Consider the following 71,392-nt stretch of genomic DNA (forward strand, 5'->3'; position numbering starts at 1 on the left):
CACAAAGTTCATGAAAATATGACCCAGACTACATTAAGCGCAGCTTCACTCATGATGAGAGGAGCGTTAAAATGGTTTGCGTCGACCACATTGTGTTTTGGCTGCCGAACGCATTAAACTATTGAAATTCAAGAAAACCTTAAAATTTTGAAACCAAACTGGTCAAATAATCTCCTTAGTCCAGGTCATGTTAATAACTTTGCATATTAGGCTATTGCACTTATGCTAATAGTAGTCCATGTCGATATTGATTTTAAGGATATTTTTGTTTGTGTTTTCAACTGTGATCATTCACCATGTGATGTCCAACGGTTCCTGAAGCAAATCCAGTTGCGAACCGCCTGTCTGTCTCACAGGCCGAGGGACGGTTGTGTCAGTCAAAGATTACAGCCTGAGGCGGACTGTTGAAAATGAACCGTAGTGTTTGTTGCACCGCAGCTCTCTGGCCGGTAAGAAAATAAGTTAATGGGTGCTTTGAGCTTCTAAGCAGGGGACGGTCAGACCCCCTGAGAGCCTCAGCGCTAGTCTGAGGAGAGGACGGTTGGCAGGACTGGCTGTCTGTTGTACATTAGCCGGGTTTTATTTCAGATGGCCTGTGATTACAGGGCTGATTGGGACACATACAGGGCCGTTTGTTCGGTCATGATAAAAGTGAGTAAAGGGGAGGGGCTTGATGATGTCACAATGGCCACATAGACCACAATTTTAGGAGTGACAACTAAAAAGCAAGAAATAAATCACCTAAATTCTGAGTAAAGAACACAAATGTTGTTTGATGCTGTGATGAACATAGTAAAATTAGTCTTGCATTAAATGGTGACACTTTACAAGAACTTAACTAACAATAAGAAATACATTTGTTCCAGTATTTATTTATCTTTTTCAATACAACTGTTCCATGTTTGCTCAGGTCCATTAATGGATCTGACTTTTGATTTTAGTTATGTGTTCATAATACGGAGCCCTGCACATGACATAAGAACAGATATAGCTGCAGTTTTGTCGCCTGCCACATTTTCCGCTCGAGCTCTTTAAAGCAGGATGGATTCTGATTGGCTGTCAATGTTTTTATCTGGAATTAATTATTAAAATGTGCTGACATATTAGTAAGTCGTGGGAACGATTCGTTATTTCGTGGCCAAGATATACATATTTTTTACGCATGTCATGTGGGCTCAGTATTTGCCGGCTCCTGCATCAGCATCACATGCATACATCGTGCTGCTCACATGACCAGATCCAGCCAATACTGAGCCGCCGTTCGGACATAAACACTGAAGCTCTGGAACGAAAACAGCGTAACAGTATGACAGGAGACAGACGAATTTGTTGAATAAAGTCATTATTTTTGTTTTGTTTTTGCGCACAAAAAGTATTCTCGATGCTTCATAAAATTAAGGTTGAACCACTGTATTCACGTCGACTATTTTATCAATGTCTTTAATACTTTTCTGGACGTCAAAAGGTGCAAATGACGTTGCTGCGTGGATCAGATACTCTTGGATTTCATTAAAAATATTGTAATTTGTGTTCTGAAGACAAATGAAGGTCTTACAGGTTTGGGACGACATGAGGGTGAGTAATTAATGACAGAAATTAATTTTTTTGTCCCTTTAAGTCAAGACATATAACCTCTGCTTCTATAGCGTCACACCTCAGACGAGATCTCAGTGCTTTGCTTTAACTAGTTCAGTTAATTTCCTTGAATTTTCTGCAAGTGAATCAGTGTTGTTGTTGTTGACTAAGGGTATGTTTATTCAACAACAATGTACAAAAAATAGAAACTTTTTCCTTTGCTTATTTCATGAAATACGGCGTTGGAACCGGAAGTCCTAAAATGCTAACTTGCTTCCGGGTTTTGCCTACAAAAACGCGTCATCCCTGAGGCACTCTATACACAAGACATCACACATTTGAGTTTTTGTAGTTTAAATGGAGACAACAACGGTACAATTTTCAAAAACTTGCACTTTGAAACTTGATTTCAAAAGTTTGCGTTTTCAGGCCATCAAAATGTGATTGTCGTGTAAATAAACTGCCAAAACGCATAAAAAGTTTTCTGTGTTTAGCTGAAAATGGTGTTGTGTAAACGGCCCCTAAAACTATTAAAAATCATTTTCATTTATGCATGTATGTTATGCATTTATACACTATCACTCATTCTTTGGAGTTATTTCTATAGTTTATTTGAAGCAAAACTAATGTAAAAATATTTTGAAGATTTTCTTTTAAATATCTGTTAAATAGAAATGCATTTCTATTTCTTTCAGGAAGGCACATTGTACATTTATCATGTTAATACTGAATAAACATTTAAAAAATTATCTTCGTTAATTGAAATAAAACTGAAATAAAGTATAAATATAAGATGAAAAACTGGAAATCTGAAATGAAAATGAGAAATGTTGCCTTGACGAGTAACTGTAATAAAATAATTTTAAGTACTAAAATTACTAAAACTGAAATAAAAATTAATTAAAACTAAATAAAATTTTCTTAAAAAACAACTAAAAATGACAAAAGCACACAACAAAATGACTAAAACTTAAACTAAAATAAAAATGAAAACTGAAAACATCAAAATAAAAGCGAATTAAAAATATTAATAAATACTATAATGGTATATAAATTATACTTAAATAACACTGAAGTGATTGGGTTGAGGTATAGTGTGTGCAGGTTGTATGTAAACTGCCAATGTGTGTGTTCTGATGCCACATCATCAAACTTCCTATTGGATAATGAGGAAATAATGACCCAATTAGATCATGACTTGGAGTTTCTTTGGTGGATTGAACATCTGTGAAGTCTTTCTCTGACCTCACGGGATCTTTAGATTAGAGTTTATCCCTTCAGCTGAGTGGATGTAACTGCGTAATGACAGGCCCCCCTCACTACGGATGAGCCAATTTTCCCAAAACTCTTTCAAAAGTAGTCACAACTCCACCATCTCAAGAATTCATTCACAGGCTTCTCCATTCCTTCAGTTTATCCCATCATTAGGTCATCGTCCAGCGTATGTTTTTCCGAAGTGAGGTGATTCCAGAATTCCAGCCTCCATTTGTCATAAAACAAACAAAATACATGCGCTCTTCATTACTGAGGCACTGGTGAAAAGTTCACACATAATATTTATAATAATGTACGTATGAAACAATAAAAAAGGGTTAGTGCACTTGCAATGAAAATCTATGGCCTGAAACATGTTCTAACAAAAAAACAGAAAACTTTTCAGGCGTTTTGGCCGGTCATTTACACAACGGTGTTTTGGGGGCCTGAAACGCAAGCTTTTGAAAACGATACCATTATCGTCTCTGTGTAAACTACAAAAACATGACTTTGTGAAAACAGTGACGTCATTTGTATGCTTATTACAGGTTCAGTCTACAGGCGTGTAGTGTTTCTTTACAAAGTGACGTCGCCAACTACTGGCCTGGCAGAAGTATACAGTGTGTTTTCAGTTCGTTTTCATGGATCCCTGTGAATAGGGTTTGTTTTTTGACAACGTTGTCGTACACAAAACTTTTCAAAAACGCAAAAGAATAACTTTTTCATTTTTAGTACATTTCTTGTCGTGTAAAGACAAGAAATGTACTTCTCTTCTGTGTCATTCTTATATGTTGTTTAAGTCCAGCATCAGAACACCGACACGTTATTGGCTGGCTCCTCGTGCTGCTCACATGATCAGCTTTGGCCAATACTGAGCCGGCATTCGGACTTAAACACGGAAGCCTTCACTGTGCTTACTGCGTCAACTGCTTAAGGATAATGACAAGGAAGAGAAGAGATTATTAAATAAAGTCATTATTTTTGTTTTGTTTTTGTGCACAAAATGTATTCTCGTCGCTTCATAACATTAAGGTTGAACCACTGCAGTCACATGACTGTTTTAACAATGTCTTTAGTACCTTTCTGGACCTGGAAAGTGTTGATTATATTGCTTTCCATAGAATGGACAAATCATATACTTCTTGGATTTTATCAAAAATATCTTAATTTGTGTTCTGAAGATGAACTGAAGGTGTTACAGGTGTAAAATGACATGAGGGTGAGTAATTAATTAAAGAATTTTCATTTTTTGGAGAACTATCTCTTTAAAATATGCAACCTTATAGTAAAGTGCTGATTAATTCAAGGAAGTTTTTAAAACCTTATACCATATAAACCTTATATTTAGTAGAAATTTTCTTGTAAAACAAGCTATTTACACAAAAATTGTCATTTTTGTGTAAATTGCCAATAGACTTCTGTTGATATGGCTTTACTGAAGATGCAATTTCCTGAGGGATTCAAAACTATATTTCTGTGGTAATCAACGGCATGGCTCAGATTTTGTATTTGACCTCTAAAGAAACAAGAAAGACATTTTGTCTCATTTACAAAACACAATAAACAAAGCAAGTCACAATTAATAGCATGTTTCCCGTCTTCTAGTCCAGAGTCCATCCAACTGAAGGAACAGCCAAACCTCGCTCTCTCACACTCCTGCTCCCACAGCTCAAAAGCTGAAAACAATCAATTTCACACAAAAAAAAATTGAGCAAGCAAAATCGTAACAATTATATCAATTTACTGCGGTCGTAAACCTTTGTGGAAATGTAAAACCTGATGTATGTCTGAACCAAATACAATTCATATTGAATGCAATCAATCTGGCCACCTTAAGAGAGCCATGAGGCTTTGCTGAAATGAGTCGAGGCCTCCGGAGAGCTCTTAAAAATCCCATATCACACTTAAGGTGGTCCGGTTCAAGCCAGCGTGCTAAATGGGAGGCAGATGCTTGTGCGTGAGCCCCGGATCATTCCCTTTGAGTGCTTTTGGATACAAATGTGAATCTAAATCTGTCAGTGCACATCAGTCAACGTGCACATCAGCTCACGCTCAAGCAGAAGATGTTCACAGATTCTCTTCCGTTGGGCTCCTGAGGACAGCCCGTTTTGTGGTATCTTAAAATTGGTGTCAGTATCACAGCATAAATGTCAGAAGTGATGAAATTCATACTCAGGCAAAGAAAAAGAGGAGTGAATGTCACAAAAACAAGTCCAGGTCACATTTCACCCAAAAATAAGAAACGAAAATTAAGCATATTTTGCATTGTGACATTATTTCAAAATAGATATGTATGTACTGTATATATATTGTGTGTGAGAGTGTATGTATATATATATATATATATATATATATATATATATATATATATATATATATATATATAATCTGTGTATTAAATAATGTTCTGTGTGAGCAAAAACAGTGTTTTTGTGTGTCCCTTTAAATGCAAATGAGCTGCTGCTTCCAGCCCCCTTTCCAGAAGAGGGCGGAGCTTTAACAGCTCAACAACAACAAAGCTGGAGAATCTCACGCAGCCAAAATGAGGATTGTCAGTAACGGTGTTCAGCCTTACATTGTTCAAACCGGAGTCGACACTGATGGAGAGACTCAGGAAGAAGATACAACTTTTAGAATGAAACTGGACGTTTCTGAATGATTAGTGGATAAATTTATGTAGTTGCTGTGGAGTTGATTCAACTCATCCACTAGCATGTGCCGTCATGTTCATCTTTTGTGTTGAATTGACCCTCGTTTGTGAAGCAGTCCGGTGTAAAATGATGGCACAACAACACTCTACTACAACAACTCTTCCTCTACTCTAAAGCAGCCCAACATGGCCACGCCCCCTTTGTTGCGTGTTCTTGGGGGCAGATTTATGTAAATTAGTGATGTCACTAACCCGGGAAGAAAGTTGTTGTAGTCACTACCAGCCATTTGTAGTCCTTAAATCATAATCAATCACCCCTTTAACAAGACCTTGAGGGCAAAATGTCCATAATTGTCATGAAAATAATGCAAAAAAAAAAAATGTTTAATGGTACTAATTACTAATATATACAAAGTAAAAATAATTCTTATTTTGGGGTGAAATACGACATGTTTGTGACAAGTTTAGTGAAATCCATGTGAATAAGTTAAATGTGCTACAGAGGATCTTTTCGTCGACTGAGAAACCAAAGACTGTTAGTGAGTTTTTGAAATGAGCGCATGCGTAAGAACAACCCCCCCCTCCTTCACAGCTCAAGGGAACGCCTCCCAAAACTCGTGCATGAGTATTGGAAAACAAGTGTTTTACCACAGGCATTCGCTGTATCTGCAGTTGTTACTCCTGTCTCCTGACAAAAACATTGCATGCGGCGCCTGTGGAGTGTGGAAAGTTACTGGAGAGTGCAGCCGCGCATGTCACGCACAAGGAACGTCACGGCAGTGATTGACAAGCCGTAGGGCCAATCGTTTACGCAATGGGCTGATGTTTTATGGCCCTACCTCGTGCACAGATGATGTACATTAATATTATTCCTTTCAGTGCACCTAATAAATAGTCTTTTATCAGTTAGTAAAGACAGTTTCAAGTAATATTGCAAAAATGTATAAAACAAAACATCCTCTGTAGCATCTTTAAACAACTAAAGGTTTAGGCTACTGTTTAGATATCTATATATTAAATGTTGTTTACTTGTTTTTTTGTTTTTTTTGTTTTTTGTCAAAATTATTGATTCTTTAATAATATTTTGCGTGGTAAAGTGCAGTACCTTAAATGTACTCTGCGCAAAAAACCTTGAGAGTTCGCCGAGGTCAGGCACAATGTGACCGGCTTTAGTTTCTGCTCCTCAGACAGGCTCAGACGACCTTGGCCGGTCCCGCTTTGACTGACTGCATTAGGCTGTGTTTTGTTCCGAGACTGAAAGGGATAGGGGACTGACGGCAGCCTCTCGATCCCGCTGAAGGATCAGGTACCGTTTAACAGCGGAAGCGCGAAAGCCGCAGATTCCAGAGCGCCACTCAACGTGTCACGGCCAGCGCGCGGAGTGCGGCAACAGCACTACTGGGCTCAATCATTTGAATTTCTCTCATGTTTGCCCCCATGCCGACACTCCCTGCGCTGTTGACGCTCCTCAATCCATCTTCATCGGCCGGTGGAGCTCCGTGACCCTGGGCGGGCCAGGTAGCGCAACATCACTGGTCTTTAAAAGGCAATTCGTGGGAAAAATGGGCAGAAACGTTCACGTTGACAAAGCGCTAAACTGTGACGCGCACTAATGCACATGTGGTTTTGATTCTGTCCAACGTTAATGGCAAATGTCAACCTGAAGTAATAACCTCAGTCTATGTGACAGAATGAAAAAGGTCAAATTTATGGCGTTTGATGTTGAACAATAAAATGCAATTATTTTCCATATAGCCTATTTATATTAAAACAATTTTTAGGTTTATTATCACAAAACAATGTATCTTTAATAATGATGTGAGCCTATTATTATCAAATAGCCTAAGATTTTTTTTTAAATGTTTTTTAAGTCCTTTATGTTCACTAAGGCTGCATTTGATTAAAAAAATACAGTAAAAATATAATTTTAAAATTTAAAAAAACTTTTCTATTGTAATATAATTATTTTATTACTGTGATCAAAGCTGAATTTTCAGCATCATTTCAGACTTCAGTGTCACATGATCCTTCAGAAATCATTCTAATATGATGATTTACTGCTCAAGAAATATATATATATATATATAAACAGAAATCTTTTGTGTTAAGGTCTTTACTGTCTGTTTTCATCAAATTAATGCATGCTTGCTGAATAAAAGTATTAACTTTGAATGGTAGTGTATGTACACTTCAACATTATTCCACAAAAGCAGTTGACGCAGGCTTTTACTGAACCCGACAAGTTCCTTTAACAGACAGGCAGAAGTAAATGACATTTTGGACTTTTGACTGCGGTATTTAAGGCTGCAATGAAAATATTATTGTTCTGTCATTGACAGAAATATGTAAGCCAAACAAAAGGAGAACTTGACCGTTCAGGAAAGAGTGTGGTTTATACCACTACACTAAACATTTCATGATCAAATTTGGTGATTTACAAACTGGCCCGTTTTGATGAGATGATTGGGCTACAGAGGAAGTGTGCGTACACCTCTTTTTTCCCTGAAAGTGTTCACTGCGCTCCTGAGATGCTCAATTGTGGTTTACAGCTGTTTAAACACAAAGATATTCTCACTGTGGTCAGTATAAGAAACCCAATTAGGCAGTAAAGCTGAACTGTAGAGGGAAATAAAAAACAGAGGATCCAAGTCAGTGAACTGAGGTGCCTGCTGCAGTTGCCAGAGGTCGCCATGAAGTGGAGCCATTTGGCATCGGCATTTATTCTGCAGGGATACGGGAGCTTTATTTCCCACTCCAAACACTGGTGTTACCCTGATTTATAGACAACAGGGTTTATGATATGAAACGTGTCAGTTTTAGGTTAAAACTCATGAGAAGGTGAGAGAGAATTCGCAAATATATCACCCGTCAGCACGTATGGAACACGCAGTGAATTTGGAAATCCTTTTTTTCCAATAACAAATTCTGCTTCTCAGGTGAACCAGCTTCATGCAGCTGTACTGGAAGACTAGGGGATAGTGTTTCCATTGACTATTAACACATACTGGTTGCATTTTATAGGCTAATCTAGTATTTTTTGATCTTTTGTTCATAAAAATATTTAATATATTTATATAAATTAATAAATAAAAAATATATAAATAGTTTAATTATATACATTTGTATGCTTTTTGTGTAACTTTTGAGTAAAGCTATCATCTTTTGTGCACTTTTGTGAAAAGTGTGGCTCTGGTTTAGTTATAATAAATAGAAATAAATATCAGTGTAATAAATATAATTAAATATTAAGTAATTTTAGTGTAGATAGCTATTTTTGTTAGTATTTTTGTTACTAGTAGCTTGTAGCTTAGTGAACTGTTTTAAAAGTAACTTCTACATCTTTATCAGTTTGACAACATATGTGCTGCAAATACTCACAACACAACCAAATACAGAAATGTGCTACAAACTCACAATACAACCAAATACAGAAATGGGCAGCAAATATTCACAACACAACCAAATACAGAAACGGGCAGCAAATACTCACAACGCAACCAAATACAGAAATGGGCAGCAAATACTCACAATGCAACCAAATACAGAAATGTGCTACAAACTCACAATACAACCAAATACAGAAATGGGCAGCAAATATTCACCACACAACCAAATACAGAAACGGGCAGCAAATACTCACAATGCAACCAAATACAGAAACACGCTGCAAATACAACGCAACCAAATACAGAAATGGGCAGCAAATACTCACAACGCAACCAAATACAGAAATGCGCAGCAAATACTCACAATGCAACCAAATACAGTAATGTGCTGCAAATACTCACAACGCAACCAAATACAGAAACACGCTGCAAATACTCACAACGCAACCAAATACAGAAATGGGCAGCAAATACTCACAATGCAACCAAATACAGAAATGTGCTACAAACTCACAATACAACCAAATACAGAAATGGGCAGCAAATATTCACCACACAACCAAATACAGAAACGGGCAGCAAATACTCACAACGCAACCAAATACAGAAATGGGCAGCAAATACTCACAATGCAACCAAATACAGAAACACGCTGCAAATACAACGCAACCAAATACAGAAATGGGCAGCAAATACTCACAACGCAACCAAATACAGAAATGGGCAGCAAATACTCACAATGCAACCAAATACAGAAACACGCTGCAAATACAACGCAACCAAATACAGAAATGGGCAGCAAATACTCACAACGCAACCAAATACAGAAATGCGCAGCAAATACTCACAACGCAACCAAATACAGAAACGCACTACAAACATACAACGCAACCAAATACAGAAACACACTGCAAATACTCACAACGCAACCAAATACAGAAATGGGCAGCAAATACTCACAACGCAACCAAATACAGAAATGGGCAGCAAATACTCACAACGCAACCAAATACAGAAATGCGCAGCAAATACTCACAACGCAACCAAATACAGAAACGCACTACAAACATACAACGCAACCAAATACAGAAACACGCTGCAAATACTCACAACGCAACCAAATACAGAAACGGGCAGCAAATACTCACAATGCAACCAAATACAGAAACGCGCAGCAAATACTCACAACGCAACCAAATACAGAAACAGGCAGCAAATACTCACAACGCAACCAAATACAGAAACACGCTGCAAATACTCACAACGCAACCAAATACAGAAATGGGCAGCAAATACTCACAACGCAACCAAATACAGAAATGCGCAGCAAATACAACGCAACCAAATACAGAAACGTGCAGCAAATACTGACAATGCAACCAAATACAGAAATGCGCAGCAAATACTTAGCCTGGTAATACCAGACTCTGCTACTTCACTTTGCTTCGTAGACAGAGTCTGGAATGGCATAATAGAGAAGTGTTTTCTCTCTCGCCAGGGGGCGCTTGTCTGAAGTTTAAAATCATTGGTTACCCGTAAGCCAATCAGATACGTTTAGTTATGACGTATGTTATGTGCCTGTACAGCCGCATCGAAGCACAGACATCATGCATCGAACTCAAATCTATGATTGAACTTCCACTGTAAACCTGTTGTAAACACATGATAAAACAAATGTTTATCAAACACTCTTCTTGTTCTGGCTTCAGTTTGAAAAAGAGTTGAATGTTCTCCATAACAGAGCGAATTGCATCCCGTGTCTCGTTTCCCATTTCCGCGGTCGTTTCGGTTTTCGATTTCTCTAACCTACAATGTAAAACTCGGCGCTTAGCATCTACGTCACGGCTCTCAGCCCGCCCTCTGTTCGTTGATTGGCCCGGCTGTTTCCAGACCGGTGGTAAACAGAAAGCTCTGACGCTGTCTCAGACTGAGTACAGAAGCGAAATGAAATTGAGCGGAAGTAGGAAGTCTGACGTAGTCAGGCTAGCAAATACTCACAACGCAACCAAATACAGAAACACGCTGCAAATATTCACAACGCAACCAAATACAGAAACGGGCAGCAAATACTCACAACGCAACCAAATACAGAAACGCACTACAAACATACAACGCAACCAAATACAGAAACACGCTGCAAATACTCACAACGCAACCAAATACAGAAACACGCTGCAAATACTCACAACGCAACCAAATACAGAAACGCGCAGCAAATACTCACAACGCAACCAAATTCAGAAACGCGCAGCAAATACTCACAACGCAACCAAATACAGAAACACGCTGCAAATACTCACAACGCAACCAAATACAGAAATGGGCAGCAAATACTCACAACGCAACCAAATACAGAAACGCACTACAAACATACAACGCAACCAAATACAGAAACACGCTGCAAATACTCACAACGCAACCAAATACAGAAATGGGCAGCAAATACTCACAACGCAACCAAATACAGAAACGCACTACAAACATACAACGCAACCAAATACAGAAACACGCTGCAAATACTCACAACGCAACCAAATACAGAAATGCGCTGCAAACACTCACAACACAACCAAATACAGAAATGCGCAGCAAATACTTAGCCTGGTAATACCAGACTCTGCTACTTCACTTTGCTTCGTAGACAGAGTCTGGAATGGCATAATAGAGAAGTGTTTTCTCTCTCGCCAGGGGGCGCTTGTCTGAAGTTTAAAATCATTGGTTACCCGTAAGCCAATCAGATACGTTTAGTTATGACGTATGTTATGTGCCTGTACAGCCGCATCGAAGCACAGACATCATGCATCGAACTCAAATCTATGATTGAACTTCCACTGTAAACCTGTTGTAAACACATGATAAAACAAATGTTTATCAAACACTCTTCTTGTTCTGGCTTCAGTTTGAAAAAGAGTTGAATGTTCTCCATAACAGAGCGAATTGCATCCCGTGTCTCGTTTCCCATTTCCGCGGTCGTTTCGGTTTTCGATTTCTCTAACCTACAATGTAAAACTCGGCGCTTAGCATCTACGTCACGGCTCTCAGCCCGCCCTCTGTTCGTTGATTGGCCCGGCTGTTTCCAGACCGGTGGTAAACAGAAAGCTCTGACGCTGTCTCAGACTGAGTACAGAAGCGAAATGAAATTGAGCGGAAGTAGGAAGTCTGACGTAGTCAGGCTAGCAAATACTCACAACGCAACCAAATACAGAAACACGCTGCAAATATTCACAACGCAACCAAATACAGAAACGGGCAGCAAATACTCACAACGCAACCAAATACAGAAACGCACTACAAACATACAACGCAACCAAATACAGAAACACGCTGCAAATACTCACAACGCAACCAAATACAGAAACACGCTGCAAATACTCACAACGCAACCAAATACAGAAACACGCTGCAAATACTCACAACGCAACCAAATACAGAAACGCGCAGCAAATACTCACAACGCAACCAAATTCAGAAACGCGCAGCAAATACTCACAACGCAACCAAATACAGAAACACGCTGCAAATACTCACAACGCAACCAAATACAGAAATGGGCAGCAAATACTCACAACGCAACCAAATACAGAAACGCACTACAAACATACAACGCAACCAAATACAGAAACACGCTGCAAATACTCACAACGCAACCAAATACAGAAACACGCTGCAAATACTCACAACGCAACCAAATACAGAAATGGGCAGCAAATACTCACAACGCAACCAAATACAGAAACGCACTACAAACATACAACGCAACCAAATACAGAAACACGCTGCAAATACTCACAACACAAACAAATACAGAAATGGGCAGCAAATACTCACAACGCAACCAAATACAGAAATGGGCAGCAAATACTCACAACGCAACCAAATACAGAAATGGGCAGCAAATACTCACAACGCAACCAAATACAGAAATGGGCAGCAAATACTCACAACGCAACCAAATACAGAAACGCGCAGCAAATACTCACAACGCAACCAAATACAGAAATGGGCAGCAAATACTCACAACGCAACCAAATACAGAAACGCACTGCAAATACTCACAACGCAACCAAATACAGAAACGTGCAGCAAATATTTACAATGCAACCAAATACAGAAACGCGCAGCAAATACTCACAACGCAACCAAATACAGAAACGTGCAGCAAATATTTACAATGCAACCAAATACAGAAACGCGCAGCAAATACTCACAACGCAACCAAATACAGAAACGTGCAGCAAATATTTACAACGCAACCAAATACAGAAACGCGCAGCAAATACTCACAACGCAACCAAATACAGAAACACGCTGCAAATACTCACAACGCAACCAAATACAGAAACGTGCAGCAAATATTCACAACGCAACCAAATACAGAAACGTGCAGCAAATATTCACAACGCAACCAAATACAGAAACGTGCAGCAAATATTTACAACGCAACCAAATACAGAAACGTGCAGCAAATATTTACAACGCAACCAAATACAGAAACGCGCAGCAAATACTCACAACGCAACCAAATACAGAAACGTGCAGCAAATATTCACAACGCAACCAAATACAGAAACGTGCAGCAAATATTCACAACGCAACCAAATACAGAAACGTGCAGCAAATATTTACAACGCAACCAAATACAGAAACGCGCAGCAAATACTCACAACGCAACCAAATACAGAAACGTGCAGCAAATATTCACAACGCAACCAAATACAGAAACGTGCAGCAAATATTCACAACGCAACCAAATACAGAAACGTGCAGCAAATATTTACAACGCAACCAAATACAGAAACGCGCAGCAAATACTCACAACGCAACCAAATACAGAAACGTGCAGCAAATATTCACAACGCAACCAAATACAGAAACGTGCAGCAAATATTCACAACGCAACCAAATACAGAAACGTGCAGCAAATATTTACAACGCAACCAAATACAGAAACACGCTGCAAATACTCACAACGCAACCAAATACAGAAACGTGCAGCAAATACTCACAACGCAGCCAAATACAGAAACGTGCAGCAAATATTCACAACGCAACCAAATACAGAAACGTGCAGCAAATATTCACAACGCAACCAAATACAGAAACGTGCAGCAAATATTTACAACGCAACCAAATACAGAAACGCGCAGCAAATACTCACAACGCAACCAAATACAGAAACGTGCAGCAAATATTCACAACGCAACCAAATACAGAAACGTGCAGCAAATATTTACAACGCAACCAAATACAGAAACGCGCAGCAAATACTCACAACGCAACCAAATACAGAAATGGGCAGCAAATACTCACAACGCAACCAAATACAGAAACGCGCAGCAAATACTCACAACGCAACCAAATACAGAAACGCGCAGCAAATACTCACAACGCAACCAAATACAGAAACGCGCTGCAAATACTCACAACGCAACCAAATACAGAAACGGGCAGCAAATACTCACAACGCAACCAAATACAGAAAAGCGCAGCAAATACTCACAACGCAACCAAATACAGAAACGGGCAGCAAATACTCACAACGCAACCAAATACAGAAACGCGCAGCAAATACTCACAACGCAACCAAATACAGAAACACGCTGCAAATACTCACAACGCAACCAATTCTGTATTTAGCTGGATGTGAGTATTTGCAGTACTTTTTTGCATTTGGTTGCTGTGACGAGCAGGGCGGGGCGAGGGCCATGAGAACGGTGCAAGGGATAATGAGCCTCAGCCACGCGTTGCACCGGGCTTGTATCTCAAGGAGGAGCTCCGAAAGCATAAAAGGGGAGCAACGACAGTGAAGGACGAGAGAGGACTGGGCCTGGATTTAACATTATGTTTTATTATGTTTGTGTGGCTACCATTTTACTTTTGTTGTTTGTTTATGAGTGTTATTAAAGTCTTCTAAACGTTTGCCGGTTCCTGCCTCCTTCTTCCCTTACAAACGAACTGCATTACAGTTGCCTTGCGAGTCATTGCAGCGCATTTGGTTGCATTGTATTTGCAGTGCGTTTCTGTATTTGGCTGCGTTGTATTTGCAGCACATTTCTTTATATGGTTGCGTTGTTAGTATTTGCAGCACATGTAGTCAAGCTGATTTTCTTAATTTGCTGGGTTTTTTTTCTATTTGCATGTGTTTTTCTCAGTTGCAGAGCGTTGAGCTCTCTCAGCCACTGTAAACATCTCTAACATGGCTTATTGTAATACATGTCATCAGAGCATCAAGTGAGCCACTTCTTTTCACCCCTTTCATAGACCATGATAACAACCTCAATGCTTTTAGCAGGTTTAATCAGTCTAAAACATGGTTTGACTTTTCTCTTGCTTTTCTTTTTCATATTTCTGTGGTTTGAAGATGTAAAATTTGACGTCTTCTGTGGAGGATGGTAAGACAACTCAAAATGTGGATGATAACCCAAGTGGACATTTATTTAAGCACTAGTGATATTTTGACTTATTTTAAGTAATTTGTTATTCTTCCTGATTTGCGCCGACCTGCTGTAGAATCGCAGGAGACTGTTTTCAGTGGCGTACATCCATCTGGTTTCTTACAGCTTCCTGGTTAATTCTCTTAACACCTGTTCAACATCTCGTCTCAATACCACCAACATACACGCCGCTCAGCAGAGGGCCTCATCAAACCTGAATATCCACTTTAAAACTCACCAGGCTGTCAGAAGGATTAATATTGCCTCAGGTACCTGTGGGTTTACAGATAAATGACTTTTAATAACATGCCATCAATGACGTAGACTCTTTTCAGTCATATTCTTAATCTATCTTTTCCCAGTTAAAAATGTATTTTCATTTAAACATTTAATCACAAATGATATTTAGTTAAGCAAATGCACCTATGGACCCTTTTCACATTTCCGTGGTTCTCAGAAGTCATAGCATTTTCAAGACTTTCTATGAGAGGGAAAAAATATCTCCAACACCCCATTAGCCATGGTATTAGAAACATGAAAATGATGAAAATTAAAAACATTACTAGGATTTGCGATATAGACTGTGACTGTGAAAAAGCCTCATCACAGTCCATGAAAAGGGTCTCCTTTAGCTAGAAAATCTAGTACCTTTTGTAACAAAAAATGGCAACCCGCTGATGCTAATTTAGGTGGATGAACACCCAGATTGGACCAGTGTGGACAAGCAGCAAACCACATTGTAGATGTAGATGTTAACATGGTGTGACCTGGTCATTCTACCTTGTATCTTCACGAAGATGGGTTACCAGGTCTCCACCTGCTAGTCAACAACATAAACCTGCTTCGAATGGATAGAAACCAACTGTTATCCCAAAACCAGGTTTATGCATTTATAATCAAACCAAAGACATTACAACATTTTCTGTCCATCATGATCCTCAGGTGTTAGTGGTTTTGCAGAGCCGTTTATTCAATGATGTTGTAAGAAGTAAACATTAGTTTGTGTTTGATGTCCATTTATCTCTCCAGGCCCTCTGGAGATTCATTTGGTTTCTTCTCGGATTCCTGTTTGTCCTTTTCCATTTGTTCTTGCTCTTTGGCGTCCAGTTCTTTCAGTTTTTCCTCCACGTCTTTGGGAATCTCCACCTCCATCAGATTCTCCATTCCCTCCTCCGGCTCGTCTCCAATCAAAACCTTAATCAAAGACACACAAAATTGCACATGAAACACTAATGGACCCGAATACGTTCCGTCAGAGTCGCAAATCGAGAGAAAAGTGGTAATGATGCAGGTCGGGAACTAATGAGATGCCAGACAGCCCTTCAGTTTTACTGTCATTCCAAAGCACCAATTTCGGGAACCCGACAACATGGAAAAACTTTAGTAACATGATAGCTGTTAAATTCGTGTTAGTTAGAAACTGCTGCATTATGAAAAAGCGCCCATTAATCCTGGATAAATATTAGCCTCGTTCTGCGCTTGGCATATTAGCTGTTTTATTGATGCTAATTAAAATGGTTGGGTTGAGGCAAATGGCCGAACCGCTGCTTCTGGCCTGGAGTTCAAAAGGGATCTCCCAGACGTTATGGAGAATATCATGCTTTTAATAGGAGACCCTGTGACATCTTTTCCATGGGGCTGTACCCAAATATACGCCTGCCACGGTGCAAGGAACAGGCTTTTTCCACCAAATTAGTGTCTCCTGCTTTTTTCGACCAAGCTCATAAATTCTGGTTTTGGAGAACTGAAACTGATCTGCATACTGTCTGGGGTCTTCCAAAGCACAACAATCCACATCCACAGAAAATGTTGCATGCAACGATCTTGCAAAAGTGATGCAACAGAGATGCAATAGCAGGGTCGGCACCATGGGGGGGGCATGAGGGAGTGTTGCCCCCTCATCTGGACTATCCTATCAAGTCAATTAAAATGGATTTTAATTATAAAATAGAGAATTTTAAAGGCATTAACATTAGACTACTATACCAACATTTTAGTTGAGGACAGTCTGTTTCACAAAGTCACATTATGATTGGCACAATTGACACAGAAACTTCCCGCACCACCTTTACTATACCTGGACGAGTTTCTCACAGGCTGAAATCACATGCGGATCTTTCTCCCAATTGTGAAACTCCCTCATGATGGGATAAACGTTCTTGTTCTTCATTATCTGTCGGCCCACTTTAGTAGCTGTAAGCTGAATGCAAACAGATCATTAAGAAACGGAACTGCAGGACAGACAAACCAACAAACAAGAGGAAAATATAGTGATTATACACTACCGTTCAAAGGTTTGAGGTCAGTAAGATTTGTTCAGCATGACCCATTAAATTTATTAAAACTGTCAGTAAAGACTTTTATAATGTTACAAAGGTTCTATTGATATTTCTTTTCATCAAAAATCCTGAAAAAATGTATCATGATTTCCACAAAAATGTGAAGCAGCACATCTGTTTTCAACATTGATAATAATATGTTTCTTGAGCAGCAAATCAGCATATTAGAATGATTTCTGAAGGATCATGTGACACTGAAGACTGGAGTATAGATGCTGAAACTTCAGCTTTGATCACAGAAATAAATGACATTTTAAAATATATTACAATAGAACACAGGTATTTTAAATTGTAATAATATTTCACAATATTACTGTGTTTTTGATCAAATAAAGATCTTAAGATCTAAGACTTCTTTCCAAAACATTTGAAACAGTAGTGTATGTCAATTTCTTAAAAACAGGCAAATGATAGATTTAATAGATGAAAGATTTGAGATGTGGTTCTTACGAGAATGAGGGTTTCCAAGAGCATTTTGCGGATATCAGGATCTTCTTCTCTCTTTTTATCCTCCGGCAGGTACTGCAAATCCACCGGCAAACCTGTAAATACAGATATAGAGTTACATGAAAAAATATGTTAAAGGTGTATAATTGTTTTGCTGTTAAAATAGTGCCAACTTCACTACTTCACCTTCAAAACACTTTCTGAAGTAAAAATGGAAAGTATGAGCAATAAGAATAGTGATGCTTGGCACTTATTTATTCCAAACGTACTACAAATTAAATGATAGTGATACAGACCATGAAAGCATTTCAGAATATAAGGTCATATAAGGTCAATTATTAACCAGGAATGTTCCTCTCCTTTATGCAATCTGCTTATTAGCTATTTTGGTCAGAAAGCACAGTGCATTAAGAGGAGAATATGGTATTTATATACATTTCAAACAGCTTTTATGAAACCGCAAACTTTGAACTAAGATTCTCACTAAGCAATTTCACAATTTTCTGCTGTAATGGCAGTATTTCCATTCTGTTCATCTCATTTTCCTTACACATGTTGTTGGAAATACAATAAACGTTCAACCTGTGTGTGTATCATCAAAATGAGTAAACACCGCCATCTATAGGACAAGCGAGATTATAGCAACAACAGTCAAAGAAAACTAAACTACTAACAAAAAGCATATGAAGTACTTGGATTTGTAGGGTTTAAATCTGCAAAGCATCACCTTCATTCTCTTCTTCGGAGAGCTCCTCTGGTCCAGCCAATGGTAATAAAAGAAAAGGTAAAATATCCACCGCATCACTAAGCAACCACTCATGATGGGCTGTAAGGACAAAAATGCATATCTAATGAGAATTAAATGCACTAATTTTGCATTGACTTGCCTTTCAATAATCAAACTGCATGCTCTTTACATGTATTTCTTCAGCAGACACTTTGTCCACAGATTACTGAGCCAAGCACAGGTGTTTTACCGTAGTCAAAGCAGCAGTTTCTGAGCGTTCCCACCACCCCTCCTCTCCTGGTGGTCGATTGCTCGTACTGTGTGTATGGCAGGAGCCTCTGAATCACACACCTGTACAAACACACGGCAAACACTCAGGACCGAACATTTAACCAGTGTCTTACTGTCTAGTACTACGGTATTACCATGTTTTTTTTATCTGTACCATGATAATATCATGTCTTTTTTACATGAACTATGGTAATATCATAGTTTGTTTCCCCCCATACCATGATAATACATTTTTTTAAATATGTACTATGGTAAAGTAATATATTTTTTAACCCATACTATGACAATTCCATGTTTTGACATGTACTATGGTAATATCATGTATTTTTTTTACTCCTACCATGATAATACCATGTTTTTGGATATCTCCCATGGTAATATCATAGTTTTTTTCAACTTTACCATAATAATACCATGTTTACACATACTATGGTAATATCATAGTTTTTCCCCTGTACCATGATAATACAACATTTTTAAATGTTATATGATAATATCATGCATTTTTAAACCATGCCATAATAATACCATGATTTTAAACATGTACCATGGTAATATCATATAGGTTTTTACTCCTACCATAATAATACCATGTTTTTGAACATGTGCTATGGTGATATCATATAATTTTTTTACTCCTACCATAATAATACCATATTTTTGAACATGTACTATGGTGATATTTTTTTTTTACTCCTACCATAATAATACCATGTTTTTTAACATGTGCTATGGTGATATCATATATTTTTTTACTCTTACCATAATAATACCATGTTTTTGAACATGAACTATGGTGATATCATATATTTTTTTACTCTTACCATAATAATACCATGTTTTTGAACATGAACTATGGTGATATCATATATTTTTTTACTCTTACCATAATAATACCATGTTTTTGAACATGAACTATGGTGATATCATATATTTTTTTACTCTTACCATAATAATACCATGTTTTTTAACATGTACTATGGTGATATCATATTTTTTTCCCTCCTACCATAATAATACCATGTTTTTCAACATATAATACAGTAATATCATATATTTTTATTCCTACATTAATAATAACATGTTAATGTTTTAACATGTAATATCTTTTTTTTTTTACTCTCTCCATGATAATACCATGTTTTTGGACATGTACTTTTGTCATGTTTTGTTTGACAATATATAATACCATGGTTTTGGAAATATGATAATACAGTGTTTTAGTATGTAATCACTCTGTACCATGGTATTACTACCACCAGTGTACCGCAGTACTGCTGTAGTGCTGTACCTGTCCTTGTCCAGAATGAAGTGTCGTGCCTCGGGCAGCTGTGTGAGGTTGGACAGCAGGGGTCCCAGATAGTGTAGTGAAGCTTTCTTATTGAAACCCTCCGTGCAGAAGATTTCCACCACTCTGTCCAGCCCGATGTTCTGCTCCTGCAGAGCTCTGAACACCTCTTTGCACGTCCGCTCGTGCCGGCTCAGGTTACTGAGGATGGTGCAGATCCGATCCGCAAACACGTACTCCGGGTCCAGTAGTTTCGGAAGCAGTTTGGCCAGTATGTCAGTCTCTTTGATCAAAGGCTGGTGAAGAGTCTCGTCCGCTGAGAGGTTGATCAGGGCGTGGAAACAGTCCTTGACGATGGCGATGGAGGGGTCGCAGGTTAGAGTCACCAGCGCTTTGAGGAAGTCTGGCTTGGACTGAAGGTATCGGCATCCGTCCCGGTTTCCCGTGAGGCCCAGGACGTATTCCGAGGCCCGACCTTTGACATCAGCTCTCATCTCCAGAGTGAGGAATGACAGCAGTTCTTCAGCTTCACCGTCACTAAGCATCTTGGCTCTTGGCTCAGTCTGTTGACAGACTCAAAGTTTATTCCTGATTTTTTTTTTCCTTTTAGTCAAACATCAAATGAAAACAGACAGTTCAAGCACTAGCTTAATAATAATATCAGAATAAAAATAATATAAATAATAAAATAAATAATTTAAAAGATAAAATTTAAAACTTTTATTTTTCTAAAATGTTCTACATTTCTAAATTTTAGTCTTTCATCCAATATTTTATTTAATTTCACCTCCATTTCAATAAATATTATTATTATTATTATTTAATTTCAGTATTACTCAACAATACCAACACTGGTTCCAGGCCTGGAAAAATATTACCAGACAGCTATAAATCACAAAAAAAACTTAAATACAAAAATAAATACAAAAAAAAAATACAAAATAAGAAAAAAATAAATAAGAATTAGCTTAAAATTGTCATCTAAAAACTAATTGTCTTAGTATATATTACATGCCATGTCATTACCATCACTGTATCATGGTACCACAGTACAGTTTTTATAAGTAACGTTAGTCAGATTATTATTATGATTGTGCAATATCACAGTAGTGCAAAATTATAATCATAACAACCGATGGCTATGTTTACAGTACACTAATGAATACGCAAAACCAAAAAAAAAAAAAGACCTATCATCGATATTTAGCTGTATAGAGCGCAGAAAATATGTGATAAAAACTAATAATGTTATTTAAATTTTTATAACTTGATTAAATAGAATATATTTACCACGTTCGCGGTATACAGAACACATGTGCGTTGATCGCAGTTCCTGCTGAAGGATTTTTTTTTTCCTGCTGAAGGAATTGACATATTCCTCATCCAATCAATTACGCACATTTTTTACGAACTGGCATATGATTGGTTGGTTAACTCCAGGCTCCGCCTTCGCTGCGCGCTCCTCGCGCTTTGTGATGACGCAAATTATCCTGCGTGTGTTCGAAACATGGCAGCAGTTCAAGTGAGCGAAGCCGAGAAGGTTTATCTTATGCATGGAGTTCGAGTAAGTGTAATAATTTATCATTTATATATAATTAACGTTCAGTTAATATACGAAAAAGAATTTGTAAATCGAAAAGAAGCCTCTAACGTGTATTGTGATGTGGTCTGTTTTTGTTTTAACCTCATGCTGTGTTGGGACTGACTATATTGTATTTATTTTTGTGGTTCTAGATGTATCAATAATAGATAAAACATGGCAATAATATACACTTTGATTCTAGCCTTTAACTTTAACTTCTGTTTGTGTCACTGACATAAACAAACCCCACTGACAGCTCTTAAATGTAATTGTATATACAGTTCAATAAAGCAAATGAAAATAAAGAGCTGACAGGAGTGAACAACTACAACATCTGTGGTCTCTATTACTCTGAGACCCCAAACATCTGTCATTGAACATGTTTGAAGTATGTTATTCACCTAAAATTCAGTATATAATGAGATTTGGAAACATCATGAGGCCTCATCCTAATACTTGATTATTAATACCTCGAGCAGAACATGAGGGTTTAATTGTGGATATTGTTGACAGGATGGCATAAGATTGGACGGACGAAAATGTGAAGACTACAGACACATGGAGATCGAGACGGATGTGGTGTCAAACACTGATGGATCTGCTAAAATCAGTCTTGTAAGCTGATTTAAACAGTCTTATGTTAATATCAAACATGTGGTGTCAGGACTTGCCAGTGTTTGTTAGTGATGCAGTGTGTTGTTGTGTTTGACAGGGTCACACAGATGTTCTCGTAGGAGTGAAGGCAGAGATTGGTAAACCCAAACCCACAGTACCGGATGAAGGTTATCTGGAGTTTTTTGTGGACTGGTGAGTGTTTAAAGAACATCATATTTATAGATGCATCCTGTATCACTATAAAGACATCAAGCGTCCCTCACTACAGACACTGTAAATCACTAACAGCTCCACCAATAAGACTTTTAAAAACCTTATTAAGAACAATAGAACATGATGACATTTGAGAACATGTACAGTACAGTCCAAAAGTTTGGAACCACTAAGATTTTTAATGTTTTTAAAAGAAGTTTCGTCTGCTCACCAAGGCTACATTTATTTAATTAAAAATACAGTAAAAAACAGTAATATTGTGAAATATTATTACAATTTAAAATAACTGTTTTCTATTTGAATATATTTCACAAAGTAATTTATTCCTGTGATGCAAAGCTGAATTTTCAGCACCATTACTCCAGTCTTCAGTGTCACATGATCCTTCAGAAATCATTCTAATATGCTGATCTGCTGCTCAAGAAACATTTTATGTGTACAATTGTACAAAATATTTGTGTACAGTATTTTTTTCAGGATTATTTGATGAATAGAAAGTTCAAAAGAACAGTGTTTATCTGAAATCTAATCTTTTGTAACATTATAAATGTCTTTACTGCCACTTTTGATTGATTTAATGCATCCTTGCTGAATAAAAGTATTAATTTCTTTAATTTCTTTTCAAAAAAATAAAAATCAAAATTCTTACTGACCCCAAACTTTTGAACGGTAGTGTATAATGCTACAGAAGCTTTGTATTTCAGATTAAAAATAAGTACACAACTGTTTTCAACATTGAAAATAATCATAAATGTTTCTTGAGCAGCAAATCAGCATATTAGAATAATTTCTGAATGATCATGTGACACTGAAGACTGGAGTAACGATGCTGAAAATTCAGCTTTGCATCACAGGAATAAATTACTTTGTCAAATATATTTAAATAGAAAACGTAATTTTAAATTGTAATAATATTTCACAATATTACTGTTTTTTTACTGTATTTTTAATTAACAGTAAAAAAACAGTTGTGTACTTTTTTTTTTTTTCAGGATTCCTTGATGAATAGAAAGTTCAAAAGAACAGCATTTATCTGAAATACAAAGCTTCTGTAGCATTATACACTACCGTTCAAAAGTTTGGGGTCAGTAAGAATTTTGATTTTTATTTTTTTGAAAAGAAATTAAAGAAATTAATACTTTTATTCAGCAAGGATGCATTAAATCAATCAAAAGTGGCAGTAAAGACATTTATAATGTTACAAAAGATTAGATTTCAGATAAACACTGTTCTTTTGAACTTTCTATTCATCAAATAATCCTGAAAAAAATACTGTACACAAATATTTTGTACAATTGTACACATTAAATGTTTCTTGAGCAGCAGATCAGCATATTAGAATGATTTCTGAAGGATCATGTGACACTGAAGACTGGAGTAATGATGCTGAAAATTCAGCTTTGCATCACAGGAATAAATTACTTTGTGAAATATATTCAAATAGAAAACAGTTATTTTAAATTGTAATAATATTTCACAATATTACTGTTTTTACTGTATTCTTAATTAAATAAATGTAGCCTTGGTGAGCAGACGAAACTTCTTTTAAAAACATTAAAAATCTTGGTGGTTCCAAACTTTTGGACTGTACTGTAAGTTTATATGAATATAAGTTTATAATATAGTTTACATGTAAGTTTACATGAATAGTGGGAGCTCTACTTTTTTGGTATTATTATTTATATGCTATTGTATTTATTAATAATTTGATATATATTATTATATTGATTATGTAATGTATTATTTTTATATTTTCAGTTTTAGTTTTAGCTTAAGTTTTAGTAGTTTATTATGTGCCTTTTTTCATCTGTATTAGTTTTTTAATATATGTTTCTATTTGGCTTTCAATTATTTTAATTTTTTTAGTGTTAGATTTTGTCATTTTAACACTTCATCTTAAAATTATTTTATGTTGCCAAAGGCAACATTTAATTTTTTATTTTATTTTTTTAATTTCTAAAGTTTGTTCTTCATCCAATGTTTATATTTTATTTTATTTTATTTCAGCTTTATTTCAATCAACAGTTTTTGTTTGCTTGTTTGTTTTAATTTTAGTATTAGTCAACAATGATAACAGTGGTTCCAGGTCTGGAAAAGTCAAGGAAATTAGTGAATAATATATATATATAATATATACATACAGTACAGTCCAAAAGTTTGGAACCACCAAGATTTTTAATGTTTTTAAAAGAAGTTTCGTCTGCTCACCAAGGCTACATTTATTTAATTAAAAATACAGTAAAAAAAAAACAGTAATATTGTGAAATATTATTACAATTTAAAATAACTGTGTACTATTTAAATATGTTTGACAAAGTAATTTATTCCTGTGATGCAAAGCTGAATTTTCAGCATCGTTACTTCAGTGTTCAGTGTCACATGATCATTCAGAAATTATTCTAATGCTGATTTGCTGCTCAATAAACATTTATGATTATTTTCAATGTTGAAAACAGTTGTGTACTTTTTTTCAGGATTCTTTGATGAATAGAAAGTTCAAAAGAACAGCATTTATCTGAAATACAAAGCTTCTGTAGCATTATACACTACCGTTCAAAAGTTTGGGGTCAGTAAGAATTTTTATTTATTTTTTTTTTTTTTTAAAGAAATTAAAGAAATTAATACTTTTATTAAGCAAGGATGCATTAAATCAATCAAAAGTGGCAGTAAAGACATTTATAATGTAACAAAAGATTAGATTTCAGATAAACACTGTTCTTTTGAACTTTCTATTCATCAAATAATCCTGAAAAAAATACTGTACACAAATATTTTGTACAATTGTACACATAAAATGTTTCTTGAGCAGCGGATCAGCATATTAGAATGATTTCTGAAGGATCATGTGACACTGAAAACTGGAGTAATGATGCTGAAAATTCAGCTTTGCATCACAGGAATAAATTACTTTGTGAAATATATTCAAATAGAAAACAGTTATTTTAAATTGTAATAATATTTCACAATATTACTGTTTTTACTGTATTTTCAATTAAATAAATGTAGCCTTGGTGTTAAAAAGTTATAAATATAAATTCAAGGATTAATGAATGAGATACAGCACAATTAATAAGACAGTATTCAATTTATGAAACAGCTTATGACATACAGTATGTGTAGAGGTATTATAGTGGGAGCTGTAATTGACCAGGGCTGGTACTTCAGTGTATAAATATGCAAATTAGCAGTGAATATCCACAGATGATGTGTTTATGCGTCCATGATCTGCATGATAATGAGTCACAGTCTCATCAGTTTTCTCACTTTCCTGATGTGTATTAAATGCCTGACATTTGTTTTTCAGCTCAGCAAATGCCACTCCGGAGTTTGAGGGGCGTGGAGGGGAGGAGCTGGGGGTGGAGCTTAGTAACATACTCTATAAAGTGTTCAACAACAGGCACAGCGTGGACCTGCGTTCCCTCTGCATCTGCCCGGGAGAGAACTGCTGGGTGCTGTATGTGGACGTGCTGGTGAGTGAACCACTTGTCAAAGTCGAAGATCGAAGTCATGCAGCACCCTGATATACACTTCTCAGGATGTGAATGATGAATTGAATATTCACATTAAATACCATGCAATAGTGTGACTATATGCTGTTGGTATATTCTTCATGCATGATTGTCTCGACAGCTGCTGCAGTGCGACGGAAACCTGTTTGACGCCATTTCCATCGCAATCAAAGCTGCTCTGTTTAACACGCGGTGAGTTACTGTGCCTTTCCCATCAGAACTGTCAGGTTTCCATCAGGAAATGTTACAACTGGGTGTTGTTTTATTATTATTTATATACTGTTTTGAATGAGTTTTTATTTGTATATTTTCAGTTGTCATTTTAAATTTAGTTTATGTTTTAGTATTAGTTTTGTGTTATGGTGCTTGAAATTCACTGGTTGAATGATGTGAGAACCCTGAATGAGTTACGAGAAACTTAAGCACATCCCTTTTCCGAAACAGAATTCCCAAAGTGCGCATATCTGAGGATGAGGAGGGCGGGAAAGAGATTGAACTGTCAGACGACCCATACGATTGCATGCGGCTCAATGTGGAGAATGTGCCGTGTATCGTAACCCTGTGTAAGGTACAGCAAAGCCTGGGCCATTACCCACAATGCACCACACACAATGATAACTGCTTTAGTATGCTTTTAAATCACTCTTGCTGCACTTTGATGTCATGCACTGGTCAGTTTGTGCAGCGCCGCTTCAAGTCGAACACATCTATTCAGTTATGTGTTTATGTAACTTTTTTTATATTGAATGTCTGTGTTTGTGCCTTTCAGATTGGTCACAGACACGTGGTGGACGCCACACTACTGGAAAAGGCCTGTTCTGTGGCCAGTCTCCTGATTTCAGTCACACACAAAGGAATGGTCACATGTGTCAGGAAGATGGGAAGGGGAAGTCTGGACCCCGAGAGCATCTTTGAGATGACAGAGGTCAGATTATTTTTTTCCACAGTAGTTTTAAACTTTCTTGATAATGTTATTAGTGGCGTTTGATAAGGCATCACTTTTACTCCTACTTAGAATGAGGATTTTGTTCAAATCCCAAAGCCTGACATAGGAAATAATTGTCAGAAAAAATTTATTTTTTGAAATAGAATAGTTTATTGAAACTTTAGGCAAAATATACAACAAAAACTTAGAGTTTGCATATTTGTTTTTATGTTGAGTATCGTTAAAAGTATTATTCATAAGACTTTTATGGCTCATATAGTATGATATAGTGAGAATATGGAGGGGAAAAAATGTCAGTTTTATTCAGAGGCCCAAACTGAGCAAAAATATGGCCAAAAAGTAACATTTAATTCTGATAGCTTGTAATGTAAATCAGTGAGATCTTTATAACAGAGACTACTTACATAAATGCATATAAATATCAGTTGTCTCTATATATCTTTCAATATTATGTCAAAGTAAGTTAGTTTATGAACAAAGCTCTGTAGTTTTTATTTTGGGGGGCAAAACTTGATGCGTTTTAGTAAAATTATGATTGAGAGAAACAGATGTTCTTCAAAAGCCTGATGGATTATATTTAATACACTTTAACATGAGTTTTCTCTCATGTTAAAGTTATTCTTACGTTTACTTTATAAAAACCAGTAAAGATTTAACAGCAAAAAGAAGAGCTGAAGGTGGACGTTTTTACAGTTACTAAAATCATGTGAACTATCGATCAGACGACAGAAGGCATGTAGATTATGTACAGCAGGTTTTCAAGCAAAGAAATGTGTGTATCATATATGATACAGTAGGCTTTACAGGGTTAAACTTTGGCACCTACACACTGGAGTTTATATTACCTTATATTAGGGGACTTCCTTCAGCTCGTGTTGTTTATATGCGCAATATCCATCAGACAGCCAGTGAACAGACAGTCTGAGCACGTCCAGTGCTTTAACAACTACAGCTTTTATTTTTGCACACTTTCACTTTTATAAACTCACTGATTAAAGAGTTTATATTCACTGTTGTGGTGTTGTAGGCTGGGAAGCGTGTGGGAAAGACTCTTCATGCTCCGCTCATGGAACTGCTGCAGAAAGAAGAAAGTCTTGGCAAGAAACGACAGAAAGTTGGATTCCTTGGATAGCTGTTTTTGTACTTTTCTTTGTTGTTGTTGTTGTTTGTTTTTCAAATAAATGAGTTAAGTTTCCTATGACGTTCGTCATGTCTTGCTTAATAACTTCAGCTAATGGAATCCTCTAATGCGAGGTTATATAACGTTGCTGTTTTTGTTTTGTTCATTTTTCCAGCTGTCTGAACTGGTTTGAACAGTGCTTTTAACAGATGACTCAATGCAAAATGTTTCTTCACTCAAATCCAATTTTTTCCTTATAAATCTGGGCAGTTTTTAGTGGATTTCAAGCATTTGAGTCTTTTTAATACTTGAATTTAGTAGATGAGTAGAACAGAATGGTTAAAGTTGTTGCGTGTTGGTGATTTTTTTTTTTTTGTCCCAGAGCAGAAGGATATTTTTGTTTTAAATGCAAATGTTAGGAAAAAATGTGTTGGCATGAAAACGAAAGTTGCGATAGTCTTTTCTTCCTATTGTGACGTATATCTGAGTGAAACAGCTTCTGGAACCAGATCATATGTAGGGTGGGGCTTGAATTTGTCCTTGGGGAATTGATTGGATGGTTGTGGTTTGCTATTGGTGGATCTCATCTGAGTGACAGGTTGCCCCGCCCTCGCCATCAGAGAAGAGAAGAGATGTCACTGCAAGAGGGAGGGGAAGTTATTTAATAATGATGTGCACACATTAATCATTTATAATAAATACTGCAATATTCCATTATTAAAAAACAAGTATTGTCCATTTTGATTTCATGGTGACTTTAAAGATTCACAGACTTGTGTAAGTTGACAGGTGCTGGAGTCCAGCACAGACGGACGTTTCTTCTGCCACGTGTCATCTGAGGAAGATCTGAGCGCTCAGGCCCTCCAGACAACTGCTGTGATCCTGGATATATTCCATCCCATAATAGCTTTGCTTCTTCCTCTGGAACAATGAATCCAAAACAAACTGCAGCTATCACTGCATAGATAACAATTCATACACCAGAAGTATGCATGATGGGAAAAGTGTCCTGAGGAGACCTTAAATTCTCCGGGACTCTGAATGTGAACCTGCTCTTCTGTGCGAGGCATCCTAAATATGGATCCTATTTTATAATCTGCAATATAAGTATATAATAAGTATTTTTCACATATTTTTAGCAAATTGTGAAGAAAAAAATAACTAAACCACAATACAATTTATAATGTGAGAAAAATGTAAAAAAATATATCTATTTTGAGCAACATAATGTAATTAATGCATTTTATATGTATTTAATAGCACTATTGGTCTGATATAAATTTGACAGCTTACCTCAACCATCATTTTTCAGGACTATTTAGCTAAATTCTACCTTCATCAGATGTTATGTTTTATTGTGTTTACATTTTACCCAACAGCTATTACAAAAATGTGAAATTCATATTTTAGTTTGGAAGAGAGAATTCACAAAAATGTTTCTGTGTGAGAAACGCACAAGGTCTGTTTTTTGTGTACCACTTCTAGTCATGAGCTTTAAGTCTGAGAACTGATGAGGAAAGTGTGTGTGTGTGTGTGTGTGTGTGTGTGTGTGTGTGTGTGTGTGTGTGTGTGTGTGTGTGTGTGTGTGTGTGTGTGTGTGTGTGTGTGTGTGTGTGTGTGTGTGTGTGTGTGTGTGTGTGTGTGTGTGTGTGTGTGTGTGTGTGTGTGTGTGTGTGTGTGTGTGTGTGTGTGTGTGTGTGTGTGTGTGTGTGTGTGTGTGTGTGTGTGTGTGTGTGTGTGTGTGTGTGTGTGTGTGTGTGTGTGTGTGTGTGTGTGTGTGTGTGTGTGTGTGTGTGTGTGTGTGTGTGTGTGTGTGTGTGTGTGTGTGTGTGTGTGTGTGTGTGTGTGTGTGTGTGTGTGTGTGTGTGTGTGTGTGTGTGTGTGTGTGTGTGTGAGTGTTTGAGTGTGTGAGTGTTTGAGTGTTTGAGTGTTTGAGTGTTTGAGAGGTGAGGTGTGTGAGGACGTCACGCCTCCGCTTAGGATGAAGAGCGACTGCAGTGCGTTTACAGCAGTTTTCCTGTGTGAGCTGGACTGAGAAGCAGAGATCTGTCCTTGTTCTCCAAACTTCACCATGAGACTCAGAGACGGCTGTCTTCTGTTCGCAGTCCTGCTGCTCCTCACACACACCTCACAGCAGCAGAACACTTCCAGAAAGAAACCCAGCACTAAAAAAGGTAAGTCATTTTTGCCTTCATTTAGATCATTTATTCATTTGGTTAGTCAAGTTGAAAGCTACAGGTTCAGAGAGCATCATGTGCAAAGCATATTTTCTGTGCTTTGTAAAGAAAAATAAACCGTTTACTACAGAAACGTACTGAAAACTCAATTTAAGAAATAATAATTTTATGTTATTAAACAAATATAACTTCATTAAATGTATTAAGATTTATATATATTTTTATACAATTAAATTTAAAAATAAAATGTAATAATCAATTATGATATATACACAAATTAATTATCATAATGCATCCATGTTTTTTGCCTTTATTTTTGGTGTAATTCCCATTATTCTCAGTGATGATTCTCTTTACTGTAATGCAACGGCTTAATTTTCTTGATGCACAATATCATTTATTTCTTTTATGTGATTTTTGGGTGAAATTGTTTTTTTTTTTCAATTGATTCATCGTAAGATCTGTTCTTACCCTGTCAGACTCAGACGCTCGAGCCAGCGCTGCTTTGGAGGACCTTCAGCAGCAGATCAATGAGATTGTGGAGGAACTGAATCATCTAAAGGAGCAGCAGGCTCTGCAGACGGGTGAGAGCTTCATAAACCCATCTGCATCAAGACATGCTCTGCATTACTGAAGCATCCAGACGTTATGATATAACCCTAACCTACTGCCAAAAAACAAAAATAGTAGAGACTCAGATTTGTTTGGCCCTTGAGCTCAAAAAACTGACACGTTGTACCATAGACTGGCGTATTGTTTGGATTAGAGTCTGTCTGCTTACATAAGACACATGGTCTCCACGTGTAGCTTTTCATGATTCTTACAGCTTGTGTTTTCCCTAGAGAACATAAAGCCAGATGTCATTCAGTCTTTGATCTGAGGAAATGTTCAGACAATATGTGTAGCCTAATATTTTATAAGACTATATGACTTTAATAACTTTAAAGTGTGCAGAAACGCACTGCAAATACTCACAACGCAACCAAATACAGAAATGCGCTAAAAAAAACACAACAGAACCAAATACAGAAATGCACTGCAAATACTCACAACACAACCAAATACAGTAATGTGCTGCAAACACTCACAATGCAAGCAAATACAGTAATGTGCTGCAAACACTCACAATGCAAGCAAATACAGTAATGTGCTGCACATACTCACAACGCAACCAAATACAGTAGTGTGCTGCACATACTCACAATGCAACCAAATACAGTAATGTGCTGCAAATACTCACAATGCAACCAAATACAGTAATGTGCTGCACATACTCACAACGCAACCAAATACAGAAACGCCCTGCAAATACTCACAACACAACCAAATACAGTAATGTGCTGCAAACACTCACAATGCAAGCAAATACAGTAATGTGCTGCACATACTCACAACGCAACCAAATACAGTAGTGTGCTGCACATACTCACAATGCAACCAAATACAGTAATGTGCTGCACATACTCACAACGCAACCAAGTACAGTAATGTGCTGCACATACTCACAACGCAACCAAATACAGTAATTTGCTGCACATACTCACAACGCAACCAAATACAGTAATGTGCTGCACATACTCACAACGCAACCAAATACAGTAATGTGCTGCAAATACTCACAACACAACCAAATACAGTAATGTGCTGCAAATACTCACAACGCAACCAAATACAGTAATGTGCTGCACATACTCACAACGCAACCAAGTACAGTAATGTGCTGCAAATACTCACAACGCAACCAAATACAGTAATGTGCTGCACATACTCACAACGCAACCAAATACAGTAATGTCCTGCACACTCACAACGCAACCAAATACAGTAATGTGCTGCAAATACTCACAACGCAACCAAATACAGAAACGCGCTGCAAATACTCACAACGCAACCAAATACAGTAATGTGCTGCACATACTCACAACGCAACCAAATACAGAAACGGGCTGCACATACTCACAACGCAACCAAATACAGAAACGCCCTGCAAATACTCACAATGCAACCAAATACAGTAATGTGCTGCACATACTCACAACGCAACCAAATACAGTAATTTGCTGCACATACTCACAACGCAACCAAATACAGTAATGTGCTGCACATACTCACAACGCAACCAAATACAGTAATGTGCTGCACACTCACAACGCAACCAAATACAGTAATGTGCTGCACATACTCACAACGCAACCAAATACAGTAATGTGCTGCAAATACTCACAACGCAACCAAATACAGTAATGTGCTGCACATACTCACAACGCAACCAAATACAGAAACGCCCTGCAAATACTCACAATGCAACCAAATACAGTAATGTGCTGCACATACTCACAACGCAACCAAATACAGTAATTTGCTGCACATACTCACAACGCAACCAAATACAGTAATGTGCTGCACATACTCACAACGCAACCAAATACAGTAATGTGCTGCACACTCACAACGCAACCAAATACAGTAATGTGCTGCACATACTCACAACGCAACCAAATACAGTAATGTGCTGCACATACTCACAATGCAACCAAATACAGAAACGCGCTGCACATACTCACAACGCAACCAAATACAGTAATGTGCTGCACATACTCACAACGCAACCAAATACAGTAATGTGCTGCACATACTCACAACGCAACCAAATACAGTAATGTGCTGCACATACTCACAACGCAACCAAATACAGTAATGTGCTGCACATACTCACAACGCAACCAAATACAGAAACGCGCTGCACATACTCACAACGCAACCAAATACAGAAACGCCCTGCAAATACTCACAATGCAACCAAATACAGTAATGTGCTGCACATACTCACAACGCAACCAAATACAGTAATGTGCTGCACATACTCACAACGCAACCAAATACAGTAATGTGCTGCACATACTCACAACGCAACCAAATACAGTAATGTGCTGCACATACTCACAACGCAACCAAATACAGAAACGCGCTGCACATACTCACAACGCAACCAAATACAGAAACGCCCTGCAAATACTCACAATGCAACCAAATACAGAAACGCCCTGCAAATACTCACAATGCAACCAAATACAGTAATGTGCTGCACATACTCACAACGCAACCAAATACAGTAATGTGCTGCACATACTCACAACGCAACCAAATACAGTAATGTGCTGCACATACTCACAACGCAACCAAATACAGTAATGTGCTGCACATACTCACAACGCAACCAAATACAGTAATGTGCTGCACATACTCACAACTCAACCAAATACAGAAACGCGCTGCACATACTCACAACGCAACCAAATACAGTAATGTGCTGCACACTCACAACGCAACCAAATACAGTAATGTGCTGCACATACTCACAACGCAACCAAATACAGTAATGTGCTGCAAATACTCACAACGCAACCAAATACATTAATGTGCTGCAAATACTCACAACGCAACCAAATACAGTAATGTGCTGCAAATACTCACAACGCAACCAAATACAGTAATGTGCTGCAAATACTCACAACGCAACCAAATACAGTAATGTGCTGCACATACTCACAATGCAACCAAATACAGAAATGCGCTACAAACACACAACGCAACCAAATACAGAAACACACTGAAATTACTCACCAAAAGAGGGAAAAATATGGAGAGATTGATTACAGCTGTCAAAAGAGAGAATGATGTGAACTTTGTCCTCACTCCCTCAGCCGTTGTATTAGAAAAACCCTCACAGCAGCATGAATTTGTGTTTTGTAATTTACTGCCAAGTGCCAAGATAATAAAACACAAAGTATATCATTATAAATTTAATATTACATTTTTTTTAAATGAAAACTTTCCTATTTTTTTAATGTTGATAACTGGAAAAGTATCATAACGTCCATGAAAAGGGTCCATTCATGAGAAAGGGCCTTTACATTTGCCAAAAATAGAACTTTTTATTGTTAAAAAACAAACAAATGCTAAATTAAACTGCGTTACTTCCTAAAAAGTAACTAATATTGTAACAAGTAACTTTCCCCAACACTAGTTGTGACTGGCTTACCTGTACAGGTGTTGGTATGTAAATATGGCCATTCATATGTTGATGAGCTCTGGCTTACGAGTAAGCCAAATAAGTTGGTACACTATGATTACACTTTTTTTATTTTAAAATAACAAACACGCTGTTTTACATTACCATTTAAAGATTGCAAACAATGTTTTTTTTATGTATTTATTCTCCTCTAGTCTGTCTGAGAGGCATGAAGATCCCCGGCAAGTGTTTTCTGGTGGACCCCGTGAAGAAGCGCTACCACACGGCCAACGAAGACTGCATCGCCAAAGGAGGAATCCTCAGCACTCCGCTATCTTCGGACGAAAACACGCAACTCTACGATTACGTGCGCCAGAGCATCGGACCAGACGCTGAAATCTGGCTGGGCATAAACGACATGCAAACTGAGGGCGTGTGGATGGACCAGACCGGCGCAAACATCCGCTACAAGAACTGGAAGCTCCCGCAGCCTAACGGCGGCAGCGCGGAGAACTGCGCCGTGCTCTCCGGAGGAAAGTGGCTGGACGAGAGCTGTCGCGAGGAGAGGGCGTCCGTCTGCGAGTTCAACATCGTCTGAGATCATCCAGCGCGGCGGTTCTCTTGACCTTAGCTGTCCTTTCCATTGCACAATCCTGCTTGCATTGTTTGCGCTCCGTAATTGTATATGTTTCTCTTGAGGAGAGCAAAGATTGTCATTTTACTCCATAAAAATGTTCAGATGCAAAAGCTGATCTATAATCAAAGAATATGACACTGTAATAAAGGACACTTAGTTCATTTTTGGACAGTCTCCATTATGATCTAGCCAAAAAACCACAAAGAAAACAAACATTATGTTAGATGTAATGGTGTTTTAGTAAGAAGTCCAGCCACCTGATAAAATCCAGTAGAACGATGATTATTTCAGATAGCTAGCTTTGTTACTTGTTTATTTTATAACAAACTAATGTCTAGCCTGATATAACCTGAACATATATTTTATCTCAATAAAATGTTTATCAAAAAAATGTGATTGTATGATTTTTCACCTATTTGGTGTGAAACAGGCCTATGTGAAGTTCTGCAGAAAATTGATATGCTCATAATTTATTAAATATTTTGGCTGATTTGATGATGCTTTCACCTACAATTGAGTGTTGAATTGTCAGATCCATGCATCATATTTTACCAAGGGATGCACAAAATTGGTTATCAGCCGATAGAGATTTAATTTATTGTTATCAGTCAATATTAAATATTTAATTGTGCATGTTTACATTTAGCCAATTTTTACATTTAGTTTGCCTTTGCTATAATCTAACACTCACTTAAAAGTATAAAATGTTAATTGTAATCTTTAAGAAAAATGAATACTGTTAATTATAATGCTGTGATGCATTTACTTCATCCTTTCTAATTTATTATAACAAAATGGCATACTTTAATATCAGCCATTTATCCGTTACATGGCATGACATGAAAATAATTATTAGTTTATTCAATATCAATTTTTATATTGGTGCTTCCATAATTTTACCATGTAAAATGTTTAATACCCGTCAACATCTATTCCACAGAGTTCTGCTGATTTTTCTCCAAAACCATTGCGGGAAACATGAAAACTGTCTTAATGTGGTCAGTGTGTGATTATCTTCATTCTTAATATATTTTGAAAAGAGAGGAATATCTATTAAAACACCTGAGAATTTATTTTAGAAACGCATGGTGTAAACATACATAATTGAAAAACAGAAACACATATGAAACCTGTAGCCTGGAGACAAATCACTGTTAAAACAAAAAATATCCATTAGAGAAAGTCACACTTCCACAAAGGGATACGACTCCGACAAGAGCGTTAATTCTGTACATTCAGGCTAAAAGCCCATAAAAATCTTTAAAACCAATCTTTTAATAAACTATACATGCAAAATATACCTGTGACCACTAGGGCGGCGAGAGAGAGTAGCCTTTTGGCATCAGTTTTACAGAACAACATTGTCTTTGTGTGCGCTTACGTGTACGCCAATGGCTTTCCGCTCTCCCAATAAAATTTTAGGAGTCTGTTAAATGGTTTTTAGTGAGCAGTCAAATCATCATATGCATCCGCTCCTCATCCAGCTTTATTCTCACATTGCCTCCTCGTATTCCGGCTCAGGACCGGAATCAGAGTCCGAGTCCATTTCCAGCTTTAGTTTGGATTCGTCGGTAGACAGACGAATGGGATTTATATCCCCAACACTCTTGAACGTGTGCAGCTCGTTATGCACCATCCTACGATCTTCGAATCCTATGCTTCCCTGCGACACCAGCGGCGAACGAGGCCTCGGAAGATTGAAGGTGTTGGGTGGGGTTAGGAAAGACTGAAATGCATCTCTATCTCCTCCTCTTCCGTCTAGCGGATATTCAGCGGACGAATCCGTAGCCGGCGGGATGGAGTCCGCGGGTCCCGTGAATGGACGGTACGCATCTACCTGATGTCCGTTGCTCCAAGATCCCTTGTCGACCTCTGCAGGTTGGTTCTTGTCCAGAAGATGTCCGTACATCGCGGGGTCGTCAATGGAGGCGTAGACGTGGGACTCATTGTCTGCTCTGGATTTTGGGAATGTGGCGTTGCCCGGAAGGAAAGGTTTCCCTCTGGGCATATAGATGGAGGACCTGTTGGCTGTAGGTTTGTTTTTCCTTCTAAAAGAGAAGAAAATAGTTTGAATATGTATTTATTCCTAAAAGTAAACAATGAGGGCTGAGCTTTGAGTCCTAGGCTAAATGTTTTTGTTCTAGATTTATCTTTGTCCATTGAAAAGGTTTTAATATCAGCAAAGTGATTCATAATTCATCAAGAAGTATTTCAAGTGGTGGACCCTGGTATAGATGACACCAATAAATGCTAAGGGTGGAAAAACATTCTCAAACTCAATTTGGCTGTTTAGAATAGCATACTACTATACTACACAGTATACTTGGATGTGGTGCATCTGCCAAATCACACAGTATACAACCAGCACACAATGCACTTAACCACTTAACCTTATAAAATTTCAACAAGCAATCCTCTTCTTCTCATTATTTCATCTGATTACCAAAAGTTACATTTATTTATTGGATTACATAAAAAATTGGATTTAAAAAAAAAAAAAAAAAAAAAAAAAGAGAACCACAAAAAAAAGCGAAAAACGCTTTTATTGCCAGGAACTCACTGAATTAAAGGTGTGTTTACGTCATGCTGTAATTGCCATAATTACAAGATTCTAACTTGTAAAAAATGTTCACATCCTTGTAGAGCTCGTTATTACAACTTGTAGACTGGGAATTTTCTGAGCTCCTACTTGTACCACCTGCCTGCTACAATTTGGGCATTGATAGTGTTGCCGAAGAAACGCATACGATCAAAAAAAAACAGCCCCCTTAGTTCCTGTGGCTACATCTGACAAGTTTTCGGTACCAGTAGCACCTCAGTTCAAGCAGCATGTGAACTGATCATCTCTTCCTCTTTACTACTAGTTAACATGAAATAAATTTGAATGAACATCAGAAGGTATGTCATTTCAACCATAGAAAATCCACTGATGTGAATCTACTGACTCTACTGTCTGTTTTTTTGACAAAATGGAGGATAGCAAAGGGGGCACATAATATCAGCATTATGACTGGTCAGATCACCTGTCAATCAAACTCCAAGTGAAGAGACAATTCCCAGTCATTCCCATTGAGGAATATATTTGGTAAATATGTTTCCATCAGTTTATGCACGTCTTCATATCGGATACAAAAATGATTTTGCACACATCGCGTTTCCATTCAGCATTTTTTTATGCGATATACCACAATTTGTATAAATATAGGTGGATGGAAACATGCCTAATGTTTAAAACTGTTATTTTAGTATCATTAGTAAACAGTCATACTTTTTATTAATATTTTAAATGTGTAAATTTTATATTTTCCATTTTTCCAATTTTGTTTAAATATGTCTAAATACATATTGAGTTTCGTCTCAGTTTTAGTTATTTTAGTACTTCAAGTTAAACTAAACCGTAATTAAAAAGTTGTGCCTTGTCAACTAGCTAGAATAAAATAAGTTTTACATTTTATTTTAGTTAACATTTATTATTTTTATTTATTTTTTATGTAATTAAAAGGCTTTAAGTTTTAATACTGTTGCATATTTAACAGTATAAAATATGCAAATGAATTGCATAGGAAAATTTAGATACTATTAAAATGAGTAATAATTCACAATTTTTTTAAGTTTATTTAGTCATTTAATTGTGCTTTTTGTGTGCATCTTTTTTTCATTTAAATATGCATTTTATTTTGTTGTTATTTTATTGCCTGATCTAGAGTTGCCACTGTTCGGAGAAACATCCACAAATACCCATTTGTTGCAGCAAAAAATAAATAAATAAAAAATGCTCTCGTTAGATTCATAAGAGAATACAGAAGAAAATTCAGACTCACTTCCGAATGACGCACACAACTATAAGTGCGATGATTATCAACAAAAGCAGCACCCCGACCACAGCCAAGATAATGCCCAGGAATTTCTCTGTAAGGAGGAAAAATGGTAGGAATGATTATATGATTAACTTCCAACAAAAAGCTGAGTGTGATCAATGCACAAATCCATTCAAATGAAGACAAACTCTGAAATGAAAGCGTTTTGCTCACTGGTTTCCTTCTGCAGAGTAATCTTGGAGAGCACAGCGAAGTGGCCGCTCTTGGGCTCACAGTTGGACATGTTCAGGTAGAAGCTCTGTTGTTGTTGGACGACGGTGTTGATGAAACTCTGATCTTCTCTCCAGGACTGTGTTTGGCCTTGTGAGTCCAGCGGTCCAATCGTGACCTCTGTGTGGCCCGATTCACAGGTGAGCTTGCTGACGTCAGTGAACTGCAGCTCAGCCTTGTGCTCTTGGGGAACGTTGACGATCCACGTGACGGATGAGGAAGGATTCATGCCATTGGGCCAGTTGGGCGTCGCAAGGTTCATGGTTCCCAAAATGAGTGGAGACACGGTGTAGATTACATTCTCTGTGAAGAAAGCAGGAAGACAATGCTATGAGACTGTCAACTATTACAATAGAAAAACAGATCTTTTGAATTTGTATTTCACAATATTATAGTTTTTACTGTGTTTTTGATCAAATTAATGCAGAATCAGTGAGCAATCTTTCTAAAACATCTTAATTATTCTAAACTTTTGGCAGGTAGTGTACTTACCGATGATCTCGGGACTCGTCGCAACCTTTAAGAAAGGTCCTTTCTCTTGGCTCAGGTCTTTTATCGTTTTAGGAGTTACGGTAATGGAAACATTCCCTTTGATTTGGATTTTCTGGATAGTGCCTTCAGCCAGAGAGCAGAAGTAGCCAATGTTGGAGCCATCAGTCTCAGAGATTAGCAGAGAGACCTTCTCGTTACACTCCTTGACTGGGAGAGACTGGAGCAGGTTTCCGGCTGGGGATGTGAGATCCACGGTGCCTTGATCGAGCACACGGAGCAGCCATGTGAACTGCTGGAGGGGAACATGCAGACTGGGGTCCAGAGTCGGAATAGCGAGGGGAATAGTCCCGACGTCACGAGAAGATACACTCGGAAAATCTAGAATTACATGGAGGAAAGGAAAAAATCTAAATAATGTGGTGAATGAATCTCAAAGTGATCCTGTCAAGATTAGGATTTCAAGTATAAATCACTTCTTCAAGAAGGTTGAATGGAGAATGGTCCATCCATCTGTCTATCTATCAAACTTCAAGGCTCTGAAAACATTTTTAAGCGTCAATATTCGTCTCAACACTTTTTTTTTTTTAATTCTACTTCCTTACATTCACATTGCAATTCTACATCCTGTTACTGAATTCAATTTGTGACCATATCTGAAGAGTCAAAGCCAGACCAAACGAAGCATTTATTTCATGTCTAAAGTTTTTCCTTTTCATTGCGTTCATGTGACAGTCCACTGAGCATGTGTGCAGCATTTTTGTGCTCCTAGTTACCGATGGTTTTGGTGGCCGTCAGCTGCAGGTCCTGCACGGGGCAGTCGAGGAAGGACAGGTCAGCTTTGGTGCCCGCAGGAACCACTATCTTCTCCTGCACCACAGAGTTCAAGCTCATTTCACAGAACGACTCAGGGTTTTTATTTTCTATTTGCAGGCTCAATCCCTCCTCTTTCTGGAGATCTGCAGTGCAAAGAACTGAACAGAACAGCAAGATGGACATCATGTTATTTATCTGCAACTTTAAAGCATGACTTAATCAAGATCAGATAGCCTAAAAAGCAATATTTAAAAACACAAAACCAAATCCATATGTTTTATTTCTCCTTACCTGGAGTCCCACCGCGGATCACCTCCACGTTGACATTCAAAGAAAGCCCAGGAACATTTGCCGCTCTTTTCGCTTCACAATTGGTCAAAGTCAGGCTGAAATCTCCCTGTTTATTGGCCGGCTGAATTTCCGTTGGGGCCTTTGTGAATGAAGTCTTGTCCCCCAGTGTATAATCAACCAACACCTTATTCTTTTGGCATTCTGGTGGAGTGTATTGTGGAAAGAGAACCGTAAAATTGTGCATTGGCTCAACAGCAAAGTTCCATTTAATTTTGTCTTCACTGTAGAAGCCGGTGCCGTAGTTTGGTGTGAAGAAATCAAAAGACGACAGTCCTCTGGGCAGCTTGACATCCACCACAACCAGTGCTGTAGATGCAAAGAACAAGGAATAAAATGACTGCAATCAAAAATTAAACACTAAAGAAATTGTTCCTTTTCCAAATCACTTCTTCTAACCTGTTGTATCTGATCCTAGGGACACTTTGAAGTCAGATGGGTTCAGCTCTGTATCTTTGGGAACCTCCAGAGACACGCGTCCTCTATACAAGACCTGGATATGACTGATGGTGCCGTTCCGACAAAACGTGCCGACGGAGAGCGGCCCTGCGCGCTGGTACGTAATGATGGTGTAGGTGTGTTTGTCTGGACAGGATTCTGAAAGCTTGATCTGTCTCATTCCTGGAGCTGGAAAGTCCAGTTGAAACATCTTGTCTGACTGAACCTTCAGATCCCAGTTGAAGGTTCTGTTGAACTCCAGGAATCGGGTCGAATGCGGATGCACTGCAGTGATGCTGCAGGCTGATGTCGAGCACTCTGTGATTGGAATAAGTAAAGATTTAGTCTTTCAGAAGGTGATTTTTATCAAATGGATAATTTAGACTCTACATTTTTCTACTTGCCTATTTTTTGGTTGATCTCCACTGTAAAGATGTTGCCCGGCTGAGAGCAGTTGAAGGTCACGATGGTGGGCTGAGCTTCAGTGAGATAAAGGTTGGAGTTACAGGTCTGAGACGGACCTTCATCCTTACACACACTACAGTCAGCTGCCTTCTTACTGAAGAATATCACGGTGCCAGAGTCAGGGGTCACCTCAATTTTATGACATTCTGGAGGGGGGGAAAAAAATGCATATATTATATTAAAAAATTTTTATATATATATATATATATACACACAGAATATTATATAATAATTTATTATTATTATTATTATTATTATTAATTAGTATTATTATTAGTGAGCAGAAGAGACTTCTTTTACAAACATTTTAAAAATCTTACCGTTCAAAAACTTTTCACCGGTAGTGTGTATGTATATGCATGTATGTATGTATGTATGTATGTATGTATGTATGTATGTATATGTACTTAATATGTAAAAAAATGTAATGTAATATATAATTTATATGTATTACATTAAATTTTATAAGTTATTATAAAATGTATGTTATAACTTATAAGGTTAAATGTAATATAAATGTTATTAAATTATATTAAATACATAAATGAAATTAAAAATACAATAATCAATAATCATTTACAATTTTTACATTTTTAATATTAAGAAATGGGCCTATTAAGAATTTCATTTATTTTTTTTTTCCATTCCAATTGTTTCTAAACTTTTCCTATTTTCTAGATTCATTGACAGTTGGTTTCTTGTTATTATTGCTTTGTGTGAACAGGCCTTTATATGGACACATTCTATTGTGCAAAAATGATGCAATCAAAATGAAAATCAAATTAATCTAAACTGCTCTTGGACTGAGAGTTGCCCTACAAAACAATCAATATGGAGCCATGTAAACGAACAGAAGCAGTTGTAATCCACATAAAAGCAAACAGACACACAAAGGACTGATTCAGGATTTGAACAGGAAGAGGTCATGAGCGAACACAGCCGCACATTACACGACACCTCTCAGGCATTCTGGGATCCTCCCTGATTACATTAAGAAAAAAAAAAAAAAAAAAGCTCACCTTGCCCATTACAACTTTGGGAAATGCTGACATTGCAGAAGGACAGCATATATCCACATGTGTCATAATTAGAAATTAGGCTTGAAAATAAAGAGGTTGGTTGATAAAATTAAGTCTACTGTGTTCAAACGCTGGTACACATATGCATCAAGATGACAGAAAGACACTCACAAGTTTAGACATGATTTTGATTGCTCATATCTAACAACACAAGCAATTTTGCAGAAGAGAAACATCCACACGTCTCATATTACTCCATAGGAATGACCACAATGTCTGCAAATGTTTGTGACAACAGTCAGCCGACGAACACTCCTCCAGCCTCTAACCTGAACCAGGTTAACATATCAGCAACTAAATCATGTTATTTGTTTAGAGTGACAAAACTGTTAAAGGAGAATGTATGCAATGCAAATCGCACCTGTGAGTTTGTTTTGATGTACATTTTCAGGTTTGGCCATCTTGGTATTAAAAAAAAACAACTTCATCATGATCTGACACCTATGTCTGCACAAGAAAATGTAATAAAATCACACTTTTGACCAATTTTAATAGTTAAAAATCTCCAGCCATCATCAATCATAAGCCACACTCTGAAGGTCACTTTCAACACTGTGAAAATGAAAGTCCATTGACACAAAAGCTGAAATGTCAAACAACAGTTGACATACAGAAAACCGTGAAAGCCTCATGTTTTTCCTCCCTGCCCGAGAGCATGTTACAGCAAACTGCCCTCCATTTGTACAGTAACAGATTGTCAGTCAATAATTAACAAGTTATTTTTCACAGCAGCTGTCATACATGCAAAATGTGTTCATTTTCATAGTAGGCCATGACATGAGGGAGGCCAGATTCAGATCTGTTGTGAAAAACTATATCATTTTATATTATATATACACATTTAAACACTCAGCATACATTTAATGAAATTAATTGCCTCAATATAATAATCATGCAAACTATTTTAAACAAACTCTCCGATTACTGTAGGCTCATAAATCATGAGGGCTATATGATACATTTCTAAGCTCTTTATATCAAATATTTATACAGGTTTTATTAATTTTAATGTTTTAAAACATTAACAGCGTGTATATGATAAATAAATGAAACATGGCAGTGATGAGGTTGTTAAAACGTGTTTGGGGTGGTGCTTCTTTAAAGACTCACCTGAGATTTCGTGAATCTGCAGTAAAATCAGTCCAATGAGCACTGGAGCCACACACGAGCCCATCATTCCTCTTCAGGTCGCTAAACTTTCCAATATATATAAATGTGCGTGTGTTTTAAAAAAGGTTTGATTTAAATCCTTGGATCGCTCATGGTGGATTGAGTTTGTCTGACGGCACAGGCGCTTCCTGATTCTGATACCTGTTGTGCGCGCAGAAGGGCGTGTGCGCGCGCAAGTTACCTGTCCAAACTTGTGTTCACTCATACAACAGCTGGGAAATGTTTCAAGAAACAGTTTAACTTACACGAAGCGAAGAGATAAAGTGATGAATCCGAGAGATTTAAGCTTTAAAGTAACACAAATCAAGAATCCGTTCCTTTTCTTCGGGCACTCGAAAATCCACTGAAAAATTCACTGTTCATGTTTATAATATTAACTCATAACATCATTCTTTGCGTTTCTTCAGTCGAGATGGATTACTCAAGCATTTCAGCTCGATTCCTGAGGACATTGATTAATATTAATGAGGCAAGCTTTCCTTCATTGGAAGGTTATTGAAAGAACGTCATCATCATACATAATTAATATTCATGAGTCAGAACGGCTCTGCTCCATTTGGAAGGTTACTGATGAGGGAAGTTTAGCAGAGCTAATTAATATTCATGAGCCAGGCCTTTACTGTGATAGGATGCGTAATTTAGCCCAGAGCTAGTTTGGGTGATTATGAACAGAAGCTGTCGTTTGATTGTTGCTGAAGTCGAAGATGTTAAATTTTTAAAGAAATACAACGGCAACCCATCCTTAAATTATGTTGCATTGATTTTAAAAAATATTTTATGCCTTAAAATATGTAGACCTACATAAAAAGTTTGTAAACTCATTTTAAAGGGTCTTTTTAACTTATTTTTGTTTTATTTAATAAGCTTCTTTTCTGAAATGATCATTATTATGGTATGTGCAATAAAACTATTTGAATAATTTAATAATTATTCATCATAATTTTAATTATTTTGTTATTCAATCATTATTAATTGTGAAATGCCTTATAATATGCAAATATTATATATATAAATATGTAAAATTAATGTGGCCTAGTCTATTTATGCAAAGTCTCCTCTCTTAATATTGTGCAGTAATGAGTCCGCACACGCCCGCCGACAACAGCATTCCAGTCATGTCAATGTCAGCAGTCTGGAGGAGCGTACAGCACTTTAATAAGCGAAAGAACAGATCATTTAATAACCCATCCAGCAGGTATCACAAGAGACAACACTTTCCTCACGTCTTTTGTTTTCCCCTTTCTGATCTTTCCCTGCTCACATCTCCATTTGCATACCATTAAAAACTATGTGACTGCAGGAAGTAAATTACTGAAATGCATTTTTGAGTATGTCATTGACCATTAAAGCATTCAAACAGAAAATTGTCCCATTAATGGGCTATTGTCTCATAAGTGAACCCTGTGGTTACAGATTTTGAGGCAGGAAGGAGCCTTTAAATGACAAAATGTTTCGAACACATTAAAATCTATTCAAGCAAAATATCCAAACATTTTTCTGAAAGGTATAAATAATTAATTCACAATCTTTTAAACCTTTTTGCACCATATCATGTGCTTATACAGAAAAAAACAGCATTCAATAACCAGCACTCTGTGTGAATGGGAAATTCATCTCCAATAAATCTGTAAGTTTAGATGTAAATGCAACATTAAAGGTATATAATATCTTATGATAGATAGATAGATAGATAGATAGATAGATAGATAGATAGATAGATAGATAGATAGATAGATAGATAGATAGATAGATAGATAGATAGATAGATAGATAGATAGATAGATAGATAGATAGATAGATAGATAGATAGATAGATAGATAGACAGACAACAGAATAAAAAAATTCTTGCAGTACATGTGAACTAGAATTATGTCATCAGTTCCATGTAATATCTCAGCTGGTCCTTGACTATTATACACAGCTGTTAGTGATATATATATCATATATCCATCAATGGTCTTCACAGTATCTCCTCCCCAGTACACACACACACACACACACACACACACACACACACACACTGTAACACATATAAATACACCCTTCACACACACTGGAGAATTCACAGTATGTTCTCCGCTTACGGCCGGAGACAGAGTCTGTCTGCGGGAGCAGGACATCAGTGACACTTTACTGTCCCGTCTCTGTCTGGCACGCACAGAAAATGGACACAAACTCTTTATGCTTTGGTAGGTCCATGTCATGAATCTAAATGTGGGTGATTCAAAAATGTTTGCATGTATTAACTGGTGCCTAATGTTTATAGTTCAGCTTATCAAGCTGAAGAGTTGGATATATGTTTGCATATTCAAAATATGCCATGATGTCTTCAGAATTTGATGCAGTTAGAGTAGTTAAGTTTATTTTAAGTTCAGGGTGTAAAACTTTAGAGAAAGTATATGTAAAAGTTAAAATATCTTTACTGTCACAAAAGTTTAACAGTGTTTAATGAGATTAAGTGAATAAAAACAAATGAATGAATATCATGCAACTTGAATAATGTAAGTATTAAATTAATATTCATCTTTTCAATTCTTTGTAAACAGGACAATGAAATAAAGAATCAGAGAACCTTTTCAGTTTTCTATTATACTGTGTGGTGAGGTTTGGTAATGAAGTTCATGTTCCAAGGTTCTTTTCTTATCATGTAAGGAACTTATTAATTCACACCCCTGCTTTGATTATCAATGAAAGTCAGACTCTTCTGTGTGTTGTCTGCCACCTGCAGGTACATGTGGAAAGTGCACGAGAGGCGTTTATGTTGCTGAAAAGGCCTGTCAAGCCATGGGACAAGTGTACCATGACAGCTGCTTCACCTGCTGTGCCTGCGGTGAGACTCACAGCTCATATGACAGTTCAGATGCATAGAAATATTACACAGGGCAGATGACATCAGTATACAGACACTTTTTTTTATTTTGTGTTGTGTATGTTTAGGCCTACTTACTATACGGAGCCCTCAAACGACATGGTTATGATAAAAAAGAGAATGGAGGAAAGGCAAAGTTACTTGGGGGAATCCAAAACATTTCCAAGAGATTGCAGCAGCATTGACTTACTTTTCTTCCCATCTCATATTTTTTCCACATCCATGTCCCCTTAGGATTTTTTTTTTTATAATACTTTTATGAGAGAACACAAAGTTTCTTGGGGGAACGAAAGAATGCAAAGTTTCTTGGGGGAACGCAATGCTTTTCTGAAAGAACGCAAAGTTTCTAGGGAGAACGAGAGAACGCAAAGTTTATTGGGGATCGCAATGCTTTTCCGAAAGAATGCAAAGTTTCTAAGGGGAACGCAATACTTTTCCGAAAGAACACAAAGTTTCTAGGGAGAATGAGAGAATGCAAAGTTTCTAGGGGGAACGCAGTACTTTTTCGGAAGAACGCAAAGTTTCTAGGGGGAACGCAATGCTTTTCTGAAAGAACGCAAAGTTTCTAGGGAGAACGAGAGAACGCAAAGTTTCTTGGGGGAACGCAATACTTTTCCGAAAGAACGCGAAGTTTCTAGGGGGAACGCAATACTTTTCCGAAAGAACACAAAGTTTCTAGGGAGAATGAGAGAATGCAAAGTTTCTAGGGGGAACGCAATACTTTTCCGAAAGAACGCGAAGTTTCTAGGGGGAACGCAATACTTTTCCGAAAGAACGCAAAGTTTCTAGGGGGAACGCAATACTTTTCCGAAAGAACGCAAAATTTCTAGGGAGAACGAGAGAACGCAAAGTTTCTAGGGGGAACACAATGCTTTTCCGAAAGAATGCAAAGTTTTTAGGGAGAATGAGAGAATGCAAAGTTTCTTGGGGGAACGCAATACTTTTCCGAAAGAACGCAAAATTTCTAGGGAGAACGAGAGAACGCAAAGTTTCTAGGGGGAACACAATGCTTTTCCGAAAGAATGCAAAGTTTCTAGGGAGAACGAGAGAATGCAAAGTTTCTTGGGGGAACGCAATACTTTTCCGAAAGAACGCGAAGTTTCTAGGGAGAACGAGAGAATGCAAAGTTTCTCGGGGGAACGCAATACTTTTCCGAAAGAACGCGAAGTTTCTAGGGGGAACGCAATACTTTTCCGAAAGAACGCAAAGTTTCTAGGGGGAACGCAATACTTTTCCGAAAGAACGCAAAATTTCTAGGGAGAACGAGAGAACGCAAAGTTTCTAGGGGGAACACAATGCTTTTCCGAAAGAATGCAAAGTTTCTAGGGAGAACGAGAGAATGCAAAGTTTCTCGGGGGAACGCAATACTTTTCCGAAAGAACGCGAAGTTTCTAGGGGGAACGCAATACTTTTCCGAAAGAACGCGAAGTTTCTAGGGGGAACGCAATACTTTTCCGAAAGAACGCAAAATTTCTAGGGAGAACGAGAGAACGCAAAGTTTCTAGGGGGAACGCAGTACTTTTCCGAATGAACGCAAAGTTTCTAGGGAGAACGTGAGAACGCAAAGTTTCTAGGGGGAACGCAGTACTTTTCCGAGAGAATGCAAAGTTTCTAGGGGGAACGCAATACTTTTCCGAAAGAATGCAAAGTTTCTAGGGAGAACGTGAGAACGCAAAGTTTCTAGGGGGAACGCAATACTTTTCCGAAAGAACGCGAAGTTTCTAGGGGGAACGCAATACTTTTCCGAAAGAACACAAAGTTTCTAGGGAGAATGAGAGAATGCAAAGTTTCTAGGGGGAACGCAATACTTTTCCGAAAGAACGCGAAGTTTCTAGGGGGAACGCAATACTTTTCCGAAAGAACGCAAAGTTTCTAGGGGGAACGCAATACTTTTCCGAAAGAACGCAAAATTTCTAGGGAGAACGAGAGAACGCAAAGTTTCTAGGGGGAACACAATGCTTTTCCGAAAGAATGCAAAGTTTCTAGGGAGAACGAGAGAATGCAAAGTTTCTTGGGGGAACGCAATACTTTTCCGAAAGAACGCAAAATTTCTAGGGAGAACGAGAGAACGCAAAGTTTCTAGGGGGAACACAATGCTTTTCCGAAAGAATGCAAAGTTTCTAGGGAGAACGAGAGAATGCAAAGTTTCTTGGGGGAACGCAATACTTTTCCGAAAGAACGCGAAGTTTCTAGGGAGAACGAGAGAATGCAAAGTTTCTCGGGGGAACGCAATACTTTTCCGAAAGAACGCGAAGTTTCTAGGGGGAACGCAATACTTTTCCGAAAGAACGCAAAGTTTCTAGGGGGAACGCAATACTTTTCCGAAAGAACGCAAAATTTCTAGGGAGAACGAGAGAACGCAAAGTTTCTAGGGGGAACACAATGCTTTTCCGAAAGAATGCAAAGTTTCTAGGGAGAACGAGAGAATGCAAAGTTTCTCGGGGGAACGCAATACTTTTCCGAAAGAACGCGAAGTTTCTAGGGGGAACGCAATACTTTTCCGAAAGAACGCAAAGTTTCTAGGGGGAACGCAATACTTTTCCGAAAGAACGCAAAATTTCTAGGGAGAACGAGAGAACGCAAAGTTTCTAGGGGGAACACAATGCTTTTCCGAAAGAATGCAAAGTTTCTAGGGAGAACGAGAGAATGCAAAGTTTCTAGGGGGAACGCAGTACTTTTCCGAATGAACGCAAAGTTTCTAGGGAGAATGTGAGAACGCAAAGTTTCTAGGGGGAACGCAATACTTTTCCGAAAGAATGCAAAGTTTCTAGGGAGAACGAGAGAATGCAAAGTTTCTCGGGGGAACGCAGTACTTTTCCGAATGAACGCAAAGTTTCTAGGGAGAACGAGAGAACGCAAAGTTTCTAGGGGGAACGCAGTACTTTTCTGAAAGAACGCAAAGTTTCTAGGGGGAACGCAGTACTTTTCCGAAAGAACGCAAAGTTTCTAAGGAGAACGAGAGAACGCAAAGTTTCTAGGGGGAACGCAGTACTTTTCCGAATGAACGCAAAGTTTCTAGGGGGAACGCACTACTTTTCCGAAAGAACTCAAAGTTTCTAGGGAGAATGAGAGAATGCAAAGTTTCTAGGGGGAACGCACTACTTTTCCGAAAGAATGCAAAGTTTCTAGGGAGAACGTGAGAACGCAAAGTTTCTAGGGGGAACGCAATACTTTTCCGAAAGAACGCGAAGTTTCTAGGGGGAACGCAATACTTTTCCGAAAGAACACAAAGTTTCTAGGGAGAATGAGAGAATGCAAAGTTTCTAGGGGGAACGCAATACTTTTCCGAAAGAACGCGAAGTTTCTAGGGGGAACGCAATACTTTTCCGAAAGAACGCAAAGTTTCTAGGGGGAACGCAATACTTTTCCGAAAGAACGCAAAATTTCTAGGGAGAACGAGAGAACGCAAAGTTTCTAGGGGGAACACAATGCTTTTCCGAAAGAATGCAAAGTTTCTAGGGAGAACGAGAGAATGCAAAGTTTCTTGGGGGAACGCAATACTTTTCCGAAAGAACGCAAAATTTCTAGGGAGAACGAGAGAACGCAAAGTTTCTAGGGGGAACACAATGCTTTTCCGAAAGAATGCAAAGTTTCTAGGGAGAACGAGAGAATGCAAAGTTTCTTGGGGGAACGCAATACTTTTCCGAAAGAACGCGAAGTTTCTAGGGAGAACGAGAGAATGCAAAGTTTCTCGGGGGAACGCAATACTTTTCCGAAAGAACGCGAAGTTTCTAGGGGGAACGCAATACTTTTCCGAAAGAACGCAAAGTTTCTAGGGGGAACGCAATACTTTTCCGAAAGAACGCAAAATTTCTAGGGAGAACGAGAGAACGCAAAGTTTCTAGGGGGAACACAATGCTTTTCCGAAAGAATGCAAAGTTTCTAGGGAGAACGAGAGAATGCAAAGTTTCTCGGGGGAACGCAATACTTTTCCGAAAGAACGCGAAGTTTCTAGGGGGAACGCAATACTTTTCCGAAAGAACGCAAAGTTTCTAGGGGGAACGCAATACTTTTCCGAAAGAACGCAAAATTTCTAGGGAGAACGAGAGAACGCAAAGTTTCTAGGGGGAACACAATGCTTTTCCGAAAGAATGCAAAGTTTCTAGGGAGAACGAGAGAATGCAAAGTTTCTAGGGGGAACGCAGTACTTTTCCGAATGAACGCAAAGTTTCTAGGGAGAACGTGAGAACGCAAAGTTTCTAGGGGGAACGCAATACTTTTCCGAAAGAATGCAAAGTTTCTAGGGAGAACGAGAGAATGCAAAGTTTCTCGGGGGAACGCAGTACTTTTCCGAATGAACGCAAAGTTTCTAGGGAGAACGAGAGAACGCAAAGTTTCTAGGGGGAACGCAATACTTTTCCGAAAGAATGCAAAGTTTCTAGGGAGAACGTGAGAACGCAAAGTTTCTAGGGGGAACGCAATACTTTTCCGAAAGAATGCAAAGTTTCTAGGGAGAACGAGAGAATGCAAAGTTTCTAGGGGGAACGCAGTACTTTTCCGAATGAACGCAAAGTTTCTAGGGAGAACGAGAGAACGCAAAGTTTCTAGGGGGAACGCAGTACTTTTCCGAATGAACGCAAAGTTTCTAGGGGGAACGCAGTACTTTTCCGAATGAACGCAAAGTTTCTAGGGGGAACGCAGTACTTTTCCGAATGAACGCAAAGTTTCTAGGGGGAACGCAGTACTTTTCCGAATGAACGCAAAGTTTCTAGGGAGAACGAGAGAACGCAAAGTTTCTAGGGGGAACGCAGTACTTTTCCGAATGAACGCAAAGTTTCTAGGGAGAACGAGAGAACGCAAAGTTTCTAGGGGGAACGCAGTACTTTTCCGAAAGAATGCAAAGTTTCTAAGGAGAACGAGAGAACACAAAGTTTCTAGGGGGAACGCAGTACTTTTCCGAAAGAACGCAAAGTTTCTAGGGGGAACGCAGTACTTTTCCGAAAGAACGCAAAGTTTCTAGGGAGAACGAGAGAACGCAAAGTTTATTGGGGATCGCAATGCTTTTCAGAAAGAACGCAAAGTTTCTAGGGAGAACGAGAGAACGCAAAGTTTCTTGGAGGAACGCAGTACTTTTCCGAAAGAACGCAAAGTTTCTGGAGAGAATGAGAGAACGCAAAGTTTCTCAGGGATCGCAATGCTTTTACGAGAGAACGCAAAGTTGGGGAAATGCAATAATTTTACAAGAGAATGCAGTAAACTCAAGATCACATGCATGTTTTCTTCTCTCTGTGACACAGGCCAGAAACTAAAAGGAAAGCAGTTTTATGACTTTTCAGGACGGGTGCTCTGTGAAGAGGATTATTTGGTCTGTGGTCTGGTCTTGTTTATTTCTTGCATTCAATTTAGAGTGTAAGAGTGCTTTTAATGCTTATTTCTTTTCTAGTATTCCAGCGTCAAGCACTTCGCAGAGGTTTGCACATCCTGTGGATATTTAATCACAGATATGGTCAGTCTGAAAGCCATTTTGAGTGTGTTTAATGAATCTAATGGATCATGTGGCAGGAAACATTAAATAAAATGCACTAAGATGAGCTCTGACCCCTCTAGGTGCTCCAGGCTTTGGGAAAGTCCTTCCATCCTGAATGTTTCCGCTGTGTCATCTGTAACAAGGCGCTGGAGGGACAGCCGTTCAGTGTCGACACACAAAACAAGATATACTGTGTGAAAGACTACCACAGGTGAACAACACGCTGACATGGACACTTACAGTAAGACGCTTCTGCACAGACAATGAATATATAATCTAATTATAAATTAATGAAAGAGTATCTCCAAATTATTATGTCCCCGTCTAATTAAATTTTTTTTTAAATTAAATATTTTAACCATTTATGCTTAAAGTAACTCCAATTATAAGACACAAACATTTCTCCATTTATTTTGTAGTAACATCAATATATGTGTATATAATTTGACATAATTTCTCTTGTACAGGTTTCTAGCCCAGACCTGTGCTGTGTGTGAACAGCTCATCCTTCCCACTGAGGTATATCATTATCATTATATTAATTTTGTAAATATCATGTGCAATTTTTATGATTATCATATTTAATCTCATATACTCTAATGATCATGATTTGAAATAATGATTTGTGTTTATGTCCACAGGGTTCAAATGAGATTGTGCGAGTGATGTCCATGGGCAGAAGCTACCATGTGGCCTGTTATGAAGGAAAAAATTAGATTTAATCACTGTATATTTAATTCAGTGTTTGTTTGTTTGTTTGTTTTTTTGTACCACAGTAAATCCTGATTGTTGACATGATACCATGTTGAAACTTGAATTTAAATACCATGGAATATATCAAAATACCATCTGATATCATCACTGTACCACATTACTGCAACAATAATATACAGTTGCAAGAAAACGTATGTGAACCACTTGCAGAATCTGTGAAAATGTTAATAATTTTAACAAAATAAGGGAGATAATACAAAATGCATGTTATTTTTTATTTAGTACTGTCCTGAGTAAGATATTTTACATAAAAGATGTTTACATATAATACACAAGACAAAAAAATAGCTTGATTTATTAAAATGACCCCATTCATAAGTACTCTTAATGCATCGTGTTTCCTTCTGGAGCATCAGTGAATGTTTGAACCTTTTTTAATAGTTGTATTTAAGTCCCTTAGTCGTCTTCAGTGTGAAAAGATGGATCCTAAAATCATTCATTCACTGCTGGAAAGAGTTCAAATATACAAAAATGCTTGAAAACTGATGAATCTGCAGGAGCTGGAGGATTTTTCTGAAGAACAGAGCTCAGTTTAACTGCTCAGGACAAACAAGAAACTCCTGAACAACCATCACAAAACATAAAAACATCAGGGAACCACACAGTGTTAAGAACCAGTGGTTCACATACTTATGAATGGGGTTATTTTAATAAATTCAGCTATTTAAAAAAAAACATGCATTTTGTATGATTCCTCTTATTTTGTTAAAATTTTGCAATTTTTCAAAGATTCTGCAAGTGGTTCACAAACATTTTCTTGCAACTTTATAGTAAAATGTTTATTCTTTAACTTGTTACCAAACGTTCTGTGTTTTCTTTTTTGACATCATTCATATGTATATATAACAAAAACTGAATAGGATATCTGAATTTGTAATTGTATTTAAATAAAAGTTAATAAACAGAACTATGCTGACTACGGTATCGTTTTGTTGAAGACTTTTATTATGACATTACCGGAAGAGGCGGAAGTCGTCTATTGTTTTCAACACTGATTTGACATTTGGCGCGTTCAGAGGAAAGTTTAGTGAATGAGAATCAAGCCTCAGTTCTCTTTTATATTATAAGATAATTATTCTCTTTTATATAAGATGCACATGTCTCTATAAGTGGCATCCCAGCAAACACAAAACGTTTTTACAACTTTTCACAACGTTGTATTTTGGTTGCAATTAGGTAATGTTGTAGTACAACGTTTTAAAAACGTTTTAAAAACGTTTTTTAAAATAAAAAAATAATGTAACCAAAATAAAACGTTTTAAAAACGTTGTGAAAATACCAAGCTGGTATGTTTTCTTTAAGTAGTCAAAAAAACGTTAATATCACGTTTGTCTACTACGAAAACGAAACTATACCAAATTGCAACTTTTGGGAGACGTTTTATTCAGGTGTTAAAATAACGTAATCTGCACGTTGGAATACGACGTTTAAAAAACGTCATGACAGTACCAAAATACAACCATGTCAAAACAAAGACTATGCTAGGGCCAAAACACATACATTCTGTTTTTTATTATTATTTGTTGTGCAATAGCCTATAGCCTACTTTTATTTGTACACCACGTTGATCATTTCTGGTATATAAAACATATGTTTTCTTTAGTCAAAAAGAAAAAAAGAAAAGAAAAAGAAAACTTAAGTATTCTAAAGCTATATTATATTATATTATATTATATTAACCCCCCCCCCATATTCAAATCCATCAGTTACAATCCCCCCAATATTTCAACATGAAAATCACAGTAGATCTATACTAAAATATGTATAATTCATTTATTTTGTAACAATAATTTTGTTTATAATCGAATATGTGTTTGTCATAATAAATTAGTAAAAAAAAATACCCCCCTCCATTGAACCGATTGGTAACGCCCAACCAATGCGCATCGCATTTTCACCAAAAAAACGCCAGTGGCGCTCTACTGTTTGAATGAATGAGAGCGGGTAGCACCAAAAAAAAGAAGAGAACCGCTGCCCAGCCGACTATATTAAACTTCTGTTCAAAGAGGGACGTTAAAAAGAATAAAGCATGTACTGAGAAGGAGGTATGAAAACATTGTAATAGTTAAGTACACTCCACATATATTTTAGCTAGCTAATCCATTGCAATTTAGCCATAACTATCAGTGTAACTGTAACCAATTACTAAAACAGCCATCTATTTTGTTACTTCATTTTTCAATAGCGTCTTATCAGTGACAAAAGTATTCAAATCGGTGTTTGTTTTCTTCCTTAATTAATCTGATTTTTGAATGAATTGGCTGAATGAACGATTTAAGTAGCTCACTCATTAAAACGTCGAATCGCTGCCACCTACTGGCGGTTTCAATATATAACATTATTTATTTTTAGAATCACTCCGTTATGTTAGAATTTGATGAATAGTTATATTCCATAAAGTTATGATAGATAGATAGATAGATAGATAGATAGATAGATAGATAGATAGATAGATAGATAGATAGATGATAGATAGAGAAGAAATAAATTATCCAATAACGCTACACATAAAACAGATTTTTTTTTTTAATTAAAAAAAACACAAAAAAACAGGCAGCATACCAACGCTCAACCCCCCCAATGTTGAAACCAAATCTACGCCCTTGACTCCATCAGTAGTCTATTGTTTTAACGCTGTAATGTAAACGATAGCTGCTTAACTTTTGACATGTTTAATTGGCGTGCGCATTTAACATTTCGAGTCCCGTGAGCAATCGGATTGGAGTCACCATGGAAACGGGGCGGCAACCAGGCGGCAACTCAACCAACTGACAAGTGTCAAGCAAGAGCACGACCGTCTGTCACTGTTATTTTCACTGCTTTCAGGTAAGTTTAGTGCCTAAAATTACACAAATAATACATACAACTGTTCTTGACACGTTCATACATGTAATTGACAAGCTTCTGTTGAATATTTTCTTCATAGAAAAGGTTTGTTGTCTTTGGAAAAAGATCGTTAGAATCTCAACCGTTAGGCTAACTTTAAGAGGTAGACTAACTTGACATAAACTCTTATTTATGAAAGTTTGGGCTTTTAATCACATTTTATGTGTAGATTAGAGGTTTTGATAGTTTTGTAAATGATTTTCTGGCAATTTGTCAATGGATGATTAGAAAATATAACTTAAAAGTATGCGGTGTACTGTTAATCGGTGACGTCACTTATATGGAGCGTGAAAATGGGGTGAAACTAACGTTATTTCAAACATGTTTTGATATTTCATGGTAAATAAATATTGATTAAAATTGCACTGTGATTTCAGGAGCGTCAGATATATGAATAATTTATATTTATTGCGTCCAAACATAATTAAGTGACATTGTATGAGGAATACTAAATAAGTAAAGCTACAAATGTAAATGCTGGCATCTTAAGACTTTTTTTTACACACACACACACACACACACACACACACACACACACACACACACACACACACACACACACACACACACACACAGACAAACACACATAGCCTATATATAAATATATATGTATATATATATATATATACACATATATGTATATATATATATACACATATATATACACACATATATATGTTCTGTATATTATTCTTTCTCATTTCTGCATTTCACCTCTATTCTATTTTTTTTTTTTAATAAACCTGACATTGAATACTACATTTTGTTGGCCCTGTGACAACTTGTTTATGTTCCTAGATTCTTCCATGTTAAAGTTTGATCAAAAGTTTATCAAGTATTCAAAAAATTCATCAAATATTTTTTGAGTCCTCTATGGCCATCTTGTTTAACTCTGCATTGAGGACACTTGGTATAGAGTTAGCAACCTACAGTAAGGTCCAACATAATTCAAAATGAGACAGATGATAATAAAAAAAGTACTGAGCATTGTGAATGTAAGAGCCTCACATTATATTAATAACAATCATTGTTGGTGTGTGAATTGCATTTCAGGGCAGTTTGTGAAGACGAGATGCTGTGACAACCTGGACAGAAGTCAGTTCCAGATCCACCTTCAACACCAGACTTCTCATATGGATTGCTGTATACTAGCATATTATTATTCGCTTCAGAATTGGGTGCATGCAGACAAATGTTTATAACATTCTTTCTTTCTGGTGTTGTGTCGAATTCTGTGACCTACCAAATCATATGACTATAGGCACTGCATTGACCTAATCTGACTAAACCTAACCCTAATCCTACCCTTTTGATAATTAACCATGGTTTTACTATAGTAAAATCTTGTTGTTGTTTTTTTGTTGTTGTTGTTTTTTTGACGTATTGATTACCATTTGTATAATCACACAAATACCATAGTTAAAACTGTTTTTCTAGCAGAACCATGGTTCATTTGTGGTAACCATGGAATTACTACAATGACTATATTTTTTGCTTTTAATCATGGTAAAACCATGATAAATTTCCATAACCTACACCTTATAACCTACTAGGGTCACATAATTTAGTGGGTTACAGAATTCGGCATTATAACTGTTTGGATCAGCAATTAAAGGGTTAGTTCAACCAAAAATGAAAATAATATCATTAATTACTAACCCTTGTGTCAGTCTACACCCGTTAGACCTTCGTTGATCTTCGGAACACAAATTAAGATATTTTTGCTGAAATCTGATGGCTCAGTGAGGCCTCCATTGCCAGCAAGTTAAAGGATTAGTTCACTTTTTGAATGACAATGTCCTGATAATTTACTCACCCCATGTCATCCAAGATGTTCATGTCTTTCTTTCTTTGGTCAAAAAGAAATTAAGGTTTTTGATGAAAACATTCCAGGATTATTCTCCTATGGACTTCAGTGGACTCCAGACGATTGAAGGTCAAAATTACAGTTTCAGTGCAACTTAAAAGGCTTTCAGTGATACCAGACAAGGAATAAGGGTCTTATCAAGCAAAACGATCAGCCGTTTTTTTAAGTGCTTTCATTGCGAGTGCTTTCATGTTCCGTATTCTTCTAATGCTGTATATCCAATGCCTTCCCTATTCTACGTACGGAAAAAAACTGAACTGGTGCCGGGTTCGTTCCGTAAGTTGAATAGGGAAGGCGTAGAATTCTTTCTAGAGTAAGCTTTTGAAGCATACACAACACATGAGCACTCGCAAGGCGAACATTTGTGTTTATAAATCATATACAGTTTTTTTTTTTTTTTTTTTCGAAAATGACTGATCGTTTCACTAGATAAGATTCTTATTCCTTGTCTGGTATCATTTAAAGCCCTTTTAAGCTGCACTGAAACTGTAATTTTGACTTTCAACCATCTGGGATCCATTGAAGACCACTATAAGGAGAATAATCCTGGAATGTTTTCATCAAAAACCTTCATTTCTTTTCGACTGAAGAAAGAAGACATGAACATCTTGGATGACATGGGGTGACTAAATTATCAGGACATTGTCATTCAGAAAGTGAACTAATCCTTTAATTTACACTTTCAGTGCCCAGAGAGTTACTAAAACGTTTAAAACAGTACAGCGGGCCTACTAATATTAGTATTGGGTCTTAATATTGTAGAACAGCACAAGGGTGAGTAATAATATTGACATAATTTTCATTTTTGGGTTTACTATGTCATTAAGACAGCTCCTAGCTGCCACCTACTGGCATAACAATGTAACCTGCAATGAAAGCGCTGAAAAATCGAGAAATCGCTAACATAGTTTCTCAAAATCAGGTATTTATTGAACAATAAACTTCTTATTTAATATATATTATTTAAGTTCCGATGCCTATATATTTGTAATTTGTGTTGAAAAAAATCCTTAAAATATAAGCATTAGTTTTACTGCAAACAAGTGATTAAAATATAATTATTATAATCGCAATAAAATAATTTGTATCTATTTAAAATGAAATACTTTACAATTTACAAATTAAATGTTTTTTTCTTCTGTAAAAACATCTGTCCTCTGAAATTTCTTGGAATTTGTTAATGACCCCATATTTAAATTCGCCAGTAATGGCATAATTTTCATGTGTTTTATTTATTTACATATTTACCTTTTTTTCCATATCATGTTACTTTTTTTACATTTTGTGAATAAATATGAGTGACAAAATTTGTGTGTAGTATAAATTATTAGGCCTACATATATGTTAATGTAGGCTTATACAATGGACAACAACCAGAGGTCTGCTCTACAGGTAAGGTAGTGCAATGTAAAAAAAGTTCTGTTGAATATTCAGATTTACAGAAATGTTGTAAACTGACATAATAGCTTATGATGAATTATAAAGAAATATAAAATACACCACTTAATGTATTTATCTTACCATACATTTATGTTTTATATATTTGTTTTATATGGTTTTAGTCATTTTATCTGGAAAGATAACACTAAAAAAAACATTTTGATGGCAGCATATGAAGTACTAGTTTGGACGTGTCAAGTACGTTTTTAAAACGTTGCAAGGAGACATTCAGACGTGATAAAAACGTTATAAAGACTTTTCTGCAATGTTGTGAAAAAACGTATTTATAACGTAAAAAAAACCCGACATCTGTCGTATTAAATACGTCCGATTAAAACGTTATCACGACCTTTTCACAACGTGAAAAAAACGTTTTTACAACGTTATTGTGTTTGCTGGGATGGTCCTTTTCTAGTTAGTCTGAAATGCACGTTGATGTGTTTTTGAAGGAAGTCAAACAGGTTGCTGGATGAGTTTGTCTTTAGAAAAGTGAAGAAATGGATCGATACAATGATGTAAAAATCCTCCTGAAGAAATGGGAACAATCTTTCTTCCAAACAAACAGCAGAAAGCCCAATAAGGTATGGGGTAGTGTTTATTTTATGTTATGATATTTGTGGTTTTCTTGTCTTGTGTTTTATTGTGTTGTTGTGCTTTATGGTCAGTCTTATGTTTTTAATATTGTGTTGTTTACTGATATATGTCAGTTACTGTGGATATATTCTATCATTGACATCAGTTTATGTCATTACTAATGTACAAACATATCTTTTCTTTTGAAGGATGACATTGATAAAGCTCCAGAGGAGACGAGACGTAAGTTTATTTTGTTGTGTTAACTTTGTCCATGTTGAGCTTTTATGCTTTGTTTTATTTTGACCTTTATGTTCTTGTGTTTGCAGAACTTTATAAGGAATACCGGTCTCTTAAAGAAGCAAAAGAAAGAAAGAGCTCAGAGCAGGAAGATCAAACAAAACCCCCGGAGAGTCACTCGTCTACAGCTGTGAGGAGACACATCTACTTCATTTGTTTGTTTCTGTAGATCATAACAGTTCCAGTAAATGTCTACATTCACTGTTTTAAGGGATCGGGATGCTGGGGATCTCACCTCAACCGGAAGAATCTGCCGGCTGCTGTGCCAAAGCTCTCATCAGATGATAAAGAGACGCTGAAAGCTTCAGCTCAGTACTTTGGCATGAAGTTGAAGAACAATCTTGGAGCTTTGACAAAGGTGAATATGAATTATACTGCATCATGAGCTTTGTGTTACTACTTAAAAAATACTTTATCCCAATATTTTTTAGTCTTTTGACAATGTGATGTTTTTAACAGCTTTTATTTAGTTTCAAAAAGAAAAAGGTAATAAATAAATAATAAAATTAAAATTAATCAGTGCAAACACAGACTTTTTATAAAAAAATTTTTTTTAATAATTATAAATATTTTTTAAAAAATTATGTAATTAATGTAGTTTATTACTGCATATTATTATATGGGTAAACATTAAGAAATGTTTTTAAATGATCGTAACAATATTTGATGTATTGTGATATTTACAAATATATATTTTTTAAGTGTTTATCTCTAGCTATAAAATACAGTAAAAATGCCATTGCAAATAATTAATCTTAATCAGTGGAAACAGCTATTTAATTTAATTTAATTTAATTTAATTTAATTTAATTTAATTTAATTTAATTTAATTTAATTTAATTTAGTGCTGTCAAATGATTATTCATGATTATTTGAATCCAAAATAAAAGTTTGCATTTCATTTGCAAAAACAGATAACTCTGTTTTTATTCATTTCCACAAAAAAAATTTTTCACGATTTTTTTAAATTTTTTTTATTGTGCATTTCAAGTAATATCAATCAAACTGCATTTGGGTTGTTTTGATTAAGTAATAATAACTAAAAATAAAAAAAAACAGGTAACTTACAAAATTAAAGTTCATTGAAAGTGTATATTTTTATATGTTAAGTTTGTTTTTTATCAAAAGCAGATATCTCTAACATCGTTTTTTGGCAAAAGCGGATAACTTTCACAAACTTTCATTTTGGATGAGATTAATAGCGATTAATCGCTTGACAAAACTAATTCAATTTAGAAGAGGAATAATTTTATAAGAAAATATAACAAAAAAAAAATCTGCTTTTTGTTCTATTGGTAAACATATTTAGAGAAATTTCCACTGATTAAGATTAATGGTTGATTAATGGTTGTAATGATGTCTCTACTTTATTGTAATACTTGCATTTCACAACTGTAACATTAATGTCAGTAGAATTTCTGTTGTCTTATTTTCTTGTTACATATGCTGAATTCCAGGAACGATCATTTTCTCTGAAAAAAGCAACAACCCCTCGACGAACACCAACCAAACCACTGCAGGACACTCCAAACTCCAGCGCAGCACCGACAGATGTAGAGACTCACACACCAAAGTCAGCCAACACGCGTCCAGACCCCAGCGCTCCTCCTGTACAGACGGCCAGCACGGAGTTTGAGGACGAGCCATCGGATCCCTTCCCTTCGGTAACCCCCTCCAAATCCTGGTCTCCAGCTGTGGGCTCCGCACACAAGAGCATGGAGAGGGTCCAGTACCTGAGGCAGTCCATGACCAAGAGGATTTCCTCTGTGGACAGCGGCTGGCTTGCACGGTGCCAGGTCTTTGATGAGGTGGAGGAACCTCAGAAACCTGTTGCGGGGAATTCAGAGCTGACGATAAACGAGAATAGTTGTTTATCACCTACGGTTAGAAGCGAAACGGTGTCGAATCAGGGTCAAACATCTCCAAAGACTTCATTGAAGAAGAGTAAATCTTCCTTGTCAGAGGATGGGGCACAAAAAAGTCCAGTAGCATCTTCAGTAAGGGACGTTGTGCTGCTGGATGCAAAATTGGGCTCCCCGGGCCCTCATGGTGAACAGGTATATCAAAAAGACACTGCAGCTCTCACTGGAGATGATGAGATGTGTTCAGAGGAGCCCAAATCTCCTGAAAAAATTAAGAAACGCAAACCCAGGGCCAGAAAAGATCAAGATTTGGGTGAAAAACCACAGGCTGAAGGTGGCAAGAAAACAAAAGGTCGAAAAAGACAAAGGGAAGGTGACGATGACGTGGATGAATCTGAGGAGCAGGAAGGCGGAGTGAAAAAGAGAAGGAGAACTAAGAAAGGTGGGGAGGATCAGCCTAAAAAAGCAGGGAAGAGGAAAGGAAAAGTCGATGAGGAGGAGGAGGAAGATGATGCTGCCAGTTCAGAGAAAAAGAAAACCCAGAAACGAGCGATTCCTAAGGAGAATCTGCTGGGAGAGGTGGATGAGGTGGAGGCCAGAGCTGCTGCGTACACGATGAAAAACACTGCCAGGGCCAGGTGGGTACCATAAATATTAGGGTTGAGACAATAAATCAATGCTTCTCGAATCGAGAAATGATTCTGGATCGAAACAGCTGCACTCTGCTTGCTTCCAATTCTTCACACACACCACTTGAACCTTCTATGAAATAATCATTCATAAAGTTAAAAAAGGTGGAAGTGAATTACCGGGGGTGTTTGCAGTGGCTGTTTACATTAATCTTGCATCATAAATGTATTCTGAGGTGCAAGTACATTCTCAGACTCGGCCGAATGTACGAGTGCTCTTCTTTGTGAGCATTAAAACGCGCAGTTAAAAACTAGCCTAGAGCGCCATCTGCTGTTAAAAACTATGCTCAGAATCGATTCGACAGAGAATTGCAATGCATTTGGAAAATCTCAGAATTGAACCACAAATTGCAATGCATTGTTTTATTGTTCCAGCCCTAGTAAACATTTCAATAATTGTCAAATTTTTATGTTTTACTGATGTATGTTTCTCATCTTGAACCAGGCCTACCAAAAACACAGATGGGAACTTTGTGAAAATCAATTTGAAGAAGAAGTCCCATGTCAAAGGGTTTGCTTTGAGAGGGGCCGCAATGAGGAAACAGGTCAGTTGATATCATTTTAGGTCGATCATCGAAGATCTTATTTTAATGAGTAGTTGAACTAAAAAGGAAAATTGTCATCATGTACTCAATCGTTTTGTTGCTCTAAACCCATTTGATTTACATTCTACAGTGAAATTTTTTTTTCAGATTTTTTTTAATAAACTGTTTACTGTCACAGCATATAGTTACCATAGCTCCTAAAAAGAACAAAAAAGCACAATAAAAATAGTCAGAATGACACATATATTACACCATAAGTCTTAAGATGTCATAAAATAGATGAAACTTAAGCAATAAGTCTTTTCCCTGCATCATAGCTCTAACTTTTGGTGTGGCATAGCTGATTTCAGATTTGATGTATCTTTGAGATTTCAAGCAATTTTTTTGCAATTTTTCTTTATTGGTTTTGTTGTTGTTTTTTATCAGATTTTTCAAATTTTTGCTGAAATAAGTCCTAAAAGAATCTTGTTAGGAACCTCACAAACAAGCATGTGATTTTTATTTAAACAGATTTTCTGACCAGAAGTATGACCCACACTAATTATGTAAAGCCGAAGGAAACGCACAAACCATCTTATCAAATTTGTTATAAGCATTTTTTGTAATATTTTGCCAATATATTTTTGTAACAAAAAGGAAACTTTTTAAGGTGTTCTGGCAGTTTTCCTCAAATAAAAGCTTTTTTTTTAAAAAATAAAATAAATTCATGCAGACATAAATATTAGTAGGCTATTGTAATTTTACTGTTGTTTTTTTTGTAAATTGTTATTATTACTATTAAATACTTTTGTTTTTTTTTATTTTATAGTACAGTGGTATTATTGCAATAATATTTATCAATTTCATTTTTACCATTTAAATAAATAAAACAATTGGATTATTATTGTATTGAATTCTGAAACTCTGTTTCTAAAATATTTTCCATTGTGCAGTTCATGCATGTGCTTTTGTCAATGTTTTATAATTGCAGATGTACATGCAGAAGTTCCAGCTGAAGGGCGAACGGTTTGGGGGCGGATTCGGGAGGGGCAGGGGGCGGTTCGGCGGCTTCAATCGTCAAGGCGACACCTGTTACAAGTGTGGAGGGACGGGTCACTGGGCACGAGACTGTCGAGGAAAAGGTGAGAGGCTGCGCAGGTCACATGACTGCTCTCATGAAAATGCGATTGTGTTAATGATATCTTGTGCTTGGGTTTGTGTTGCAGCTCCTGTCATGAGTTCTGCAGAACAGCAGGAAACCCCAGGAGAGGAGGAAGAGTTTGAGCTGCCCACGCTGGAGGAAGTTGCCCGGGCGACAGGAACTCTGCGGTCAGAGCCTATAGGTGGGTCTGCATGGGTCACATACAGGGACGGATATCATACTGTCAGTAGTCAGTTGTCATAAAACAACCTAGGAACTCATGATACTGTGTTTAGTGATGTAAATAAACAGGGCTGCCTTTCACTCTGAAAACGACCACACATATATTTATATGAAAGCTTGATTGTTTAACATTTAAAAATGAAGAAATTAAGGTGTAAATATTAGTATTTTTATTTTATGGTCACTTTAATTGTTTTATCAGATACTCTTTATTTTTTATTTTATAGTACAATCGTATCATTGCAACATATTTCTTATAATAATATTTTTACTTTAATAATAATCACAAAAAATATATATATTTTATAGTCGTATTGAATGACTCAAAAAAAGAGGTTTGAGTTTAAACATCCTAGTTTTTCCTAATTTGCTCAACCCTAAATGTATTGTTTGTAAAAAAAAATTTCCTATGCAGATGCACTTACCAACAAAATTCCCCAATAATTCTAGAATTATTAATTCTTTGTAAATATAGCTATTCAAGTCATCTGGTGAAAATTCATGTATTATTTTGATATTGGAGAAAAACAAAATTTTGCAATGTAATTTTTTTCCAGTATCATGCAGCCCTACTGGCAACCATAAAAAACATCATAGCAACTGTAAGTGCTAAAATACTTTAGCAACATCTTGGCAACCAATGTTTTGCCTTCTTACTGCAGTGGCTCCTCCCTGTGTGGGCGGAGAAATTTCTGAGAAGGAGGAGCAGGGGGAGGAGATACTGCTCAACATCATCAGACCAGATTATGAGCGACCTGCCCCTCCTCCACCTATGGAGCCGCTCTACACACTAAAGGATGATGGGAAAGTTCAAGGTATGTCACATTAAAGGGCTGTAAGAGCTTTATTCTGTGCAAATGTCATTATTTATTCCCTCTTTTCTCTTGTGATTTTCCACAGATGTCCCTCCGGAGGTGTACGAAGCACTCCGAGACTTAGGTTACAAGTCCTTCAGGCCTGGCCAGGAGACGGCCATCATGAGAATCCTGTCAGGTGGGAGGAAGTTATTAATTTAATGGGTTTTGCTGTTCAGACAACCAAAAAACTCAATTAATTTGAACTGAAGTGTGCACAAATGCTGAGTAAAGCTAGTGATCTGATCTATCTGTGGTTTTGTTTTTGTTTAGGTCTGTCCACACTGGTGGTTCTGTCCACTGGAATGGGCAAGTCTCTGTGCTACCAGCTTCCTGCCTACCTGTACGCCCAGAGGTCAAAGTGCATCACGCTGGTGGTGTCTCCTCTGGTGTCTCTGATGGACGATCAGGTACATCTGACTCTGCAGTGGGAATTTATTGCTGGCAGCGTATGAACTGAGGCATTGCTGTATTAATTATTCCAACAAATCCAGTGTTAATAATGCAGGACATTTTCACTCACATTAATTAGATATATTGTGTTGGTGAAAAATATTTAGAGCATTTATCTTAAAACATCTTGTGGAAGGTACAGCAGCTGTTTAAAGTGTTTTTTGTTTCATTTTTCATTGTTTGTGAAGCTTTCTGGACTCCCACCGAAGCTGAAAGCCGCCTGCATCCACTCCAACATGTCTCAGAAACAGAGAGAGGCGGCCATTGAGAAGGTACAAGAATATAAAGTACTCTAAAAATGATAGTTAGCATCATGTCTTGTGATAGTCATAAAGCATATAGCGATAAATCACATTTAGTTAACATTTCGTTTAGTTAACAGTAACAACACTGGTCCTTTCCTGACCAATAAGTAACCGCGTCACACATCAAAACCTTTAATTTTCACGTCTTCATGCATATTAAGGACAAGGTGTGAGACTGTGAGCGTGTGTGTCTTAGTTGATGTATGTTATTGTGTGTAGGTGAAGGCCGGTCAGGTGCATGTCCTGCTCTTGTCTCCTGAAGCGCTGGTCGGTGGAGGTCACTCGGGGTCAGGATGTCTCCCTCCTGCAGACCAGCTTCCCCCGGTGGCCTTCGCCTGTATCGACGAGGCTCACTGCGTGTCTGAATGGTCTCACAACTTCCGCCCCTGTTACCTGAGACTGTGCAAGGTGAGTTTCTCAAATGCGTTGGATTTTTCTGCATTTGATCAGTGCAGAATAAATGTGAGTTTGTGTTGTGTAGGTGCTCAGGGATCGGTTGGGTGTGCGTTGTCTGTTGGGTCTCACTGCCACGGCCACTCTGTCCACAGCGCTGGACATCGCCCGACATCTGGACATCAGCGATCAGGACGGGATCGCTGTCCGCTCTGCCGCTGTCCCTCACAACCTCCAGCTGTCCGTGTCTATGGACAGAGACAAAGATCAGGTGCGTTGAGTCTTGTGTTCCTCCCTGTTCTAGAACGATGACTGAAACTTTGTATTACTGAAACCTCTTTTGTTTATTGCCTTCTTTATATTAATCGCTTGTTGTGTTCCTTTACTGTAAGTCGCTTTGAATAAAAGTGTCTGCTAAATGAAGTCACACCTCAGAGCAGGTCGGATGCAGCTAGTCAACACAAAACCAGCAATTATCAGGATCATATATCAAGTGGATGACTGATTCCAGTTGTTTTGGTGGCATATTTCAACTGATGATTATACAGTTGCAGAGTTTTGAGTATTGTTTTAGTTATAGCACTAAAAATTATTTGAAACATTTACAAACTTTGCTGTCTTCACAAGCTACAGGACAATTTTGAATTACGAATGATGTCCCAAAAAACAGTGTGTCATGACAATTTTCACACTAATGGATTTGTGTAAAAAAAAAGTTTATCCAAAAAATTCTAAATAGCAGAGAAATTAAACATATATTTTATTTTTTATAAAATTGCATTTACATTTATAAAACTTTAATAAATCATTAATATATCATAAATATAATAAATATATAATATATTAATGATTTATAATGAATATATTCATAATGGCAGAGAAATGGAAGTAAAGTGCTAAATGTATATATATATTTTTTTTTATAAAATTGTATTTACATATATATAAAAAAAACTATAATAAATCATTAATAAATATATTATATTAATGAATATATTCAAAATGGCAGAGAAATGGAAGTGTAGTGCTATATTTATAATTAATAAAAAAATATATATATATATATATATATGTGTGTATATATATATATATATATATATATATATATATATATATAATATACAAATATTTTTTAGTATTATTTATGTATTGTCATAGTACTAATTAATATTTGGAATGACTTTAAAATTTTAGTTCAAGTTGTAGTAAATTTTATGTGCTTTTATTTTTTTGTTTGTTTTTTTTATATATTGTATTAAGCTTAATTTTTTTATTTAATTTTTAGTTTCTAATTTTAGTAATTAAGCATATTTTATTTGAATTAGTTACCAAAGCAATAGTTCTAATTTTCATTTTTAATTGTTTTAATTAATTAATTTTAATTTCCTTTGTATTTCCTGTATTTCAGTTACAAAAAATACTTTTTAAACAGTTTTCAAGTTTAGTTAACAGTGATAACACTCTTTTTTTCTGTACCAAAACTACTGGCCAAATCTGGTCCTGAATTGTCATTATCCTTTAAATTCATTCCCAACAAAACATCTCAATAAAAAAAAATTATGCATTGTTTTAAAAGTCTTGCCATGCATTTTTCATGCAGTAAATTCAGAGCTGTTACACATGTCTCAAATGCCTCACTGTTTTCTCCTTCAGGCTCTGGTGTCTTTGTTGAAGGGCGAACGCTTTGGTGCTCTTGAGTCGGTTATCGTGTACTGCACCAGGCGAGAGGAGACGTCCCGTATCTCTGCACTGCTGCGCACCTGCCTGCAGGGGGTGATGCTGAAAGAGTCGTCCAAACCAGTGCCAGAGGATGAGGAGGACAACCCTGTGGGGAAGAAGAAGAAAGCTCTGGGTAAAATACGACCCTGTCATGCATAACACTCCAGCTTGTTTACTTTGTTTTGAGGTATTTGTCATTTCTCCCCTCAACTCAGCCAGGAAGAAGATCCGTAAGCCGCTGAAGTGGATCGCGGAAGCGTACCACGCCGGGATGTCTGCGTCGGAGAGGCGGCGTGTGCAGAATAACTTCATGTGTGGGGAGCTGCGTGTGGTGGTGGCCACCGTGGCCTTTGGGATGGGTTTGGACAAATCAGACGTGCGTGGGATCATCCACTACAACATGCCCAAGAGCTTCGAGAGCTATGTGCAGGAGATTGGCCGAGCGGGACGTGACGGACACCCGGCGCACTGCCACCTGTTTCTAGACCCAGAGGTCTGTGCATCTGTGGTACTTCATTCATGGTTTCACAGTAGTAACAGTATTTTAATGTTACTTATATACTAGTATAGTAAGACAGCACTGCAAAAGAGGAATTATCAGCAGACCTCAGGAATTGCACAATACCTGATATGAATCTAAAACATATTATAAATTTCTGTATTAATAACAATGTCAAACAGTGTTGGATCTATGCACTATGAACAAATTCCATGAAATCAGTCCCAGTGTTGGGAGAAATAGTTTTTCATATCGATGAGAACAGATGATTTATGACCGTCGCCGAATAGGCCATTTCTGGATATTAGAAGAAGATCCATCAAGAGTTTTTTGTGTCAAAATCCTTGATCCCTGAATCACGTGTTACTAGATTGTGCCAGTTTTAACCCTGTGAGGAACCTTTTTATTTAGTTAACTCTTCTGAAAAATATTTAACAAAGTTAAACCAAATTTAGTTTTGGAGATTTTGGCAAAATTATATTTTAAAAACTTGATCTAGTTCTTTCATAAATTTTTCTCATCATGCAAATAACCACAGAAGCTGGCATAGTGTTAAAAAACATATGCTAGTATAGTATTTATTAATATTTTGAATTGGCTTTTATTTTTATGAATTCAGTTTTTATTTCAATTTTAGTTTGTTTCTGTAATTTTAAGTTTCAGTAATTTTGTAATGTCATTTTGTCATTTTTATCAGTTTATATATATATTACAGCACTTCATCTCATGAAAAACATAAGATGAAGTGCTGTAATAAAATAAAATTTAAACATTAGATAAAATTTTCATCTAATATTTTAATATTAGATGAAAATATTTAAATATTTTTTTCAGGATTATTTTAATTAACAAATCTATTTTTAATAGTTTTATTTATTTATTTATTTTTTCGTTAACAATAGCAACACTGCAGTATGGAAGCCCATTTCCGCCACAAAAAAAAAAAAAAATGAATTGCGACTTTATATCTCAGAATTCTGACTTTATAACTCGCAATTGCGACTTTATATCTCAGAATTCTGACTTTATAACTCGCAATTGTGAGTTAAAAAGTCAGAATTCTGAGATAAAAAGTCGCAATTCATCTTTTTTTTTATGGCTTTTTATTTGTTTATTTATTATTATTTCATATTACATTTAGTGGAGTTTTTTTTTTTTTTTTTTTGGCGGAAACGGGCTTCCATACTGCAGTAACTGAATTTTGTTTTTGTTTTACATCATTTTTTTTATTGCATTTAGGGTGCAGATTTGCACGAGCTGCGCAGGCACATCTACGCAGACACGGTGGATTATTATACAGTGAAGAAACTGGTGCAGAAAGTTTTTCCTCCATGTAAATGCCGACAGATTCAGCAGAAGCAGCAAGATTTGGCACAGGTAAAACTTGAGTAATTAAGACTAAGTGCTGTCTGAAATTTTCTTCTTAGATGATCATTTTAATCAGGCTTGTATGTTTGTGTTCAGTTATTTCACTTTAATGCCAATGAAAAGGACCTATACATTGCCATTAAAGTGAAATTACTAAACCTAAACATACGAGCCTGATTAAAATGATCATTTTAGAAGAAAATGTCAGATGGCACTTAGAGGTTTTTGCACCAGAATATATTTATATACATGTATGCATATATGAGTTGTGTTGAGTTCTGAATGTCACTCTCTGTAGGCTGCAGAAGTATCTGACAGTGAGTTACTGGAGATGGAGGTTTGTGAGGACACTGATTCACACCAGCAGCAGCGGAGCGAGACAGTGACTCCCACAGAACAACAGCCATCAGAGTCACACCCTCCACATGAGCATAACACACCAGCACAGACAGCACAGGAGGAGCCGCAGGAGAGCGACAGCAGTCTGAAATTGAGTGACGAGTGTGTACAGCGAGCATGTCACACACATGAGAGAGCCATTCCCATGCAGGAGACCGTGGAGGCCCTCGACATCACGGAAGAGAGTGAGAAACATGAGATGAAGTGCTTTAATACAGTAGATTTAAGAGTCGAAACCTTGTTTAAAGGGATTGACCACTCAAAAATCATTTATTTGCCCTCCTCTGTCATAGTGTTTTTGATATGCAAGATATTTTATTCAGATCTCGCCAAAAAGTTCATAAAAATACACTACCATTCAAACAATATTATTGGAATATAAAATAACTGTTCGTATATTGTAAAACGTAATTTATTCCTGTGATCAAAGCTGAATTTTCATCATCATTACTCCAGTCTTCAGGGTCACATGATCCTTCAGAAATCATTCTAATATGATGATTTGCTGCTCAAGAAACATTTATGATTATTATCATACATAGAAAGTTATGAAATAGAAAGTGAATAGAAAGTTAAAAAAAACAGCGTTTATTTGAAATAGATGATTAAACTATGACAATTGTCATTTTTTAGGTGAACTATTCCAAATCAAATATAGCATCATCTTCAGT

The 71,392-nt window shown here is 36.9% G+C and overlaps 5 protein-coding genes across 7 annotated transcripts in view; 3 read left to right on the forward strand and 2 right to left on the reverse strand.

Moving 5' to 3' along the window:
• Positions 1-14,946: 14,946 nt before the first annotated feature.
• On the reverse strand, positions 14,947-21,757 carry hgh1 (HGH1 homolog (S. cerevisiae)). The gene is made up of 7 exons (XM_067361748.1): positions 21,682-21,757; positions 20,395-20,954; positions 19,063-19,163; positions 18,813-18,911; positions 18,089-18,180; positions 17,377-17,499; positions 14,947-16,493 (listed from the first exon to the last, which is right to left on the reverse strand). Exons 2-7 carry the CDS (start codon positions 20,934-20,936, stop codon positions 16,317-16,319), a joined length of 1,134 nt encoding a protein of 377 aa, XP_067217849.1. The 5' UTR covers positions 20,937-20,954; positions 21,682-21,757; the 3' UTR covers positions 14,947-16,316.
• A 32-nt stretch (positions 21,758-21,789) lies between these two features.
• exosc7 (exosome component 7) lies at positions 21,790-28,534 on the forward strand. 3 transcript variants are annotated; one of them, XM_067361752.1, is made up of 8 exons: positions 21,790-21,955; positions 22,487-22,588; positions 22,686-22,780; positions 26,106-26,271; positions 26,432-26,502; positions 26,755-26,873; positions 27,080-27,235; positions 28,284-28,408. In XM_067361752.1, exons 1-7 carry the CDS (start codon positions 21,899-21,901, stop codon positions 27,223-27,225), a joined length of 756 nt encoding a protein of 251 aa, XP_067217853.1. In that variant the 5' UTR covers positions 21,790-21,898; the 3' UTR covers positions 27,226-27,235; positions 28,284-28,408. The 3 variants fall into 3 exon arrangements, with proteins under 3 accessions (XP_067217853.1, XP_067217851.1, XP_067217852.1); XM_067361750.1 differs by having other exon boundaries at positions 21,838-21,955; positions 26,755-26,878; positions 28,284-28,534; XM_067361751.1 differs by lacking the exon at positions 21,790-21,955 and adding an exon at positions 22,030-22,361 and having other exon boundaries at positions 26,755-26,878; positions 28,284-28,534.
• A 1,783-nt stretch (positions 28,535-30,317) lies between these two features.
• On the forward strand, positions 30,318-35,603 carry clec3bb (C-type lectin domain family 3, member Bb). Its single transcript, XM_067361753.1, has 3 exons — positions 30,318-30,550; positions 31,033-31,137; positions 34,781-35,603. Exons 1-3 carry the CDS (start codon positions 30,448-30,450, stop codon positions 35,161-35,163), a joined length of 591 nt encoding a protein of 196 aa, XP_067217854.1. The 5' UTR covers positions 30,318-30,447; the 3' UTR covers positions 35,164-35,603.
• A 650-nt stretch (positions 35,604-36,253) lies between these two features.
• Positions 36,254-44,530, reverse strand: cdcp1b (CUB domain containing protein 1b). The gene is made up of 9 exons (XM_067361742.1): positions 44,036-44,530; positions 41,786-41,992; positions 41,343-41,699; positions 40,887-41,252; positions 40,556-40,753; positions 39,783-40,160; positions 39,234-39,593; positions 39,024-39,111; positions 36,254-37,250 (listed from the first exon to the last, which is right to left on the reverse strand). The coding sequence occupies exons 1-9, from the start codon at positions 44,100-44,102 to the stop codon at positions 36,695-36,697; spliced, it is 2,577 nt and encodes an 858-aa protein (XP_067217843.1). The 5' UTR covers positions 44,103-44,530; the 3' UTR covers positions 36,254-36,694.
• A 15,291-nt stretch (positions 44,531-59,821) lies between these two features.
• recql4 (RecQ helicase-like 4) overlaps positions 59,822-71,392 on the forward strand; it is a 15,296-nt gene continuing 3,725 nt past the window's right edge. The window contains exons 1-18 of the mRNA XM_067361741.1: positions 59,822-59,980; positions 60,182-60,215; positions 60,302-60,402; positions 60,484-60,630; positions 61,730-62,772; positions 63,269-63,368; positions 64,339-64,489; positions 64,574-64,690; positions 65,394-65,546; positions 65,632-65,724; positions 65,859-65,995; positions 66,227-66,310; positions 66,563-66,751; positions 66,825-67,007; positions 68,390-68,588; positions 68,671-68,948; positions 70,194-70,331; positions 70,621-70,906. Of these exons, the coding sequence (XP_067217842.1) occupies positions 59,897-59,980; positions 60,182-60,215; positions 60,302-60,402; positions 60,484-60,630; positions 61,730-62,772; positions 63,269-63,368; positions 64,339-64,489; positions 64,574-64,690; positions 65,394-65,546; positions 65,632-65,724; positions 65,859-65,995; positions 66,227-66,310; positions 66,563-66,751; positions 66,825-67,007; positions 68,390-68,588; positions 68,671-68,948; positions 70,194-70,331; positions 70,621-70,906 (3,517 nt within the window). The 5' untranslated portion in view covers positions 59,822-59,896. The remainder of the gene's footprint in view (positions 59,981-60,181; positions 60,216-60,301; positions 60,403-60,483; positions 60,631-61,729; positions 62,773-63,268; positions 63,369-64,338; positions 64,490-64,573; positions 64,691-65,393; positions 65,547-65,631; positions 65,725-65,858; positions 65,996-66,226; positions 66,311-66,562; positions 66,752-66,824; positions 67,008-68,389; positions 68,589-68,670; positions 68,949-70,193; positions 70,332-70,620; positions 70,907-71,392) is intronic.

Source organism: Chanodichthys erythropterus, chromosome 15 (assembly GCF_024489055.1).
Source record: "Chanodichthys erythropterus isolate Z2021 chromosome 15, ASM2448905v1, whole genome shotgun sequence".
NCBI lineage: Eukaryota > Metazoa > Chordata > Actinopteri > Cypriniformes > Xenocyprididae > Chanodichthys > Chanodichthys erythropterus.

What these genes read in the sequence shown, in the direction of transcription:
- hgh1 (XM_067361748.1), bottom strand. Translation starts at nt 20,936, where the DNA reads ATGCTTAGTGACGGTGAAGCTGAAGAACTGCTGTCATTCCTCACTCTG. An exon ending in CTCCGAAGAAGAGAATGAAG is followed by an intron (nt 18,181 to 18,812) that starts GTGATGCTTTGC and finishes CTGTATTTACAG; the next exon opens with GTTTGCCGGTGGATTTGCAG. An exon ending in TCTTGGAAACCCTCATTCTC is followed by an intron (nt 17,500 to 18,088) that starts GTAAGAACCACA and finishes GTTTGCATTCAG; the next exon opens with CTTACAGCTACTAAAGTGGG.
- exosc7 (XM_067361750.1), top strand. Translation starts at nt 21,899, where the DNA reads ATGGCAGCAGTTCAAGTGAGCGAAGCCGAGAAGGTTTATCTTATGCAT. An exon ending in ATCTTATGCATGGAGTTCGA is followed by an intron (nt 21,956 to 22,486) that starts GTAAGTGTAATA and finishes TATTGTTGACAG; the next exon opens with GATGGCATAAGATTGGACGG. An exon ending in GTATCGTAACCCTGTGTAAG is followed by an intron (nt 26,879 to 27,079) that starts GTACAGCAAAGC and finishes TGTGCCTTTCAG; the next exon opens with ATTGGTCACAGACACGTGGT.
- clec3bb (XM_067361753.1), top strand. Translation starts at nt 30,448, where the DNA reads ATGAGACTCAGAGACGGCTGTCTTCTGTTCGCAGTCCTGCTGCTCCTC. An exon ending in GAAACCCAGCACTAAAAAAG is followed by an intron (nt 30,551 to 31,032) that starts GTAAGTCATTTT and finishes TTACCCTGTCAG; the next exon opens with ACTCAGACGCTCGAGCCAGC. An exon ending in GCAGCAGGCTCTGCAGACGG is followed by an intron (nt 31,138 to 34,780) that starts GTGAGAGCTTCA and finishes ATTCTCCTCTAG; the next exon opens with TCTGTCTGAGAGGCATGAAG.
- cdcp1b (XM_067361742.1), bottom strand. Translation starts at nt 44,102, where the DNA reads ATGATGGGCTCGTGTGTGGCTCCAGTGCTCATTGGACTGATTTTACTG. An exon ending in GCAGATTCACGAAATCTCAG is followed by an intron (nt 41,993 to 44,035) that starts GTGAGTCTTTAA and finishes CCCCCCCTCCAG; the next exon opens with AATGTCATAAAATTGAGGTG. An exon ending in GACGAGTCCCGAGATCATCG is followed by an intron (nt 39,594 to 39,782) that starts GTAAGTACACTA and finishes CTTTCTTCACAG; the next exon opens with AGAATGTAATCTACACCGTG.